The sequence below is a fragment of the Anopheles marshallii genome, chromosome 3, assembly GCF_943734725.1.
Source record: "Anopheles marshallii chromosome 3, idAnoMarsDA_429_01, whole genome shotgun sequence".
In the NCBI taxonomy this organism is placed as follows: domain Eukaryota; kingdom Metazoa; phylum Arthropoda; class Insecta; order Diptera; family Culicidae; genus Anopheles; species Anopheles marshallii.
The window spans coordinates 9,412,018-9,484,106 of NC_071327.1; the positions used below are offsets into that span (position 1 = coordinate 9,412,018).

General features: G+C 43.8%; 1 protein-coding gene and 1 pseudogene across 1 annotated transcript; both read left to right on the forward strand.

Moving 5' to 3' along the window:
• The first annotated feature begins 1,176 nt into the window (after positions 1 to 1,176).
• LOC128714907 (endochitinase-like) lies at positions 1,177 to 2,717 on the forward strand (annotated as a pseudogene).
• A 5,685-nt stretch (positions 2,718 to 8,402) lies between these two features.
• LOC128715569 (T-box protein H15-like) lies at positions 8,403 to 52,966 on the forward strand. Its single transcript, XM_053810475.1, has 6 exons — positions 8,403 to 8,646; positions 14,306 to 14,496; positions 14,585 to 14,715; positions 40,235 to 40,520; positions 44,395 to 44,639; positions 52,342 to 52,966. Exons 1-6 carry the CDS (start codon positions 8,403 to 8,405, stop codon positions 52,964 to 52,966), a joined length of 1,722 nt encoding a protein of 573 aa, XP_053666450.1.
• Positions 52,967 to 72,089: the final 19,123 nt, after the last annotated feature.

Consider the following 72,089-nt stretch of genomic DNA (forward strand, 5'->3'; position numbering starts at 1 on the left):
AAATTATATTCCAGAAATTTCACTGTACAAAGGCGTGCAAAGTATGTAGCAAAATCTACGCTCCATATTATAGTTGATTTGTAGTGGTTTGTATGTATAGATAGCAAAGAAAGTTAATATTCGAATACGATTTTTTAGTTTAAGTTGAACGATGAGGGCGTAAAATTCAAATTGCAGCAGTTGCAAAACCTCTTTTCATACACACATAGCATGGAACTAACATTGCATACCAGCAGAGGCTTATATCGACCAACAGGCTTCTACTGTTGACGTACAGATGTCGCTAGCCATCACTGACGTAGGCTGCGTTCATCCGCCGTATTAGCAACAAGGAAATTTAAAATCCTCGTTAACATTTGAATGGAAAAAAATGATTTATAGTAATTTTTTCCGACGTTTTAGAAAATTTAGGGTTAACGAGTGAATTGTGCAGGTTTTTACCAGGCGGTAGTTATGTGGTGCAATATTTTATTCGTCTTTACGGAATGTGATTTGCTTTCCATTTTTTTAAATGGTTCTCCCTTGGTGGATTAGAGAATAAAGAGGGTTGAGTTGATGAAGCAGGTCGTAATGAAAAGTATACCGTTGAAATGAGCCAATATGTGTTTTAAGAGTTATTTTCGTCGTCTTTTTTCTGAAACCGAATGAAGTGGCAGAATTTGCTGGAAGGAAGTACCATGCTTTTGATGATAGTTCTGCAGTGTTCCCAACGATTTAACAAGAGCTAAAAAATCCTTACTAAAGAAAAATGTACGTAACGTTAACGTAACGGTATGACAACTATTTTACCTTAGCCATTAAAGACCTTATTACTATTTTATTAGTCAATTGTTTAAATTTGCAATTTCTTTCTCATAACTCAACATCATTCGGATAAAAAATAAAAATACCAAAATCCAAAGAGAATAATATTATCTTTCTAAAGCCCTTTAATCGTATACCGTCTCCTAACCATTATCGGCGACTAGACATTCAGCACTTCAACACGCTTCGACACTTTGATTCATCGTCCATAGAACACAAACAACTCGCAGAAACATAATGCCGATGCGGGACCGCATACGCATTTGTACACAAATTCGTCACACGATTGATTTGTTTATTTGATTTTGCACGTTGGCCAAACCTTAACCGGTCCGCTCAGTTAGACACCGGGCAGAAACAGGTTCTCGTGGAATGCGTTTGTTAGCGTCTTGTCGCCAGATCCAGCGAGATGTCATCACGCTAAACACAGTATTTCTTTGGCTGTCGATAGCACCGCATCATTTGCGGTGTCCGTATCAACAATGGGTGAAAGGGTAGCGATGTGGATAGTGTTTATTCTGGCCTTACTGGTGGACTCGTCCATGGCGCAGGGTAAAAAGTTGGCTTGTACCTATTCCCCAACTGGAGCTCTTAAGATCGGTTACCAACCGGAGTACATACCGCTGGAAGTTTGCACACACGTGATCTTCCAAGCGTTCGACTTCCCAAGCTTCGTCGGGCGCCAGATGCTGTTCAGTGTAAGCTTGCTTCGTGCGGCAAAAAATCCTGCCATCCACCAACTGATTGCACGTTCTTTATTTCGCAACAGGACAACGACAAAGTAGCGTTCAGCAGGGTCATCACAAGTGTACGGCAGCGATCGAACACGGTTCGAGTTATCGCGTCCATCGATGGTTCTGCCCGAGACTACACCGCCACATCCGGTACGATAGTGCGCAGGAAGGCATTCGTACAAGCCGCCATCTCATTGCTGCTCGAGCTGGATGCAGATGCGATTGAGCTGAGGTGGCGTTCGCCGGGCAACAGTAATGCGGGGAATGGTAATGGGCTCGATCGCGTCACGATGGTGTCGCTATTGCAAGATCTCCGACAGGCGATCAATTCTGCCAGCAGAAGCATAAGGAACCGCAACCGGGAGCTATGGTTTCGGGGATCGCTTCATCCCAATGTGATCTTCGAAGCGTACAATACGTTTGATATTTGTGAGCTGGTCGATCTCGTCACACTCGATCCAAATACGGCCACATCGTTAGAACATGCCCATGTACCCTTGTACAGCAAACCAATCGTGCTGCCCATGTACGTACCATGGCTAGGCACAAACGTACTTAATCCTGAGAATGGTTTAGTGAGTACAGGAAATAGGGGTGAGGTTTGTTTTCCTTTACTCACAGCACTGTTTGTTGTCGTTTGCTAGAACGCTACCACGCAGCACTGGATTGATGAAGGATGTCCTCCGAGGAAGTTGCTGCTTGGAATAGGTCTACACGGTGTCCGTAAGGTTTACACGCCAAGCTCTTTTTTCAGTTATAGTGGATCATTGGGATCTGCCGAATCGAAGTATCTGGAGCAACATGAGGTAAGTACTTCCTGGTGCAGGTGTCGAACAGTACAACACCCCTTAATGTTGGTTTTGTGTTGTATCGCAGCTTTGCTACACGATACGGCAACGAGGCTGGAGATATGCGTGGGATCAGTATGGTGCGATGCCGTATGCAACCAGAGCGCTACAGAATGGACAGGAGGAGCACATCAGCTATGAGGATTTGAGCTCGTTACGCTACAAGATGGATATGGTTGCGCAGAAGCGTTTCGGTGGTATCTACATAGAGCACATACATTCCGACGACATCTATGGAAATTGTGGCCAGGCGTACTCACTGACGGCCTACCTATCCAGCAGAGTGCGTTCGATTCCCTCTGATATTGGGTTTGCTATCGAGTGGAACTAATCTGGTTTCGGACTGCAAAAAGAAAATGCAATAAATGGCATACATAGCAAAGGCATCTGGAACGTCTAAAAAAAAAAAATGAAGATGACCTAGTTTTGCAAAATTGTGGAACGCACGCCTAAATTGCTATTACAGGGTTATTTGGCAGTGTCGTTTTCGCTTGATTCTGGTCTATTATATTGGCTCCAGAAAAAGGAACCACATGTTATTACATAAAATAATTGTTGTGATTTATTTTTTTCAAATTGGATAACTTATATTTTGACAGTTTAAAATTACAAAATACAACTTTTTTGTTTTATTCAGCCCAAGCATGGAAAAAGTATCGAGCGTATTATTCTCTCATTCGTTTTGAATTCCATAGTATATCTGAGTTTGTTAAAGATTTATATTTTGCCATAAATAATCACAAATTCAATTTTGTAGTGTTAACCATTAAAAATATATATTTTTATAAGGTATTTAATCAAGTAGGCCAAATACGATATTTACGGTGACCGACTAACCCTGGGGTCTACAAACATTGAACATTGAGCAAGAACTGTCAAATCGTATGGAAAATGCGTTCGATGAACAAACGCTTTTTTGCTCAATTTTAAATGACTGAAGACCGCAGGGTAAAAGTGCTCAATGTCATTGTTGGGTTAACGTTGCCTAATTTTTGTTTTATGGTGGCAAAGTGACGGCGACGATGACGACATTTCGTGGATTTACGATGACCAATTGGCAGTGAAAACCCTGTATATTACTTTGTATTTGTAAATTGTATGCGTATATGTGAATGGTTCTTTTACTGGCTTAAATTCAAGCGAATTGTCTCATTTTTGTAGTATGGTTTAACACATTGAATAAATCCCATCTATGCCTGCCTGAAGAATTCAGAAACAATCGTGTCGCCTGCACGTTTGTCCATTATTTTTCCTATAAATTCAAATGATATCAATCAAATAATATAAGCGATCGATAAGTGGCGACAAATTGTGTAAAGAGTATCTGTTGAATATTTTCTAAAATATTTTCTCATAAACTGCGAAAAGTTCTGAGCAATAATTTGTAAAGCGTTTTGTTAAGAGAAACGCGTTTGGGTTTTACACATTTGCGTTTTTTGTATGCCGTTGTATCAGTCTATTGTGCTGCTGATTGTTCCATTAAATTATTGTTTGTATGTATATGTATGTATGTATATTATTTGTATTTTATTCAAATATTTTTGTATTTCCTTTTATGATAACAGAACCAAACGAATGGCTGTTTGGATGCACATAAAATGTTCACGTTTAATGTTGCACCCCGGCTGGGCACATCTTGCCAGAACAATTATGTAAATGCTATAAAACAGCACATTAAAAGACAACGACATCCAGTCTTGGAGAGCTCATTAATTTTAAGATTTTTCCAAAGTCCCGAAAGCAATCATGATTTTTTTTTGTTGGCGAACAAAACAAAACCATCATCTTTCAGCTGACCACACACCACCACGCCGAGTCATTGGGGGTGGGCTTTTTGGGCAGTTTTTATTTTTCTATTCATTTGCCCCGTTCCAGGAACCCATGGCGGATGATATGGAATGGTCATTTGTGTGGGAAATTAGCAGCAATTAATGTAGCAGAAAATTAAAAATATAAAGCAAACAGCTCGCGTGCCGGATGAGATTCCTCGACCATTCCAGGGTTGGTTTCTTTTGGTTTTTTTTGACATCCAAAACCAGTCTCGTTCGAAATGAAGACAACCAGAGTGTTCGTATTATAGCTGCTGTTTCCTATCAATGCTCGGTTGGTAGTGTTACCCTCCGGTTTGGTTAATTACACTGGAAGTGATAGGAATCGGCGCATCGTTTCATCTCACCCGTTAAAAAAAAACCAACACCGCCATAACGTTGTGAATATTTACGATCAATCGAAGCTTCATAGAGGTACATGTGGCCTGCGAGTTGTCTTGCAGCATTAGATGGTTTTGTCTCTCGTGTTTTTTTTTTTGTATTGCAATTACGTGTTTAGCAAATTAAAGACTTTTTTATGGTAAACGAATTTTAGTCCAGCGAACCGTTCTAATTTTACTCGCAATGAAGCTTATTGGCAGACAGATTTGTGGTAATAAACGTTTAATCTCACTCAATTTGCATACACAAACAGAACCGTACGCCCGAAAGCAGGTCGAATTTACGCAAACAAACAGCACTCGGTCGTTGGGTTTTGTTTTTTTTTGCTTGCGTTCGCAATTATTCATCTAAAGCGAAACTATTTTCCCTCAATATCGCTCAACGCCACTGCACAACTTCGGTTGTTTCAATTCCTTCCCAGGCACGGGGTAATCCGTCCACCGTGCAAAAACCGCAAGGACACACTGTTGTGGGCCAGCTGACGGGGCACTGGCAGTGTTAAAAATCGTATTTACGAAAAAGGAATTTAATAAATTTTATTCAAATTTCATAATCCAACCAGAGAACCGGAAGCAGCAGCGGCATCGGAAAACAAATTGGTACGTAGTGTGAGCATAAATAAATGTCGTCCTTATGTGTATCCTCATTTACACACACACACACACAAATAAATCCCGCCCCGACAGAGTACGGGGTCACCATCCCGGACTGCTTCTCGCCCCTTCCCAATGAGCTTGCGGGGTGGTGTATTTGGAGAATGGATTCACAACATGGCACCACCAGCAGTGTGGACCGGGAACGGTACGGCGGAAAGAAGACGAGCAGCACAACGAGGGGTATGCAAATTCCATCCGTTCCGATGCCTCTAATTTGCCTAAACAAACATTGATTGAAATGTCAGCCTCCTTCCGCGCGTCAGCTCGGCCAGCAAACGAGTGTCTGTCTCCCTTCGAGTCTTCCAATGGGCGCGTTTCCTGCTCTTCGGCTGCAACCAACGCCAGCCATCCAACGGTCTCCTCGTCACAGCGATTATCATTGCCCGGTCGGATGTACCCTCGGTTTGCGCACTCGTTTTAAATGTGCGCTTCCCGGGCGAGGTTTCGAAAAAGTTTGTTGGAAAAGAGCATCGACGCGAGGGCTGAGATGGAAAGCGAGAGTAATGACTTATTACAGGGATATTTATTTATGTATGCAAATTAATCAAAACATAAATTGACTTTCCCGTTGTTTGCTAGTGGCGTTTTGGGCTGCGGGCCCGATTCTACCAGTGTCAAACACATGTCGACGGGACTTTGTGCTGGTGCTGTTGATGAAAACGTAATGTAGAAAAACAAAAAAAACTTGACTGATATGTAATAGGCGTGTGCTTGTCAACTGTACAGCAACAAGGGGGAAGCTTTTGTCACTGACAAAAGGTATCATAAATAAATCCACTCACATAATGATTTTTCTTTGAGTTTTGGGCTGGCCGAGGGTATTGGGTTTTAGAACTAGCTTGGTATGAAGCTGTACATAAATGGTCTGGGTCTGAATGGCAACAGTATGGTGTAATACAAATACGTGCAAATCTACTAGAGGATGTTATTGGCAATGGTTTTGTTTATAGAATCTCAGAACCTCATGACCTTATTCGACCAGAACAGGACATGGTTTAATACTCATAAGAAATGTTTATTTAATTTGAAGTAGTAATAGGGTACAATTTATTTATTTATTATTGTATGTATTTTAAATGACTCCTTCAGAACCATAAATTTTATAACAATTTGGTAATATTGGGTTATTGTGTAATTTTGGAATGGGTTTGAATTTGAATCATTATTTGGATTATAATGCTTAAAAACTGCAGAATCTCAGATGATTTTGGACTCAATTTTGTTCTTGCTTCCGATTCTCATAGTCACTTTTCCTGGATGAGATTTTAAAACGGTTCTGGTGAATGAATATCGTATACTGTAGCAGTAAATCACCAGGCCACTCCATCGCTGTGACACTGTGCTGTGGTTTAATCTCACAATTGTTTTAACCATTACAATTTGATAAGTATTATATTTGCAGTTTAACCTTACAGTTATTGAGCATTGCTGAAAGCACTAGCTTTGACCAAGTTTTTAATCGTGACTGTATAGTTTGAACATTGGGGCATAACTTCACATCAGGTTGAATCGTTTCGGCATAACTAGACGCAGCGTTGACCAAAAATATCAAAGTAGCAGTGGTGAATATGGAGCCGATCGCCTTTACTCCGTTTTCCGCTCATATTTGAAGGGCGCGTAAAATAGTCTCTCAGCCTGGCTACTGAACAACTCCAAGAAGAAAATAAGAAACATCTTCAGAGTGTCGCTCGTGTCAGCATCATCAACATCATCCCCTCAAGGATATAATTGAGGATATTACTGAACGAGAGCAGAGCAGTGAAGGAGAAGGTCGAGCGACGGTTTGTCTGTCAACGAGAGTCAGCGAACCTTGCAGGCGTAGCGAATTGGGGATGAGCGACAATAAAGCCGGACAGCGACCTCCGCAGAAGTAGAAGTGCGACATACAGAAAAGATAAGGCGTGCACAACGTTTCTTCACTCACCGTCTACGAGCTGGGAACGTTTGATGCATATAAATAGACATTTTAAGACTCGCTATACATAATAGATAAATAATATTTGCTGTTAAGTTAAATTGGAACATTATAAATGTTTCTATAAAAGTTGAGTTGTTGAAAGTAAATTTCATCATCCCAACAATAATTTTACACTCATTTCGTTATGGAACACACGTAACGCGTGAGAGACGATTTCTCATTACCGCTCACTGCGGTGAGCAGAAATTTTCCAGTGAGCGTGCTACTTCCAGTGAGCATACAATGAGTGCCCGTTTCACCGCAGAACGAGCGACCAAAAGAGGGAGAAAACAAAATGGATGACCCGCGCAGTAGGCGGAACCGTACGGGAAAAAAACCAGTTTGTGTTGCATTTTCCCCTTCTTCGCGAGCGCGTTGATAGTGGTCGTGCAGTTTTCGCTGCATTTTCTGCACGGTGTGATGGTGTTGGTGGTTGTGTGTGTGACGCAGCAACACCGAATACGAAGCGTGCGCGCCAGTTGGGTTCGAAAGCTCATTCCGAGAGTACTCGTTGGGAGCAGCGCGCTTGCATCCATCGCTACGCACGCGTTGAAAAGTGTAGCAGGCAGGAGAGAAAAAAAACGCCATTCGCGATATCAATACGGTCCACCAGCCCTCCCTTCCATGCCGCGAGAAACCACGGTATAAGCCCACCGTAGGGAAACGTTTCAGAACAATCGAGCTTCATTGTCGTAGCGACGTGAGTGAATGAAAACGTTATTTATCCAGTGCTTAGCCAAATCATTTCTAAGCAAAGTGCCGCACGGTTGAAGGAGATTAATAACTGAAAGTGCTTTGCAATATTTGTTTGGTTTTCTGCTGCGAAAGTGCGAACAATTGTTTATCGCGGATACGTTGAAATTGCCGTCGGGGTTTGAGAACACACGAGGTGCGGTGCCAATCCTCGCCAATATTAAGCGACAAACGAGTGGCAAAAAATTCCATGAAGCTGCAATAATTTATATCACTTCGGTTTCGTTCGAATCGAACTGTCAACGGTGAACGCGGCGCGTAAATCAACCGACAAAATTGAGAGACACAAACGCAAACGTGACCTCGCGAGTGAGCCGGTGAAAGATTTGAAGTGTGCGAGACGCGGTGACGGCGGTGCGGGAGTGGCGGCCAGCGGTCCCCAGGCCCATTCCCTTCATACCGGTGCGGGTCGGGATCAGCATAGGCGAACCGCACACCGAATGCTGTTGGACACGGAGACACCCAAGGGTGTGCCGACGGATGATGCGGGACCGGGTGGTGGCGGTGGTCGTGGACCACCGGGTGTGGGGTCAGGGACCGTTACAACGGCTGCCGCTGCTGCCGCCGCCGCCGCTGCCGCTGCCCTATCGGCGGCCAAGGGTGCGACGGATTTCTCGATAGCGGCGATCATGGCACTGCGGGAGGGCTCCAGCAGGAGCCCTCTGGAAGCAGTTTTCGTAAGTGGCAAGTTTGTTTTCGATTTTCTACCCCCCCTTTTTGTCTCCTTTCGCTAATCGGTTAGTAGCAGCAGTGGATAACGGGAAGTGGTGGATGGGGGATTTTTTTTTTGTGGGGTGGAAATAGAATTCCCGTTTGTTTGGTTGATTAATTTTGTACCAAAAGAATTGGCGTGTCTACGGCCAACCGAAGCATGCGAAGTGGATTAGGTGCAATGTCATGTCGGATTTATTAAAACAATTGATATGCTTTGCTTAGAAGTATGTGGGAATGAACATCCATATTATTGAGCCCTTTAAAACAAAACTTTCATAAATAATTAAAAAACAAATCGTTAATAGTAGTTTAATCAAACTGTACAGAACATGGAGAAAAAAGAGAACAATTATAACATGAAAGAACACAAACAAACAGGCAAGCAAAATAAAAAAGGTTCACTATAATAATAAAAAAAAAGTATAACATTAATAGAACAGTGCTTCATCACATATGACAATAAATCAACTAAATGACTTCACACCAATAACACCGATTGTCTGCCACAAGCTGATCCATTACAATACAACGTCCAAGATAGGGATTTTTTTTGTTCTATCCGCGATAAGAAAATGGGTAATTTACAGAACCAAAAGTAATGGCTCAATCATGCAATGGCGACACAGGAAATTATTGCTATCACTTGGCTAATTGCCGTTGACGTGAGTGTTTTGACAGATTATTTCTACCTACTACTGCTTCCTTTTTTTCCATTTAGAGTGACTAATTTTACAGCTAAATGAGGTAGCTGTACGGTGCTCTAGGCCTTTTTTTCTTCTTTTGAAGCTTTTCGGACAGATTGCGCTCTCGCTTTCCTCTGGCATCTACTAATTAACGTCATCGAATGCGCTTTTTTATGCATATTTACACTGCCCTAAGCCGTGGAGGCTATCGGGGCTGTACAGAATCAACAGTAGGTGGTCGCTTTGGTGCACTTTAATCAGCGCCAGCTACATAAACTGTCACCGGGCTCCATGGCAGAAGCCATGAAGCCAGCCTTTGCCGCCCCATGTTGACAGTGGCACAACCTCTTTCAAGGCGCTGAATGACGTGGGCGCACGTAGGTGACAGGAAGGCCAGGTTTGCAATTCCAACGCCACCAAACAACTGGGGAATTTTAACCATTACCATTGCATAACACTCGGTATGGCCTTCCTTGCCTGCATGTATGTGTTGCATTTTATGTTGCAATAGACACTTAATTGAATTGCGCCAATCTCGCGGACCACCCACGGTAGCTCGGTTTTAATCGTGCCGATAATCTATTTAAAATTGATTTATTCCACTGTGCGTAGCTGTGTGAATGTTTGGAATTCACCGCCACGCGAGTGAGTGTGTGTATGTTTGTGGGAAACAGGATAATGGGGCGTTGGGTAGGAAAAAAAAGAGTGATATGCAAACAACCGGACAGTAGCCTGTCATAATTCAGGCTGCAATCAGCAGCAGCAGCACCGGCCAAATGACGCCCTAATGCTGTGGTACTAGCGGAAAGTGCGACCGGTGTGGAGCTGAATGGCTCTAATGAACTCAGCGGGTGGAACATTGGTAACGATCACCGATGGTGGCAGTACGGTTGGGCCGTTGATTTTGATCAGGCGTTTTGTGTCAGGCTGGTGGGGCGTTGCGAACCACACCAAAAACTCTAAACAGGGAGAGAGAGCCCTGTAGAGCCCAACACGTTTGTGTTTTATCGTCATCTTCGAACAAGCGTTGGATTGAAGCAATGTTGTAGGCAAAAAAATCAAACCGAAATCAGAACGTGCCTTATTGCTGCTTGTGAGACGTTTAATTTACGGTTGTACAAGCGAAAAGGTGTTTATTTATAATACAATACGTAAATACATAATACATAAAAGATATTATTCGAATGAAATTATATTCCATGTAACCCAACATCGTATGAGTGATCTATAAAATTAAAAATAATTTGAAAATAATTCCTTATTTTCGTTTTCAAACTTTAAAACTTAATCAAATTGTTTAAAAACAGAATTTTAAAAAATAATATAAAGTTATGTTCAATTAAAAAAATCTATAACCTTTTAATTTAAAAAATTGCAGGTAATGAAATGATGATAATTCTTCACATATTTGGAAGCACTTAGAAGTAGTACCTCCCAGGAAACTTATAGATTTAATGATCTTTCTAAAGCAGAAAATAAAACAAATTCTCAATCAACCGAAAATATTGTAAAGTCGTTGAATGCATGAGATGTTGCTTCCTCACGTGTTAGCAAAGGTGATCATCACTACGCGGTGACTGTACGTTCTTATATAATTTATATAAGACAATTGATATTAATTATTCTCGCTCAATATGAAAAGAACAAATTTAAGCATTCCATTAGACACTCACGAGAATAATTTGTCTTGGGAAAGAGAACCTTCTGTACAAGAGTTTTCCATACGACGACTCAACTACACCGGAACGGAACATTGAAACTCGCTGTCGCAAGGTTGACTGTGTTAGTTGTTTGCTCTCTATGGCGTTATGATATAGAAAAAGTCGCTCATATTTGTTGGAATAGACAATTTTATTTAAAACATAAATGAACACTTTAATGAACTAACTTCTTTAATCCATAATTGCTTATTTTCTCTTAGTATACAATGTGCGTGCGTTAATACTTCACGTACAACTGCACTTAATTTACTTTGGCCATTACCCGCGAGTGCGATTTCTCTTGACTTGTTGATGAGGTGTGGGGTAAGATTTTATTAGAATTCTCACACCTTCCTTCATGGTGGGATTCACCACATCCATCGTCACGAAAACTGGGCGACCAAAAAAATCTTTCCCGCTGCTTCAATCAAGCTGGCAAACAAGACAAACGCACTGCCTAAACCCTTGCGCGTTCTGCATGTTTGCAACCCATTTTCCGACCGATGGTAGTGCGAACAATTCGCACTTTACACAGGTGCCCATCATTATCATTATCGTAAATCGTTGGCCTCCCGAAAGACGGGTTACGGGCGGCTTCCGTGGTTCCATGGTTTGGGACGCAGCTAGGACCCGCCATGTCTCACACTACCGAGCAAAGTGTGGGTAAATGAGTACTCTAACTTGTACGCTGAAATACGCTTCCGAAGGGAGCCGAACGGAGCGCACACACACAAAAAATGCATGATAAAACACATTTAAATCCTCAAACGCGCCCCTTTCGCAGTGGAAAAGCTAGGAAAAGAAAAATCAAACGGTTTCAATTTCCTCAACCTACGCCTGAAAAGGTCACCAAATGGAGGAAAAAAGGGTTAGGCAAGAGTTGCCGGCAACAAACAAAGGCACAAAACGCCGCCCCGTTGACAGCGGCCAGTTTCATTGCACGGTGCGTGCGATGGTGCGTGCGTGAGCGTTTCCTTTGCGTATGCGTGTGGAGGAAAAACGGGATTTCGGGGGCAAAATAAATCCCGATCGGATCGGGAAATGGCCACCAGTCCACCCCGATGAAAGCCACCTGTTTCGGTAAGTGTGTGTGGGTTTCTCTACCAAGTCACCTCGGAATAAAGTGTTGAAAATTTTTCTTATACCATGGTTGTGGTGAGGTGGCCACCTTTGAACCGTTTAACGCTACGCTACGCCAAGGGCACCTCGAACCAGTGACGCGCCCTGGAAACAGTGCTGCCAAAATGTGTTGAAGCATTGTTGGCTCAAAGTGTTACAATGTTTGTTCAGACCCGTTGCGTGCGGAAAAGTTACGCACAAACTCATGATGATGATTGCGTGAAGCACGTGTAACCTTGCGCCAATTGAAGTGTTCGGTTCCCGTTCGGTGTGTCTTGTCAATTAAAAATGAGTTGTATTCGATCGATGGAGGTGAGCAAAACCTTTGCTCGCAATCGCCGATATGGATCATTGAGTGTGTCGATTCTGTTCGATTTCGGGTGGGGTTTGTTTTTCCTTCGTTCCGCAAACTGTCGTAACGAGCGAAAGTGTGATACACTAAACCACTGGGGGGGTGATAAATGTTGTCGCTCCGAAGACGGAAGATGGCATTGGTGGAGAAACTGCATTGGATGGCAATAATTTTCCCCAATTGGTATCGATTTACAGTTGATTGGGTTTTATTGGGCGGCAGGTGGCAGGATTCATAAAAACGTCAGCCGTTATAAAATGGTAGCAAAGGAAGTGAAACAACAAAAAATGGCGATTCTTCAACAATAACAAACCGGAAATAAAACTATTATATAAACAATGGACATTATATGGCACTTTCCTTAGTTTTCACTAGTCGTATGAAATCGTTACAAAATAAAGCAAAAGCAACATTAAAAGACTCGGTTGAATCATATCTGTTAACCTTTTGTTAATTTGGGCAATGTTTCTTTCCGATAGTCCAACCAACGATGTAATAATACAAATAATGAAATTACAAATCTGCCCATAAAGCATGTTTTTCGCGCTACCCTTATAACCCAAAATGGTTCATTCTTTTCATGTTAAACAAAACATTGCATTTCAATTGCATTACACGAACATAACAAACATGCCCATTTTTATTCAATTAAAAGATGACATGGTTTTGGCAATAATCTACAACAACGAGACAGAGAGAGAGAGAGAGGGAAAAAAAAGATCTGTTATCTTTCGCACTGGTGAAAAACAACAAATCTCTCCTCAAGCATGGAACGTTTGCATAAATATTTGTTTCCTCACCCCCCCCCCACACACACACTTAGTCGCGGAATGGTAGCGATGAATATTTTGATGAGAAAAACCGGTTCGAAACTTCGGAGCCTCGGCCGGGTTGGGCATGAGGAGACGGAAAGGTTGTGTGTGTGCGCTTGTTAAGCGCATGTTGATTTTATTTATGTTTTTATATTCGTAACCCGTTCGGCTCAAAATGTTTGCTAAATGTCTCTATTGTTATCTACCGGCATTCCGTCTACGATCACCGGCCCCATACACACACACACCGGCGAGGCGAGGCGAGAAAAGGTGGGAAAATTAATGTGGAAAGCTCGTCCCATACCGAACCACGGGCTAGTGGCACTGTGTTGCCCGGCGAGTGTATTCCTACTCGCTGCAGCAGGACCCATTCGCCCCGTTCCCGACCATGATTTTTCTCTCTTTGACCCGAATCCCGGTGAAAATTCAAACCACACCCGTTGGGGCGTACTTTGTTTTTTATTGTTTCACGCCTAATTTAATGTATTTCATTTCCATGGCCAATGTTTCAATTGCATACACAGGTTTTCCGGCTGTATCCTGGCCTTCCTTCCTCCACAACTCCCGGCCCTCGCAGCCCGCATCCCAGATACGATCATTCATGGGATGGGATGGGCTGGATGAGAGGAGGTATGATTACTTTTTTTGTGCGGTTTGTTGCCTCTTTTCGGTGCGAACGTAATTGGAATTAATTTATGCGTATTAATGTTTGATTTATTAAACAAGCCGTAATCGCGGTGTTAATGGAATATTTAATTAGCACAAGCATAGAACGAGTAACAGCGCACTCCGACACACACACACCACAGCAGGCACCCCGTGGCCGCTTTCATGTTGCTATACCAGGGTGCACGATGAACGAGGTTGAACGCTTGCTGATAATTTAAAATAATGTGCTTTAAAAATTGTGTAATGTTTTAATCCAATGGGCTGGTTTTGTTTTCGTTCCCTTCTCCTCGGCAGGCTCACAAAATTCGTCTGTCGATCGGCTCTCCGAGGTGGACGATGAGGTGGACGTGGACGTGGAAGAGTGCAGTGATTCCGAGGAGCCAAAGTCCTCCGACAGTGGCCGTGTGACCCATTCGCGAGCGACCGAAACACCGAACAGCATTTCCGTATCGGACGAGGAACGACTTTCGCCGGAACCAGCGCAAGTAAGATGCGATGATTATATAGTTATTAGGTACAGGATCAAAAACCTTTCAGCCTAATTCGGTTCTATTTGGTTGCTTTCCTCGCTAGAAACGACCAACCATCGTTGGGTCCTGCAATTCGGATGACTTGAGACCGGTACAGTGTCACCTGGAGACGAAAGAGCTCTGGGACAAGTTCAATGAGCTTGGCACGGAAATGATCATCACCAAGACGGGAAGGTAAGTTTTTTTTTCTAGCCACTTTCACGCAACACAATCGAAAGCTGATCGTTATCGAGTGGCAGCCAAAGGAAGTGTCAGAATTAGGAGTCATTTTCCGGGAGGGATTAAGGGCAATAAATCATTAGGCTCAACTTTTATTCCCTTCCTTTCCGTGGGTGCCAGTAGGAAACTACAGAAACTTCAAAAATGCATTTTTGAATGTTTTTCCGGTCGAGAAAACATGCGTTAGAAAAGAACTTAAGTACGGAAAGTGGGAGAAAGGGAAGGTGAGAAAAAAGTGTAAGCCTCAGCAGCCTATGAATTGGTCATTAGACAGTATTATTGGTGAAGTGGCATTAGTTGCATGCATTGCCGGATTATGTCGCGGAGCATGTGCTGCAGATGTTCCTCTGTCCAGCAAGCCCTATCATCGCCGGGCACCGTGTTTCCGTGAAGTTTATGAAAGCGATTATGTCAGCAATTATGAAATTGGTACGAGCTGTGAGCGCGCTGTAATTTGTGTTTTTTGATGAATTAATCTTCGTACGCTTCTTGGGTGGTTTTGAAGGTGAATTGTTCACATCGGATTGTTGAAATCTAAGAATTCTACATTACTTTTGTAGATTTATTTGTCTATAACTTATATGAATATTATAGCGATGATATTATGGAAAAAGAAATATTTACAACATAAATGAAAACCGCTGCCTTAGGAAGGTATTGGAAACCGCACGTCACATGATCAAAAAATGATCTTAACACGATCAATTACTTGAACAATCAATAGAGGGATTTGGCACTGCAAATGATAGAATTTTCGTAGAAATGTTGGGCATCATCAACAAACGCAAGAAATAATTTTAAATATAATTATTTTATGTTCCTACAGTCGAAATTCTTTATATTCTCAGGGTAATAGACGTTACGTTGGACTTTGGAGGATACATTAGAGGATGTTTTATTTTCCAAACAATAAATCATTCTATTTTACTAAAAAAGTCTCCTAGTAGCAGTTAAATGCCTCATATTCATGTGTTTATACATAATTCTGTCCGTGTTATCAATTACACTCATCGGTCGATTTAAATCATCCCACACTGCTAAAGAGCGACGTTGCAAAAATCTCACATTCCTCTGGCCTATTGGTTTTGCGCTAATTTATAGCACAGTACTAACAGCTGCATAGCCTGCTTCGATCTGCCTGTCTGCCTGTCCTGCAGCACACAATGCAGAAGACTAATGACTGACAATTCTGGGAGAACGTTACCCAATGGCAATTTGTTTTCAATTTGAAAATTTAATGCCTTGTTTTTCAGTTTGATTTTCAATTACACCCAGCGAAACAGGGCACGGGGAAAGTTTGCGATTCGTTCGTATACGTGGATGCGTCTAGTTGAAGGTGCTGGGAACGGTTCCACATGGCGGTACTGTAACACGACGATTACGATGATGGGTTAGTTGGCAAAGCGTTGCATTGGCAACCATCGCCCTGCGCGCTCCGCATTGGATGATTTGGCTCCAGTTTCGATGGATGGCTCCTTTCCAACGCCGAACGTGAAACAAACAACCAAACAATCACACATATTCCAAGCCAATGAAGCGTTTTGGGTTGCATTTTTTGGAAGGGAATGAAGAAAAATGACTCGCCCAAAACGAGGCGCTGTGAATTCGTTCCAATTACCGAAACAACGACCAGCGACGAAAATGTCGCCGGGTTTCGGAAGGAACGCGTGTCAATTCGGTCTCCATGTTGCTTGTTACTTGAGGCTGATGTGTTTTGTTGGGGGAGTGTGTGGTTTGTTTCTTGTTATGTACTTTATAGCAATAAAAATTCTCTCAACGTTCCACAGCGCCGTTCTAGTGCAATATGTCGTTTGTCGGTTTGAAAAAGTGTGTGTGTGTGTGTGTAAGGTCACAAAAAAGAGGAACCCCGAAACACATGCACGTCGAAGCATAGAAGTTGGGGTTGACTGTAAAATAGTAAGGGTGTGATGCTTATACGCATACGGAAGGAAGATCATTCTTCACCAAATGTGGTCTAGAAAAATAGGGGTGGAATGATACATAGCCCCACACACACACACCTTGTTGTATTCCTTTTTTTTTAAATGATTCATACATTGTTTCAAATGACAGCTCGGTTGTCTCGTCGCCGAGGGTGATTGGATGGAATAGAAAATGGACGACCTTTCTTGCGTAGGTGTGTTAAAGGAGCGACACTGTCTAACACATCGGACGTGATAATTTATGAAAAAAAACATCATTACACTATATGTAACGAACCATTCCGTACGTAGCAGACCAATTTTCGATTGAATTTTGCTTACGTTCACGACTCGACGCCATGATTGACTTGGCTCGGTTTGAGTGACATTAATGCTTAATGAGCATACTGCCATCGTATCGGCTGTGGTGGTGCTATCAGGTGCAAGGATGATGACGATGGAGCTTGTTTTTTCAATTTACACATCAACAAAATGGAATGGTGCCCATTACTCGCTGTGCCTGTGTTTCGACCGAGCGCGATAAGCGGCTGTAACCGAGCGCAATTAAACTGCCTACCAATTTTTATGCGTGTGTCTTTGAGCTTTCGTTGGCCTTCTGACGCATAATTTATAGCAAAGCGTGTCATAAGCATCGCCAGGTACACTGGTAGTTCGCTACCACCGGAGCTCTTCGAGGAAGCTTTATCAATACAGTTCACTTGGACTGGGTATTTCTAATGAAGTGAAATATTAATGCACACGGAAACGCAGGCGAAACCAGAACGCTCCTTCGTAGATAGCGCCATAAGGTTACATTCTCAGACATGTCGACATGTTAACGTGGTGCAAGCAGGCATTAAACGTCATTGGAGTTACTCCAAACAACCAGGAGAAGCCGGGGGTTAAAAAATCAACCAAAGCCGTTACATTCATCAGTCCAACGATACAACCGACACGACGAAAATGGTAGTGTATAGCAACAATAAACCCTCGCGCACTGATGAGTGCGGTGAGTGCGTTCTTTGCCACCCGCGGTGCACTTTGGGCTTGGGTCCTTAATTAGGCAAAAGGTGTTTATAATCGAACCCCACCGACACTGGACCCGTGCGCTGGCTCTTGGACCGACATTGGGATTTGGATTTTAATTTACGCTCACGCTGGTCACCTTCCCTTGCAGTCCTGCCGTGGTTGTTTTCTTCGGCAAGAGTTCGCTTTCGTTCGCTGTGTCGTAAAGGCATTATTTCAACTGGCTCGCTGTGGCAACTCCACCGGAGGCTCACCATCCTGGAGGTGCAATAAAAAATTAATAAGATTACATTTATAACGCGTCGCGTCGCGTCCGCGTCCAGTCGCGTAAGGGCCCTGCCGCCCGTGGCGGAGAATTATACCGACCTCAAGGTTTTGTCACCTGAAATTGCTGATAAGCCTTACGGATTTTTATGGTGCTGGGTAGTAAATTTAAATTTAATTAAACAGCCACCACCCCTTAACAGGCTGTGGACAGTCGATGGTTGCGGTGTCGGATTTTCGTAGCACTTTCGTCATAACAGCGTGTACTTCGTTTCGATTTGAGCGGCATTAGCCACCGAACGATGGCACGCAAACGATACGATCACCATGGATTAGGTTTTATCGAATAATTTATGGGCCCTAACAAGAATTAAAATCAAACAGCTCGGCTCAGGCGGACAACGTAAGCGCATTGAAATTAGTCAAAACTGTGATTCTTTTTCTCTAAAATAGGCGTTGATTTTTTTGTTTTGCCTTTATCGACCTGATCAGAACCGAGCGTCTTACGAAGGTTTCGGGGTTAAACAAACTGTTATTATATTGTTCTCACGTTTACACTGCCTTGATTAGAGTAAGGTGTGATTTGACGATAGAGAATCCATGGGGTTGGGTCATCTGCCACGTTTTTGTAATCATTGCGATGACCGTGTTTGTTGTTTTTAATTGTTATGTTGTTACATGACATAAAAACAAAAATGATTGAATTCATTTTTGTTTTAATGAACTAAGAAAACAACTCAATTGGATTGGTGTTGGATGGCTTGAAATTAATTCCTTAGTCCCTTATTTGGTGGTTTATCGTTGGTTTCTTACATCTTTGTTATGTTTCTAGTTGAAATTTAAAGTATTACGAGATTGGGATTAAGCTTTCGACAAAGATTCTACATTCTTTGGTAGGAATTTCCTCTTACTCCTTTCTTATTTCTTTTGTAATGTAATTAGTAAAATAATATTTTTTTGTTATTTTTTTTAACGAAACTCAACCTAGTGTCGCAAATTATGTGATAACATTTGCATACCGACTAATTTATTTTTCTATTTTAAGCACATTATAATTTGCTGAAACAGTATCGCGTAATATGCAGAATTTCATACACCGATGAAAGCTTCGTATAATCAAGTTTGATCACTATTCAATATTAATCGATATTTCATCGATCGAGATAGCTTGCGCTTGCATCGTAGAGAAAGATAATCAATCGCACACTTTGTTCGAAACCACATTAATACGACACTGGCATCGGTTACGGTGTCGTCTGTCCTAGCTTCCTAATACCGACACGACCATCGACACCGAACTAATGCCCACTCCGATCGGTATCGTTAGACACAATTTTTTATGACTCCCTCGCGGATTCCCGAACCCACCAAGGGGAGGGGGGGGCGTCTTTTTCGCGTACGCCAAAAGTTTGAACCGTGTGGCACTACACGAGCAGAAGCCCCGAGACGCAAACGCTGCCGCATAACGAACCGGGAGCTTGATTTATGGTCCATGGACACCGGCCATTATCTGGTCCCGGTGTATCTTTGTGTGTTTGGGTAGGTGGTATCGCCTAGTGTACAACACCGACGCAAAAGGTGTCTCTGCGTACCGCGCTCCGCTGTCGGGTTTCTTTCGCTTTCGCTTCCCAAATCCAGCACGCTCATACATAAAACATACATCGCCGGGTCCGTGTCCGTCGATGGCTCCCTCGACACCCCGGGAGGGCGGCCGGAAGGGTGCGCGTTTTATCGTGGTTTAATTAATTGAGATTAGTTTACTGTCGCCGAAATGAATCCGATCCACGATAAGCTTCCAAACGATGGTCTACAATGTTCAGCGCCCGAAAGCCATCGCCCGGTGCTTCGGCGAGGAACGGAGCATGGGACGGTATCCGTTGTCTACGCTGTTTTCGGAACGGGTCCGATTACAATGTTGGACGGTATGCGTAGACATTTCTCTCCGCATACCGTGCTGCAGCGCTGGGTGTCCGGTGGGAGTCGAAAGCCGGAAAAATTATGCTGATTGAATTGTTGGTCCATAAAATGAGCAGCTGGTTGATCGGATTTTGGAGTTGCAAAACGTGTCTAATAAACAGAATGCTCGTGTGGTGGCGCCGAGAGACTGCATCCTTTTCTTTTTTTTTTTGGGGAGAGGTTGGGACTTACTGTCCGCGCAGGAGCACGAGATCGTTTAGCAAATTGAACCACGGTGCGGTGAAGAGATTAGCGTTGCAATCGAGCTGCCAAAGGGGAAAGAATAAGACATTATCCTTTAAATGAAGCCATTTCAGCCTGCTTTATCATGAGCTGTATGCGTAGTGCTGGTTGGCCGGCCGATGAATCGATCGTAAATTAATTCAATTGCAGTAGGCTTATATCCGTGCGCGTCTTTTTGACGATGGCGACCCGTCAATGCGGTTAAGACCAGGCATCCGAACTGCAAAACCACACACGATCAACCTCCAGAGAGATAGCAAAAAAGAACAAATACTCGAAAAACCGCAAAAATAACGAGTCATAAAAAAAACTAAACGAGAGAGCTTTAAAAAGGAACCGAAATAAAAAAGAAACTCTGTTCAACCGTACACGTTTGGCTATGAATCTTTTAGCGCAAACGACTCGCAGTATCGATCGTGCATTGTGGTCTCGTCGATCGTTTGCTCTTTGCTGGCAGCTGCTCCAGGGGCATTTCGGTGTAGGATTTAGGAGCTGATTGCTTTACGATCGACTCCCGCACGATCGATTGATTGGTGCAGTGTGATCTTGCTACATTAGAAACATTAAGTAGCTCGAGACATTTCCCGTGTTCAGTATGGTACAGGACAAATTAGCAACAGTTTATTGCCTTTTACGAGGGGTCTATGCTGCTACTAGAAGCAGATTGGAAAGGCATTTGTGGAACAAGCGCTTATGATTTCGCTTTCTATGTTTTCGAAATTTTTGTCTGATGTATTATTTTTCTTACATTCCTTACAGTTTGTTGAATAACTTAAACAAAAACTCAAATAGCAAATGATCGTTATCATGTTTTGTTAAAAGCAAATGAAACGCTAGGGAACTATACTATACATCAATCATCTTTCAACCTGAAGACAGCTTAATTAACACCTTTTTTGTGCGGCCAGACTATGAAACGAAAAGACCAAGAACGGAGATTTTGAACTTCAAATTTGTTACGAATCCGAATAACCGATGATCATTCTTGCGAGCCCATGACCCAAGGGCTAGCCGCTCATCAATTACTGTGTGGCATCGGCAACAGGAGGACTCTGGCTGTCCGTCTGAGAGCCCTTAGGCCATCGGAGAACACAAAACCTTCGCCACCAAACCACCAGTCCTCCAATGCTTTATGTGTCTGTTGTAGTGATTCCTCTTCGGAAAACCGATCCGATGACTGTTGGATAATCGTTTCCAATAAGCTGTCGATGGAAGTGTGAAAAATCGTAGCCTCTAATCGTTAGTGTCACCGATCGTCGGCGGCACAGGAGATGGAACGATCCGTTTTATTCCCGCAGCTTCTAGGGGGCCACCTGTGCTAGTGTTGATTTCGATTGAATATTTTGTTACGCCAATCTAAGCTGCTGCCTTTTCTTGCTCACCAGAGATAAAAGCATAAATTATGCAAATTCGGCAGTCAGACTCGGTCGATCGATCGATTGTACCATCGATCGTTCGTCGCTTGACGCTTGGCTTGAGGGTGGTATGGTGTTTTGTTTGATTTCTTTTACACTCGATTGAATGAACAGATTCACCAATTCACCGCAGTCGAAAACCCCAAGCGAAAAGCGCTCATTATCTGATTAATTTGTAAATTCATTAATTTTCCATATCTCCCCGTACCGATCGTAACAGCCTGTGGTCCGTGAGGTGACAGCTCTTCGTTGTCGTGTTCATTTCCCACTGGAAGGTCGAACTATGGCGGAGCCGTGCGTATTGGAACGGATTGATCACTAGCCATCGATGAAAGCTGATACTTCCCTCGGTTTCGAGGCAAAAAAAAGGAGGAAGAAAAATCGTCTTTTGAACGAGTGTTGACAAAGTGTTGATCGAGTAACGATCGAATACATAAGCTCGTCCCGTGCCGTTCCATTCCCATTCCCTGCGCTCTCATTCCCTGCGTGATACTGAGTCGGGTTCGAGTGGATTAAGAAGGGAACCTGTTCGTCATAAATTACGACCCCGTTGTCAACGTGGCTATGCAACGTGTCAGCAGGCAGCATACGAAAGAAGTCTAGCGGTAGTGCTAGCTGTGCAGTGCAGTGCAACACCCGATGCTCTGTGGCAAGGATCTCGAACATCTCGGCAACAATCCTGCATAGTTCTTACGATCAACATCTTTTGGCCCCTAAACAATGGGGATCTGGTGGTGTTGGCCAGTCAGTTGACAAAGCTCAATACGTGGTTTGTTGAGCTGCAATGCGGTGGTGGACTGCTCACAGTAGGAGGTTCCTTCGGACGACACAATTAATCTAGAACCAGTTTTCATTGATCCAGCTGCATTAGCTATTGATGGTGGTATGGCTGATATATTCAACTCTCGTCAGTCTTATAGTATGGAGAATATCTCAGTTATTCTGATAATCAATGTTTAATAGCGGTTATTCTTGTTCTTGCTGACAAGCTTGGTTAATGACACCAACATGATTTACGATGAAGAATATCTCTTCAAGGTTTTTGCAATGTGAATAGGTTCCTGAATGATAATTCTTCAAAGTAAACTTTGAAAACTGTTTAAAGCAATTATTATGAGCCTAGAAAGAGTTAATAACTTACAGATAATTTACTGAGTGACTTACTGATAGGCTTGGACATTGGGAATTTTAAAGTTTTGTGTCTAGCGTACATAATTGTATTATTTTTCGTCCAAGGATAACATATTTGAATTTCCAATTTTAGTGTTGTCTTCATGATTAACTTATTGCAATGAAACTCCTATTTGAAAAAGTCACAAAGATGCGAGAGCCACCAGTTTCACATTGTAGCAGAAGTTTCCTTCAATTATCCTGCAACCGTACGTTGGATTTATTTTTCAACTCATTATTGCGTTACTTTCCCCATTTACCTACAGATTTTACCCCTTTTTCCCCGTTGACCATCAAAAGCCACCGCTCGGTGTGCCCATCCATCTCGATTTGTGTGCCCTGGCCTAACGTCACCACGAGGCAATGAGCACAATTAGAGCATTATCGTTATTTATCGCACATAATCACCTTTCGGGGATAGAATTGTCAACGGCAAAAAGTTGCCAACCGTGCTCGAATGCGCACACCCTAGCAAGTGTGCGCCATTGTACTGTTGCTGTTGTTGTTCGTAGCCCGTCAACGCGTCCACGAGCAAATAAATTACAAAAATTCAACACCACCTTCTACACGGGCTCGGTCACGTCAACCGGTTGGTGTTTTGTTGCTGTAGCTACTGACGAACCCTGCCTGCCCGACTAGCGTGTTGATTATTTTTGCAGCTTTCTCCCGTATGCGGCCCTTAGATCTCCCAATGCTAAGGGACAAGTGACATGAAATGTGTTGGGGAAATTATGTGGAAAGAACGGAATAAAAACCCCCAGCCCACCATTCATACCTTGTCACCACAAATGGTGGTACAGTTGACAAAGTTGTGTGAATGTTATGTCGGGTTTTTTTTTCGCACGATTGCCAGGTGATTTAGATTTTAGGCCAGACAGAGCGAACTTGTCCCATTTGGAAGCCCTCCAGCTGGAACGGGGGAATATGAATATTTTCCAACATCATGCGAATCGATCATTAGCAGGTATTCACTCAAATGCGGGTAACGCTCTTTGTGCCGTCTTGTAATTTTGGACCGGCCCGGGTGGATGTAGCCGAAGGCTTCCAGAACCCTTTACAGCAAAGCGTGAATTAAAAGTTTGGTTTTTTTCCTCCCCACCGAAGACGTTACCGTTGTACGTAAACCATCTTGGGTAGGTCGTGTGGATTCGAACATTACCGAAAAAAGGAAGCAAAACACTCTTCTCGTGGGGTAACCATTCTCACACCGGGGACCACCGGCTGCGAAGCTTGTTGATTCGGCGTCGATTCGAGGCTACGCAGGTCGACAAGGTGGCAGCACCCTAAACAGGAGGTCAAATTAAGTCATTTGCAAGACACGACCCGAAACTGGAGCGCAGATCGTCCGTCAGTCTTTCGAGAAATAACTGACGGATGGGGTTTCGTTTTGTGCTACCTTTCGGATGTCAAATCCGTCCCAACGACTAGTAGCGCACCATCTAACGCAAAATCGCAATCAGCAGAAGCAATGACTTACGGCGCGTAATACAACACACTACGCTGTTTAATACATACGTACACTACTACAGAGGGAAACAAATCCACTCGAATGCTGGTTTTTTTTTGGAGGAGGTCACTCGGTCCTACGGTTAACGCACGACACATGGATAAGATTAATCACCGCCGCGAGTGGCGAGGTTTATTCTCATCATAAATAAACATCTACTTAAATCCTTTCTTAGGCGTCGGGTTTTGCGGGTCCGGGGGCATTATTTGCCGGTGCCCAAAGGATCGACTGTCCTGTTTGTACGTGCGTGTGTTTGGGGGAGTGTGGATATGGGGTTTTGAAGCCCACGGGCTGCTACGGAACGGTAAAGAATAATGACTATTTTGACGTTTCAATATAGACACACAAATATAAGAATAACGATGCTCATTTGTTACGCTTTGCCACTACACCCGAGCTCGAGCTCGAGTCGTTGGTAGAAGTTCTTCTGTTTGGACGCATAACCGCATTGTTGTTCTCAACTTCCCGGGAGGTTTAACGCAGTGAGCTACCTTCTTTAAACAGTTGAAGAAGAAATTCGTTTGCATTGATAAAGGAATGGATTTTTTGTTGAGTTATTCAATGGTGAATCGATTATTATTATAAATTTACATGTAATTACTAATATGTATTGAGATGTACTATGATTTCGACGAATCCCTAAAGCTATCATTATTTTGTTGAAGCACGAAAATTGATAAAGGGAATTACTTAATTACAAGTGGTTCGTGTAAATGTATGAATAAAATAAAACAATTAAAAATACAAAATATAAATGTATGAACAAAAAAGCGGGAAACGATAGGCAAACCAATGTTTAAAAAAAAGTATCTGTCAGGTCGGATAAAATTTACTTGTGGGCCGTACTTTGACGAACCTTGAATTAGTTGATCTTTAAATACCTCAACTAAACTGGCAGAGATATTTAACGATTTAAATTAAAATTGATAATTGCTTATAATTTTGTATTACTTGTGTTAACCAATATATTTATAAAGTAAGTTAAATAAAGTTAAATTCTTTATACAAAATTATTGTCAGCTGCGTTACGACGATTTCTCTAGGGTGATCCAGCGCATGATATCATCGACACAATTGATCGCGTACGATCGTTCCGGTATTTCCATGGGGACAAATGCATAGCGACAGCGACAGTAGTAGCGGGTGTATAATCGTATTATCCTGCATTTTTGGGACGTTTTCAATTAATTATTGTTTGGAATGTTAATTTTCCATTCCACCTCCACAATGGAGGTAACCGACCGACCGATGGTTCGGCTGTAAAAAAGTGAAGAAGTTACACCGTGAGTTTTATTCTCTGTTTCCCTTTTTTCGTGGATGATGCTCGAATACCCCGGGGATTTATACGAGAAGAAGCGTATAAGCTACGGACGCAACTGGACGGTAAGGGTGGGCTGCAAATGCAAAGTGGAAGGTACGGACCACGGGTCGAGAATGGCCATTTGTAGCATTATTTTTATGGGCAGCAACAAACACCTTGGTGCGCGCAGCAGGACCAGACCAATGGACGCATGCTGAGGTCCTAGTGTCCGGCCGGGACACAGAGGGATAAATATTGTCACCTCGGTTTGACACCCGTCGGGAAGGTGCGGATAGAAGATGCAGCAACAGCAACCTTTCGGTTTCCGTAGGTGTGAATGTGCCCGGGGAGGGTCCGGTCGCGTCTGCCAGCCTGTCTAGACGGGAAGAGTTGAGAGGACTTCGGGCCGAAACCAACGTGCGATGACGGTGACAGTGAAATCGAGCTCAATAAACAAATATGAAAAGTTGCATGAACGAGCAGAAAAAATGTACTCAAATTTATCACGCTTGTTCGAACCATTCACAGCAACGGAAGATTAAGCCGGAGAAGCTCACTGAGGTGGGCTTCTACCGTTCTTTACCTCTGCGCAGACAGCACGACAACGAAAAGGTTCCGTGCCAACAAGTGTTGAAAGACAAACGTGGCCACCCACAGCCCCTGTGTAGCGTGGACGCAGTGCGCCGAGAGCGAGGCGACTCTCGGACCACCGAAGAGGGCCCCAGAACGGATTCGATTTGGTCTCACACGTTTAAAGAGTGTTTTGAAAAATTAGCTAAAATTAGAGGTCAAAATTATGGGTTTCCATTTTTTTCCACCAATTTCACTGAAACTTTATTTCTTTCCTCGCGTTCTTCCTTGTTCGATAGAACAACCCGGCCGAACCATTTCGGGATTCGGTTCATCGGCGATGACTGACAGCCAGTGTGTATCAACACCAATCAGGGTGTTCCCGGAATGGGTCGAATTCCGGTACTGAAACCATCACTCAAAACTCCTCAAATGTTTGCCTGCGGGCGTTTCGGGATGGATGGGACGAAACGGACGAACGCACCGAACCACAGGGCAAAAAGTGTTGCGCCGAAAACAGTGATTAGTAGTCGTTTCGTTTTGACGACTTTTTGAAGTGTTAGAAAAGTGTCGGGGACGGGATGCCCGTTCGAACGCTTTCCCTTCGGGCGTCCACATCATCGCCCGGGGTTACTTTATTATCATCAATTTCCGCTGCCGGGGCTTGTTGCGTGGTTTCAACGGAACGCAGTTAAGACATTTCCATCATTAGCGGGATAATAATATAATCTTAGCCACGCTGCAAACGTAATCTTCTGGCTCCGGTGTCTATGATTCGGTTCTCTATCACCTCAGGAAAGATAGTTCGTACCGTACGTTTTGTTGGTGGTCACCAAGGTCGCATTTGACGCACGGCGTCAGATTCATCTTTTCACACTTTAGCTGTAGACGAATTCTTCCCTGTTCATCATCTGCGGAAGGCGCTAAGGTAGTATTGTGCGATAATATTAGAATCGTAGTGGGTGGCACGAGTTTTGGCATCGGGAATGATTATACAATACAAAGTTGAAATTTTCCACAAAAAATGGTTTTATTTTACGTATAAGTAGCAGTACATTGTTCCATATTTCCAAAGTTGGATCGTATCGATCGTATCGTATCGATCGATGTCTGCAATTATTTCGAAAAAGTCGACACAGGTCAAGATTATATATTTAAGAAAACATAATTTTTATTTGTTAAATTGTACAACTTTGAGGTATATTCAGAGTTTACCGAACTACTAGTTTTTGTAATCAACCCTGGCTAATAGTTACCAGTGTGACTCCAATATCGCTGCATTCACGAAAACAAGATAAACATATGAGAACATGTGTCAAGCGAATGCCTTATCCTTTAAGCATTATGTTGCCAACATTGGATAACTTAAAAAAAAACATTCCAAAAACACCGTAATGCGTCATTAACTCCCAAAGAAGGTTACAGGATCCATTGTAAGTCGATTTACACACCTCATGATAACTACGGTAACAAACTATTCCCTCGGTTCGAGTTTACAAAGTCGTTCATCATTCATACTACTCTCATGCTCGTGTTGCATACTTCGGCGAAATAACTTCATCAACGCGACCTACCAATTCATTACGAAGCGCCCCTCAATAGTTTCTCTGTCAGCTATTTGGGAGTTTTAAACAACAACGACAGCAAAAAAAAAACTCCCCGTAGCATAACATTCCTTCCATTCCGCGGTTGATTCAAACGAGCCGGGAACAGAACAAAACAGAAAGCGAATAAACGTCCTTCGAAGACGCACTGGCCGTCCAAACGCCAACCGTTTACGAGTGCGTTGTACGCGTGTGGGAACATACCTCGTGTTTGTTGCACGCGCACACGCTCAACCAACACCTTGTAGCGCATCCTCGAGCACCGAGCATTCGCATACCTTAGGGTCGTAATTAATTTACAATGCGCCTATCACACTATCATCAACCGCGGAAACCGCGCCACGGCTCGATTGCACGAGTACGCGCGCATCGAAAGGTGGATGATGGGTCCTGATGCACCGTGCACCGTGCCCGATCGTTACGATGGTGCGATTATCGTACGCATATATTCGTTCGTTTAATGCGTGTTTTCGGTTTTTATGGCCAGCGGATATTATTAGTGCGCGAGTAAAAGTTCCCATTTTTTTCTTGTGATAGTTTGTTGTCGGTGTTTTCTCTTCCCTGTGGCGCTGGTATCGTAGACCCTGGAGCAGTTTAACATAGTTCGAAGTTGTAAAAATTTGTTTCCATTTCAATTTTTATACACTGCTCCAAAATGTCGCTCCGCTTTCGTTGTTGGTGAGCAGAGGGATTTGGAACGGGAACGTTCCGACAACGATCGTTATCGAGGACCTTAATAAATGTAAATGCGCCCAAAGCGGAAGGTTATTCAGCACAAGGTGGTGGGGAATTATTATAATTTTCGATGTTTTTTGCCCTCTTTTGCTCGATGGCAATGTTTTGTATGGCTCTTGTTTTACCACGAGCATGGGTAGGCACGATAAAGCATGTATGTAGTATCTCTTTTCTTTACGCCTCACGTTCGAATAATCCTTTTCCGGCTGGCGTAGGTCTACGCAACCATTAACAATTAGTCACCGGGGCAGGTGAGTTTTGGTGAAGCATCCGGGAGATGCCAAAGGATCTGGGGTTTTTTTTTTTTGTTAGCTCAAGGAGTTTCCTTACAAATTAATCAATCTTTTAACTGGGCACAGGAGTAAAATTGCGCTTTATTTATTCAAAGTGCGATATATTTCAAACTTCTTTTGGGTTAATAATAAACAGATTTAGAGGAATTAAATATTTTCAAACAAAGCTAAAAGTGCTGTTCCGGAAACGAATAGGAATTTAGTGGCGTGAAAATGCCTTTATCTTGTTTGCGCGTCTGTTGCTTACCGCTCTGTTTTTAAGCCCGTGCTGCAAAAAGGTGGCTAAACGATGATGGCATTTAATTAATATATTATTTATTATAACTAATTTATGATTTCTGCACCACGCACCGGTGCGATGCAAACGAGATGCTGTTTTGCATGTGCTCGTTCAGCTGCACCAGCCCGGATCGGATCGCTAACAACATGAAACCGGCCCCGCAGAGAAGATAGCGTGCTTCGGGTACGTTGTGTGTCCGGCGTGTGGTTTTGGGTGGATAAAAATTTATGTTTTTTTTCTCCAAAACGAACGTTGCGTTCCGGACCGGAGGTGCATGGTACGTAACCGATGAGATGAGTCTTTTGTTAAGACTACCGGTGAGGATAGCTGTGGTAGTTGTTATTTACACCTCGTCGATGCTTTCGTCGAAATCTCCCTGCAGCGTATAAACGCCTTTAGAAATAAAATCACCCGAGAGATCGGGATTTTCACGATGACGACAGCAACCCTATCGACGGTGTAGCGTTTGAGCTGGTTTTTAATTTTCCGCACCATAACCATTCACCTCCCGACTGTTCTCGCTCCGACGGCCAGAAAGATCATTACTTTGTAACGACAGATGGTTTCAATTTTCCCCGACCGAAATGGGTGGGCCAGGATTGGATCGCTTTTCACGGTCCAGTGTCGTCGGAATTAACTCGTCATTAGAGAATGGCTACTGGACGCCGATGGTTTGCGGCGCTTTGATTGAATCGTTTCCATTCCAGGCCCTAGGTGCAGTCGGCGTACGCGGCGTCGCAATTCTTCATCGCACAGATAGCGCTCACGGACTCACGGATAGATTTTTAATGTGTATGGTGATTGTATGTGGTGCAGCTGTTGCTTGGTCATGTTCGAAAATTATTGATTCTATCCCGGCGGCAGGGATTGGGCCGCGCGGAAGGTGCAAAGCTGAAAAATAGCAGCAAATTATCCAATTTGATGCTGTTTATCGATAGGCGTATTGGCATTGGTATTATTGGTATTGGGATCTCGCCCTAAACGATAGGACGCAATTGATCTCCTGCTCATAATGGGTTTTTGTTTGCCACGCGAAATCAAACGGCGCGATCGAGTCCCGCTATTCTTTTGCTTCTTTTGAACTGCGTTGGTGGTGGAAGTGGTGAAGAGAGGTGGTGGGGTAGGGGTAGTAAAACGGGGAGGGAGGGAAACCCAGTTGGAAATCAATGATTATGGTTAATCATAATCATTTGGGGGTAAATTGAAAACCGGGGCCCCGGGGCACGGATGCAGCAAAATGTTCGCCGAACGAATGCAATATCCGTTTATCCGTCGATAAAGCACAGTTGCAACGTTTGGTCGGAACAGATAATTAGCCGGATATTGCAATGTGTTAAATCGAGGGAGGAAAAAGAACGCATTTACCGAATGTGAGAGAATGTGTAATGGAGCGCGAAACTGGAGTAGTTATCGGAATGTTGAATGAGAAAACGTAAGATATTGTCCAAAGAACGCACATGAGCAGTTCCGATTGCGATGCTTTAGTGTCGAGGTAACTCTTTAAACATTTTCTAGAACTCGCTGGTAAGCATTAAGATATTTAAAACGACCAAATAATGAGACCTTTCTTGGCTTATAACAACTTGTGTGGTAACGCTTTCCTGTTCTCCTGTCATACATGTCCAATGTGCTAGCATAACTGCTCACCTGTTTGCAAGAGAAATCAATTGACACCAGCAAAAACACATTTACACACACACACACGCGTGTAGTCAGCTGAACATAAGCAGCAACACACAGCAACACGCCGGTATAATGGCGCTCGCTTAGTTGCTTATGCATACGAATAATTGAAAATTACCAAGCCAATTTACGTCGGCAGTGGGCTCTTGTTTCGAATCCTCTCCCTCCGCGGGGCCAAACCGCGAACCGCCGGCAAACCCCTGTAATCCTATCCCTATGGTACCGTATTTTCCTTCGCCATTGCAACACTTTCCTCTGTGCGGTGACTTGGCTGTAGGGCTAATAGGTGGCGAAGAACCACGTTGGAGGATCGCGACGGAAGATCGCATCCATCATGAATCGGAAGTGTGAGCCTCTGTAAAAACGATTCCTCCTGACGGTGGATAAGATGAGGGCATGGTAAGAACAGATAAAGATCGGCTCACTTTTCGCTACCATATCCGGCTCGATGCACATCCATCCATCCGTCCAGTCACGGGGCGGCTTGATGGATTTAACAACCTGCGAATGAACCAGCAAACCGCTCGCACGATCACAGCCGATGCATTTTGCCAAATCATTGTGGTCTCTTAGCGAGTTTTGAGGCGAACTTTGCTGCAGCCCACGAGCAGCTCACGAGCAAAAGCAAACAACAAGTGCGAAATCGCGAAACAGCTTTGTGGCGGCACGTTTGTGCAACACTGTTTGTTTCGTTTGGTCGTTGGATTCTTTTTTTGTTGTGTGCCAGTTTTGCGCAGAAATTGTACCTTTTCTGCCCCGAAAAAAAAGGGCTAATTTTGTTGCGCCGGCCGAAACCACCGAAACAACGAACGGAAAGGGACAATAAAAGGGTGCTAAAGCCATTATGCAACCGGCAGTGGCACGATACGTTTTCGGAAGTCGGTACGAAAATTAAAGAAAATTTGTTACCGAGTTTATCCACTTCCGAGCCCGGGACGAGCTCGGAATGGGTGGAAACGAAATTGAAATTAGCATAATTAGCTTCCTGTCCGGCGTTCGGTGTCATTTGTTTCGTATTAGAAAGGCCGAAAACAGTGCGCATTCAGGTATTTTCGCTGGTGTTTCTCGTTCGCTTTTGTGCAGCTCAGTGCAGCGGCTGCATTCTAACTGGGCAACCGGGCATCAAGAGTTCAAACGGTTCAAAGCGCTTGGCTAAGTTAGAATCGAAGGCAGCGTGTGCCTGCTGTGGGGCGAAATGTAAGCTTAACTGGAGGGCGGTGAGCTTTTGTGTTTTTTATCCTCGCTCCGAAATTCAACTCCGTCCGGGTCATGGCAACGGGGTCAACATTAAATGAACAGCCCGGTCGACGTAGTTAGGCTGACAAATGAGTGAACAGAGGCGGATAGAAAACAAGGAAAGAATCGACCATTGCGGTGCGTTAGATTTTACTTTGAAAATTCTTGAGACTCTGTTGTTGCGAATTGAATGATTTTCTATGCTTTTCTTATTCTCTCTTTCTCCCCCCCATTGAATCGGTTGGAAACGGGCATTCAAGTTCAATGTCCGAGAAAATTTTCTCGAGAGAAACAAAATACGCACACACACACACACACCGACTGTTATTTCCTGCCTATGCTTAGGAGCCACCAACAAAAACAAAATCCAACCACTGCCATCGAAGCGGCACATGAAAAATGTCAGCTGGTCGATGATTCGTGAGCATTAGCGGATGTCATCCGGCCATTTCGGACGTACGGTTTGCGTTTGCCTTGCGTTGGGCGATCGTTGAGCAGGGTTTTGAAAATTCATAACTTCCATGGGACAGTGCGGTCCTCATGATTAAAATATGAGCTGCCATATAAATCATCGGACAGCTAGACACCCTCGGTGCGGTTTTGTTGCGACCACGGGACTTCGGTGATTGGCCGAAAGAAGAAAACAAAAATGGGCGAGCATCGGATTAACGGGTTGTTGATTTGAAATTCAACGTTTTGCGAGGGGTTTAGATTTTTTGGGAAGTTATTTTCTGTGTCAAAAAACTATCGTGACTTTACTGTTTTGAGAACGCAAAAGCATTTTACAGTAAGTTTTCGGGTGGAAAGAAGAGAAAACTCCCAATTTCCATCCCGTTGATGATCGCAAACTGTCAGCGTGTCAACGCAGATTTGGACGAGACGGACGCCCATTTGCTGACCTCACATACAATGAACTTGTTAAGATGTTTTACGAGCGCTGTGCCGAAATGCATCACCTTCTGCATTCGTAATGACCGCGTAGAATGATAATCAAATGCTAAAGCACAAAAATCTCCCATAGCTGATGATCGCGTCTGCCCGCGAAGCGCCGAATCCACAAGATGGAGTCAGCCACAATGACATCGCGATACGGGTTGTTGCGATTGTTTGCCCGATGGCTGATGGTTCACAGCGTGTAGCTGGGAGGCTTATCATAAGGCAGTCAGTGGAGCTAGAAGTTTGGAAAATGGTAGCTACTTGTGTTGGGCTTAATTTAGTGTTTGGCAGTTGTGATTCCTTCCCATGTGCGCCGGTCCAGCTGGTCTGTTTTTAATTGGAAGTCTTCGCCGCCGTCGCGGTTGGGTGGTGATTTGGTCAGCTTGTGATGAGATGAAATTGACTTACAAATTAGTGGCACCTCCGGTAGTACGCTCCCAGCACTGACCGGGTGCTGTCAAGACCCAATCAGAAGACGGCAGGGCTGTTTTTTTTCGGTGGAATTATTTAACTCGCTCAACCCACCCAATTGCTAACGTCGCTTAAAGCGGTGCGCATTGGTGTGGTGTTGGCTTTGTTGTGCAATTGGGTGATGTTGTTGATGGTTGCTGGCAACCGTTGCTGATGAGTGTCGCCCACTAATTATCGTGTTAATTGATTGTTTCAATTGAATCGTACTCGCAGCTGGGAAGTGGTGCGGTGTTTATGGCGGAACATTGTAGCTCGGATAGTGTTTCGCTGCTTTCACGTGCTTCGGACGTGCAACTGTTGTCAAATTAACGGCTGGACGATTTTAAATGCGACAGAAAAAAAAGGCGCTCAAAAAGGTGTTCGAACGATTTGTTGACAATACGACAAATAAAGGTGCATTGGACGCGTTAAAGAAGCTTCACAGCATGCACAAGGCTTTCTTTTTTGCTATACTCACGGCAATCATAAACGTTGTATAGTATCTCGATCGTTTAAGCACCTGACTGTAATGAAAACAAAATTTAAATAGATAACAAAAATAAAACATCAATCTGCGGTACACAGCGACTGGGGAGCGAAAGCAAATCAGGTCACAATGCATTCCACACATAATTATCATCATCATTACGAGTAATCACTCGCCAAGCGGTACGAACCCCTGGTACGACAATCACTCAAAGCGTTCGGTGTGTGTGTGTGTATGTTTTTTCCTCCCCCGGGTGGGAAAATGGAAGGTGTTGCCACCAAGACGATTCCACCCATAATAAGCGCAATGCAAGTAATGCATTTTGCAACATGCAGCAACAAACATAAAGCAAACCACCACACTCACACAACCTCAACAACAATCATCAAGCGGGAGCTAAGGTGATAATTTTTATTCGATTAGCAGTGCCGCACGCAGCGGTGCACTTGGCTGTGCGCCGTCACGTTTGTTTCACACAAAACCGACGGAAATTGGGTGAAAAAGCGCATGGAAAATGAAGAACACGGAGTCTTTTTTGCGCTTTCTTTCAAATCCCCTTTCCGCAATTTACACCTTTCTTCTGTCATCCGTTTGAGTTTGCTTTATCAAAACAGTGGCCGGGGTCTAATCAAACTCAGTCGTTTGCGCTCGGTGTATGCGTTTGCAATGATAATGGGTTAGTGTGCATGTCGCGAGGTAGTGTACACCAACGTTTCCTTTAGGACTATCCCTGGAAGTTGATGATTGCGTTAAAATTTAATGATTAACCCTTAAAAACATGCTTCGATCTTGTAGGGTGCTGGAGCAGAATAACTTAACATGCATGTAAAGTTAATTAATTGCACGTAAGAATTCGTAGAATTCTGATTCTGAGAATGATTGCTAAAACAAAACAGAATTTCGATAGTAGAAATTCAAGGATTTGCAAAATCTTGATGAAAAACATTGAAAATCCAACAATTTAAAGTTGTGTGTGCATCAAAGAGTTACAGAAATATGGTCACCATACACATTGTGGTACAGGCTAACACCACTACAACTACTACCCCTAGCACGGGGCACATTAATTGAGCCCATTTCCTTCACCAATAGTCCCACTGCAATCTCCCAACACCGGTCGGCAACCTCGCCACCACGGTGTAAGAGCTTCCTTAATTTTCCTTCATCGACGTGCAGCTCGTCTATCATAACGTGCGGAACACTCGTCTAGAGGGCGCGAGAGAACGCAGCAAAGGCAAACCGTGCTCATGTGTGTGTGTGTCTGTGTACACATCCAGCAACGGCCCTGTGAAACCGGGTGTTGGTGAAAATTAACACTGCAAATCATTATCGCGATCGGAAAGCTGTGAACAAGCGGCAAAACATGCTTCTGCTTCAGCCTGCACCAGTGCACGGAGGTGTTTTTGTTCTCCCAACTCTTCGCTTCCACTCCATAGCAATCCATTTTTTGTCTCTCCTTCGCCCTGCTTAGTCTTACTCCAGGTGTTGGTAGAATATGGTACCAGCGGGGTTGACGTACATGGGGCTAGAAGGGGTGGCACGAGTGAGAAAAAAAGTATAACTACCGCATTGAGGCATGCGTGGCCAGCGACTACAATAACCGTTGTGAGGGCACATTGCAAGTAAGTTCTAAAAACAGACTGTTGCGTGTGTGCAACGGCCACCTCGGTGTTTCCTGTCCAGTGCCACTGCATCACTTGCACCCGTGAGCGAATGATAATGATGATGATGATGATGATGACGACGACGATGCACACGGCAATGCGTCAGTGAGGTGTTGCAATGATACGGGCGGTTTGAGCGTTACCAACACACCAACCCATCAACCCTTCGGAGGTGGGAATTATTTCGCGATCACTAGTTCCGCACCTTCTAATCTGCGGTGCACCCTCAAGGGCGAAACCTTTTCGCTTTGACACCTTTAGCGGAAGGCGATCCTTTGGCGACCTGGGACCTGATGGGCTGAGTTGAAAGAAGTAATTATTTTGATTAAGTTCTTCGCAAATGAAACGAACGCGAAGACGGTGCAGTGGTACAGAGCGAGAAAGGGAGATGAAGGCATAAAACAACAAACGGCACAACACTTTGATTGATGACATAACTCTTCAGGCACTTGACGCGGCCTAGGGGTTACAGCGATGCTGGTGAAAATGTGTCAATTGCTAGATAATTGATGCGCATAATGGAGTCCTGGCGTTTTGCTACTTTTTTTGTTGTTGCCGAGATTCTAGCGGGAAAACTTCCAAGAAAATTAACGATACATAATGAAGACGAAGCACTTTAGCTTGCATTTGTTTTCATATATTATAAGTTGTTTTGTAATGGGGCTTACACTGCAAGTCTTTAAATCTAAAAATAATTCAATCGTACATTTCCATTAAACCTTAAATTTGTTTCAGACATATTAAAGATAAAGCCATTATCGTTAGCTTGTTATGATGAATTTTCAAAATAATAAACTCCATTCGATGATATAGGTCCCGAAGATGAATGATGGTAAAACTACGAAACATAATGTATAGACTTCGCCAAAAGGCGGTCAGCCCGAGCGTTTACCTTCCAAGGTCCGGCCGGTTTGATTAAGCTAATGTGATAATTTTTCGTTTGCCCATCTAATTTATCACCACGCACGTGGAAGTGGACGGTCGGACAGTCTGTCGTTGCTTTAATTTTATGCATCCCTTCCCGGGCCGGGTCCCTTCCGATGGAACGCCCAGACTGTGAGGGAACTCTTGAGGAGGAGCTTTGCTTCATTAGGAATATTTTTATCACTTGTCCAATAAATAATAAAAGTTTTACCGCTCGCGTTGGCTGCACTGCAACAGCGGACACAACTCGCCAAGACCCACCGAAAGCCGACTCACGCACCAACACACGCTTACCCTCACACATACACACCAGAACAATGATCAATTATTCAGCGGGCAGGTGACATTGATTATGCTCGCAACAGTCGCAAAAGCAGCATAACAACAACGGGGCCAGCAGCCGCAACACGGGGTATCGAGATCGGCCCTTCGGTGACACGATGACGCTGGTCGCTTAATTAAGTGACACCCGGCTTTGAGTTTGTGTGTCTTTTTTTAATGTTGTTTTTGGTCGTCTGATCTTATTTCATGCGATGCCACCCTAACCCGGATGGATGACAACTTTTGCGCAACACCGCTCTCCGGCGCAGGATGAAAAGGCCTCGCGACAGCTTGTCAGTCATTTGTCTAGTTACGCGTCAAAAACCGCACCGGCAGCGCATCGTGAGACGCTGAGTTGGCCTGCCGCGGTCTGTCACCGTTGACACTCCCGGGAACAGGCTGTCAGTGGGTCGTGGAAAACGTCGGAAAAACTAGACAGTATATCGTCGGACGTGGCGTGTGGAATACGGACGATGGGCGATGATTGTTGGTATTGTTTGGTGGTGGTTGGATACTACCAGAAAGCAAGATGTGCACGTGGAAAAATCACATTTGACACGTTGAACAATAAGTTTAATTGATCCCATTCTGTAGGGCCGATGTCTTTAGCCGGGGAAACATTGTGTGCAATGTATCAGCGCGGTGGAGGTTGTTTGTGCAAAAGCTAATGTACTTATTGACTAGTCCAAGTTACGTGTCAAATATTAGACAAACTATTTGAATGTAATATCTTGTTGTTGTTTGCTATGTAAAAGTATCAATTTTATGAATATTTAGTTCATTTAATATTGCAGTTTCAATATTTTATTTTATCATCTAACTCTGGCTAGCAATTGACAAAATAAGGTCTGAGTGCACTTTGCATTTATCTACAAGATCAAAATATATAAATCATCGTACGCTGAAACTCTCGGCCGCAAACAGAAGTTGACAAATCTGGACAAATTTTATGGCGTCATGCTATCTAATGCTTTTCACATTCACAAACGCACAGCACGATGCTATCACGCAATATAAATGTTTCGTTCTTTTATACTTCCCACCATGGTAGGACCGTCCACCATTGCTTGTACGGCGGGAAATTACATTCAACTGAATTCGTTCCGGATTTTGGGTATGGTCTATGGCTTCCACCGGACCGGCCTACTGGACTTGTGGTCAGTCCGGTTGACACTGCGATAAGCAACCAAACAGGGTTGGATCTGGCGAGTTGGGCGAGGCGCAAAATTTATGACCAATGTACGATAATTTCGTCCAATAATCATAACCAAGCTAATCTATGTAGTAAAATCTTTATCGCTCAATACGGTCCCTGCTTACTGGCGGTGGCAATAAGGACGACGGTGTCCGGTGTGATTAGTACAGGAAGCCAAAGTAGCAAAACATGCCGATTGTTGTGTTTCGTCGAGCTAGGCGGGAAAATCAGAACCGAACAGTTTAGGGTGTCGTTGTTGCTGATGGGTGGCTGGGAACACCCCTTTCTGGTTTGATGCAGTGGATTGGTGTCACCACCACACCCACCGATTCCGGATGAGGACATAAATTTAATTGAATAAAATTTCCCCACCGGGAGCTGACGTTCCATTTGTTCGCTGAAGAGGGTTGAGCGCTGGAAAGGACTGTGAGTAGTGAGCTTCATGATGATATCTCAATCTGACTTGGAGCCTTACATTCCGGCTGTATTGTGTTTGTGTCCAAAGAGAATGTGTTGTAATTCTAGTCGATTTGTTAGATTGGAACAGTAAATGCATCTATAGCATGATAAATTCGTAGAATAAATATTCGTGAACGAGAACTTTGTTAATTTGTTTTATCTTTGATAGAATTATTTTCTCAGTAAATGTTAATCAATATCGAAGAGGGATGGTGGCAGGGAGAAGCTACGATCAAGATGTAGGGAAAGGCAATTGGACACCTTACGATGGATGAAGCGTATCGATTAACTCAGAAGACCTTACACCCAACATGTGACCCAAATTGGAGGTGAAGATTTTTATGCTTCATCAAAAGCATTAAGCCCTGTCGTTACAAAAGTTGATTTGATTTAGAACGTTTGTTGATCTATGGGGTGGGTCTATGCAAATGTGATACTATTCTTTAAAGAAGGCTGAATAAAGGGCATAAAAATCGCACTTTTAGTAAAAAAACGATGCAAAAAATAAAACTATTTTGGAATAATAATGTAAGGCAGCACACAAAACTAGATCGCTAAGGATCACTCATCTGGAAAGATAGTATCGATCGGTTGTTGTCAAATTCATAACGCTGTAGTAGCCATATCGCCAGCAGCGATGTAAACGGTCAAAACGTAACGGTTGCCCGTTTGTCTGTGGCGTTGTTCCATCTTTCCATCGTTGCCGTTGCCAGTTTCAGCACAGAAGCGACCGAGCAACCCCTTCCAACGCATACTTCTGCCGTGTGCGTAAACAGAAGATGTGCATCGAGGATAGCCTTTGCGCATCAGTTGTCCCACCGTTGGGCGATGCAATGTGTCGATTAAAAACACGGGCAACTTATTTTGTCGTGTTGTTTTCGCTCTTCCCTCCCTTCACGAATGGGAAAGAAACGAAAAACTCGACTCGCACCCGCCACTATCGGTACCATCGAGCAAAGGGCTCACAAATTAGCAATTATGAATTATGTTGCTTATCTACAATTATCACGCTTTAGCAACGGCTAAGAAGGAATACAGCAAAAAAAAAGGTACACCATCATGTACATGAAATGTTGCCTCTTCATGTAGTGGCAGTCGGGACAGGGCATCAATAGGGGGAACTCTACTAGATGAAAGTTGTGAAACAAGAAGAAGTCCCCTTTTTGCTTCGCAAAAATGTCTCGCAACATGTCGCAGCTCACCTTGCGGGTGGTCACTCGCACTCGGTCAATTTTTGCTCCACTAGCTTGCGTGCGCCGAGCCGAGGTGAATGTTGGCTGTGGATATTTAATTTTTTCGACATTCACATCGCCCCTGGGTGTTCTGGTTTCGGGGATCGTGCCGTTACGTTGCATGTCGAATAGACTGTTGACAGGCAGGCTCGGCAGCAAAACCCGGACCAGAGTGTTGGAATTCCGATGGAGGTCTTGGTGCGAGGATGAAATTGCTATTAAAAACGACTCCCTTTCAAAGGTTAATAGTTTTGATCGCAAAGTTTTATCGACGGTTTTCTTAAACGGAACCACTAGCAACTAGCACAGTAGCCCGTAAATCAATGCAATATTGAGGTTATCGGACAGCAATAAGTGTTGGAGTACGTTTGCTAGCCCACCCTACGAAATGCTCCTCTGACAGGATAAGTGTTGTTGCTTAAACAACGTCTCAAACACCATTGAACACGCGGCGGATTGTGCTGAAGGCATGCTTCGAACCGTCGGCAGACAACCTGTACGCCATGGGTGGCAGGATCTCACCACTCCCGGAATGAAGTTCCATCCCAGAGCCACACTAACCACATGTTTTCTTCATCTGCTCCCTCTTCTCTCGTCCACAGGCGCATGTTTCCGACGGTGCGCGTTTCCTTCTCCGGTCCACTGCGCCAAGTTACGCCTGCCGATCGGTATGTCGTGTTGCTGGATGTGGTCCCGGTTGACAACCGGCGCTACCGTTACGCGTACCACCGATCGGCCTGGCTGGTGGCGGGCAAGGCAGATCCTCCGCCGCCCGCACGGCTCTACGCCCACCCGGACACCCCGGTCGGGGCCGATGCCCTACGGAAACAGGTTATCTCGTTCGAAAAAGTGAAACTAACCAACAATGAAATGGACAAGAATGGTCAGGTAAGTCAGATCATCGCTTTCCGCCGAGATGGGCTCCAAGAAAACGGTGCTGGTCGGGCTGGGGTTAGCAGCGGAAGGGTGTTCTCTCCGTCATGCGCACGCGTAATTTGATACGATCTTATAAATCACGACGAAACACTAGGCTGCTGGAGCCCACCGTAGAACATGGGGGCATCCCCTTGGCAATCCAGCAACCTCTCCAAAGCTAGATGTACGGCAAGCGTTGAGGTTTGCGGACACGAGGAAAAAAGTTGATTAATTTGGAATCATTAGCCAGTCGACAGGCAAAACATAACCTTCAGAATTCCATCGAACCGGTGGCGCTGGGTGTCGGAAAAGGTAGAACGCAAGGGGTAGCCCAAGCCGCAGCGGCGATGGTGACGGCTTACCCCAACAACAACGGCTTGGACGGCGAGTGAACGAAAACAAATTATTTACACGATTTTTGTCTGTCAAATTATTTCAAACTGACTTAATTCTCCTCTTTAGCATTGAGATACGCTGACACTGACGCTCTGATGGAGACGACGATTAGGTCGGGACGTGCCAGAACCCGCTTCTTATGTTTCAGACCCTGTTTCGTAACGAGGGAGCAACTGGCGTTACTGGCTTCCCTTTGAGCAGACCCCAAAATCAACAGTTGCTTTGAGTCCGATGAGTTGCTGAGCTCTCGGTACCGCGCTGGGGGCAAACCAACGGTTGGTCTACACCCACAGAATGCGTACTACCGGTATTTGCTCCATTGCTGGGCTCCCGTGTTTCCCTCTTCAATCGAGTTAGTGAAAAATTGTTTCACCGAGCCCCGGATCGGATGATTCGAGGAAAACAAATCACAATCTTTTTTGTTTCTCGGAACTATCATAAACGAAAGAGCATCCCAGCGGATGTTCCAGCTGCTTGCCGGACCGATAGAAGAAATGTTTGGCGACAGTGTTTGAAGGTCATGGCGCCTTGAAGGGCCCCCGGTACCGATACGACTGAGTTCATCTGTTCTTTGTTTTGACAGATGACAAGTGCATCGTGACACGATTCATTAATTATGAAATGCACCGGCGGAACACACTGTCGACCCGTCTTGGACGGGAACTGGTATGGAATCGTTTCGTTCGTTTCCAGCGGCATGTGCAGGTTGGTTGGAGTGGACGGGAAGTGATGTTTGATGTGTTTTCCCTAAGCATTTGCTCGGTTACACACTGTACTTTCACTGCGTTTTTCAATGGAAAATGCAACGTTTCACCAGCTGAGGAGCTCGGAATCTCTTAGAAGAAATGAAAGAACCATACAAAATGTCATTTATAATCAACCTAATTAGGGGCGGGAAGCATCACTCGTCATATACCATTATTTATTGATGCTGCAGGCTCTGATTGAGGATGAAAAATGATGAAACGGTTACAGTATGAACGAATGTAGCAATTGTAAATCGGTTTTGAAAAGAGAGACTTGTTAATTTCCCTGTTTTATGCAGATATTACAGAAGGGATGCATTAAAGTGCATTCATGCTAGTAGGTATTTGTCTACTATGAATCTTTTGTCGATCATTTCTCGAATTTCTTCCGTTTGAGGGTCTTACTACGAGTAAATATAATCAGTGGTTCCAGTGCGAAACAATACGAAAATCTCTTTTTTATGCTACAATACAGTAAGACCATTGTTCTAGAACGACGTACACGGAGGTCTTGGTCCTATTGCATGGCCATGGCAGCGAATCCTTTATTGTGCTTAAACCCATCAGAGTCCCAAAAAAAATCTTAGTTTATTCAGATTCATTGTTACAGACACGTGTGTGAGTATTGCAAGAAAAATCTAAGCTTTTTAATATACAACCCAGTCACATTTTTTTAAAATCAATCATTGCTATTTAATACGCAATATGGCCGTGCCGTTCTACAAGATAAAACCAGATAACAGGGTAAAGAAACAGCCATTTCTTTTGTTTATTGATTCTATCGCATATTTACATGTTAATTAAAAAGAAAAAAAAAAGATTTCCTTTCCTTTGAAACCAGATTTATTGATCAATTATAATATTTTCTAATTTAGAGTTTTACTGCTCGTCTCGCGTAACACCATTATAACGGGTTGTGGTTGTCACCTCAGAAAATGCTTGTCTGTATGCTAGGTTTGCCTGTTGTTAATTTGCAGTAGCACGGCGAAAAAGACCCACCGCACAACACGCTGTTATTATTTATTGAAAGTAGTCACCCATAAAATGTATAGAATTTCTCGCACGCTTATTTATTCGCTGAAATATTCACGCATCGTTGGCGAGCGACTCGGTCCCAATCTTCCAACCCGTGAACCCCACTAAATGTATGCATAGGCTAAATAAACGACTTGAAAAGACCACACCAGAAAAAGGCGAGAAGCGTAAATGGTGATTTGATGAAACCGATATCGATCTTTTCGTCGACTGGAGAAAGGCCAACATCACATCGTATCGGAAACTGTGAAACGTTGTGTTCGGAGTTGCACGGGAGGCGATGGCAATGGGTGCGATGGGGAAGGAGAAAATAAATATCAATAATAAAGATATAAATATCTAAGACATCGATACAGTGTGCGAGGTATCATCGTTCATGTTTCGAATTTATGACACTCTCCACGGCTAGCTGCTTTGCCACAGTCCCAGCCCCTATCAGCGCCATTTGTATCGCACTCGAAATGATCCCCATGGGTGAATCGAATACACTTTGCAGACAAACTTAGATGCCAAACCGATGGAAGCATCCCAGAGAGAGTGTGTGAGTGTGTGTATGTGTGCTGGTGCATGCGTCTAGATTACGTTAGCTGGATGGTCCGATTAAAAAAGAATTACGTTTGCCCGGAACGAATGTGAGGATATAAGCGAGCTAATCTAAAACAATCTTTCTCCCTCGGGATGGTATAATCTATGATTTGACCACGGTTGTAGTTGTGAGCAGTGTGTTCCAGAGAATGTCAGTGTTGTGTTGCTTTTAGAACAGTTATCTAATAGAAGTTTTGGACTTTGATAAAAGCTTGTTTATTATTTGTTTCAATGCACACAATAATTAAAGACTCCACCGCACTCATTTCACAAAAACTATAGCTAAAGTTTCTTAATTGCAAGACCACATAAAAATAACGAATAACGAAAAATAACGAAAAATAACTTCAAGTATTCACTTTCATGTGAGGTTTGTTCTGCCATGCTTATTTTCCCCTTGATACTGTGTAGCAACGGAAGTTGCACTGAAAAAAAGGGGAAGGTGAAGAACATTCTACATTGTATTGCTGCCCCGAAGCAATAGCAAACAGTACAAGGGGAGGACCAGTTCTTCATGCGGTTAATTCAAATGGCTCGAGGGTGATTGATTCTATAGGCGTAATAGCTCCAGATGTAGCACTGAGCTTAGAGCTGTCGGAGACAGACAAACAAGCAAACAAACAAACATTCGAACAAGCTGGTGTAACAGATCACTAACGAAACCAGCGGGCGCTAGGACAGCATCTACCTATACAAATACTGCTCCGCCCTATCTTCTGTTCTGTGGTGCATGTTTTATGAACCCTCGAGGGTGGTTTCACGCCTAATCGTTGATTAAACGCGATAGAACAAGTGAACGGACCATCCCTATCGGTGGATGTAATACTCATGGTGGTACATGGAATAAAGTGGCCATTACAAAGTTTCAAAGTCGTTTGAAGATTATGACAGCAATAGTTGACTTTGGGGAGTTATTAGCAAATAGAGGGTTAGCGAAGTTAAAGGGAGAAAAATTATACAATATTTTTGAAAATTTTTACTTCAAAGACTAAAATACGCTGTGTTTTATATTGATTTGTTAAAATAAGCTATTTTTTTCGTATTTGTCAATATTCTAATCTTAATGTGATCATTCCTTCCTACAGATTGTCCTCAACTCAATGCATCGCTACCAACCCCGAATACACCTGGCAAGGTTGGGACCGGGCCAAAACATACCTATCACACCAAAGGAGCTGTCCGATGTCGATCACAAGACGTACGTCTTTCCGGAGACGATCTTCACGGCGGTTACGGCTTACCAAAATCAGCTTATAACGAAGCTGAAAATTGACTCCAACCCGTTTGCGAAGGGGTTTCGCGATTCATCTCGCCTGACTGATTTTGATCGGTAAGTTTATGGAAATTGGTTCACTTTTTTGTACTCTTTGCAATCCACTTTGGCGGCGCGTTTTTGTGCACCAATTCAGCGTCTACCATCCGGGAATCGTACCATGGGGGTTTGTCAAACGGAAGAGATTTAACTCGCATGGGCTAATTCCGTCCAGGAAAGGAAATTGTGTAAGTTAGCATTAACGGGAACGTGAAGCTTGTTCAAATTTAATGCTTTGCGCCATCGCAACCCATAATTTTCCTATCGATGCGCATAATTTTTCTAGCTGTTTTACGGTTCGACATATGCGCACCGGCACTGGCAGCGGCCCGTACCGACAAAGGGTACGAGATATATATAACTGCACCGGCGTATAAATCCCAGCCAGTACGGCCCCGCGATCGGCAAAAATCAATCGATTCGCTAGGCCTAGCAGTTTCGCTTCACTTGTCGCTAATTGGCCCAACACGGAACGTACAACTCAACGCATTTCAGCAGTAACATGCACTTAACATAGACGCAAACATTGGGTAAAAATCGTTACATTTCAAGTGTTGCTGTTTGAAGCTTCGTTTGGACATGATAATAATTAATTTCATGCATCCGTTTGATCTTCGAAAAAAGCAAACAATCGACCGTTCCAGATGTCGATGAAAAACGCGCGTGTCTGGCCATTTGGTGCAATGTTGCTCATTAAGTGGAACAGGTTCATAAATAAAGCGGTGCCGCCAAAGCAAGCCCCACCAAAGAAGTATATCATAAAACCAGAGGAAAAACGAAACGCCTTGATGTAAAGAAGAAGAAAAAAACAAAACCTCAAACAAATCATCAAGTCCCAATGCCGCCGTTAATCATTATCATCCATCAGATTGCGTTGGTGCTTGGAAACCGTTTTTCCACCGGTGATGGATGCACCTCCCACTTTTCTATGTTTCACCCACATTTCACCAACAACCGGGACCACGTGGGAGCTTCGGCGATCGCAAAGCGTGATGAAATTGTGCATGTTTTTGCAGTCATGCAGTCATTCGATCTTGAGCTAATCAGAAAGCAGAATAGCGATGCAAATCGTACTTGAAGATCGCATGATCATTACAAGTGCAAACCATGGTGACACAAGAAACAAAAGCATTGAAGCAACAAGATGGAAGGTGTAATACAGGATGAACATTGTATATACTGAAACGACAGACGAACTAAAAGATAATTTTAGCAATAATAATTCTAAAATAGAAGCGAGCGAAACTAAACTCCACATAATGCAAGTTAATGTTTAATTTTTCAATATTATCGCATCGTTTTCGTACGGATTGAATGATTTTAATTTCGTTCTTCGGTTTTGTTATTGTCGTTTTGTAAAAAAAAAAAAATTTATTTTAATATTATCTTAGCACAAGGTAACCACAAATTACATATTACATATTTTATGACAAAATGGCAATCGTTTTAAATTTGAAATACGAGTTTCAGCTGAAAATTTGCCTCTTTTCACAAGTTTTTACATTCCAAGGATACAAAACGAATAAAACTTTGAATTAAAATCCCAAAAAAGTATTTATAAAATGAGTCTCCAAATTAAATTTCTAGAGTAATTTTAGGTAACGATTTTCTAAATGTTGTTTCGAACAAAACGCGTTTACACATCGCGTTGTCGTGTGTCATAAGCTCCTTTGACTGTTACATCGTTATTTGCCAGTTAGCCGACATAAAAATTATACCATATTCACAATAAATTTGTGACAATGCGGACAAATGAATGGCCTACTTTAAAAAGAATCATGTTTCAAATGAAACTATTATCATTTGATTAGATGCTAAAGTCAATCATTTGTATAGCAAATCACCTAATCAAATCAAACCATTAAATAACAGTTTGTACTCCGAATATTCCATTCCTTCTCTAATTCTCTCTCTTGTTTTTATTTAACTGATTTGCTTAAGCCACCTTTATGATTACATATGCACTAGTAAAAATCGTTTGAACCGCTCAAATATCCATTCATCTTTTCCTGACAACACCGAGCGAGTCTAGACGGCCTTTCTTTGGTCGATGTGATGCTCCTTTCGCACCGTCCTTCCTAAGCTGCTGATTTGTTGCACTAATGGAACATTCAATCCACGCGGTTAAACATGGTCAGAAACGACAGCCGACTGAGAAAGAACAGCACCGCAACATTCCGCTACGATCGCTTTGAGTTTCTGAGTGCTGGTACTGCTGCTGCTGTTTCTGCCGCCCTGGCTGTTGCTCTGTAATTAGGCCCGAAAAGCCGCCAACAACGCGGAATCACTTCTTATCCCGCTTTCCTCCACTTTGGTGGATGCTCTTTACTTTTTTTTTTGCACGGAGTCAGTTTCGGCTGGTTGAATTTTCATGTTTTCGCGGCAATCCCCCCATGTAGACCTTGCTACAATAACCATAAATATAGCCCCGAACCGAACCAAACAGACACATCCGATCAACTACAATCGGCGGGACGAACGAACGCTTTTCCCTTCCCGGTATCTCCACTCTGAGGAACGCTGGTCACACGACGAACGACGATGGTTTATTCAATTTTCCAACCAACACCGCAACACGTGGTGCAAGTTTGTTGTGCGATGCGTTCAAGTTTTGTAAGCCAATTCGATGCGAGTTTTCCGGTTCCCCTCTACCAGGTCGGTCAATTTTTCCGCTCAATCGATTACACTGTGATTTTTTTCTACTCTCTAACCATACCTACCAAAGTGTCTTCTTTGGCGGTGCAAGAAGAAAGCGAGTATCCTCGGTTCTTCTCAAAAGGCTCGAAAAGAAAAGCGAACATTGATTAATGGCGGTAGGTTCGCATGAAAACGAAAAACAGTCTTTTGCTCATACCGACCAACATCCGCTTTCTGCAATCAAACTCGCCATACCCATTAAGACTTACACGTGTATTGTGGTGGATGCTGACTCCTTTGCCGTTAAAACAATTATTTTGCAATGAACAGTTTCACCCGTTATCGAATCGTTCCGGGGGTGAGAAATTTCAATCAAGTGTCGTTGAGTTTGAGCGAACCAACACTCTCCCTGTTGCCATGCAGTCTTTTGTCGCGATCGATCGACGAAACCGACACCAATCCGTCGGGCGGATCGGGAAAATGGAGGAAAATGCCGACACTAATGCCGCTGGAGCATGATTTATTGGACCAATTAGTGTTATTGATTGCTTTCTGATTGTTTTCCACGTTTCTGTTGGTTTGTGTTCGTTTTTTCCTATTTTTTGTTGTTGTTTGCTCATGTACCCTCGGCTTTTATAGGAGGTGGAAACTTTTCGGTGTCGAAGAGAGCGAATTCTAGTGTAACATTTTTTTTCTTTGGCTCTTTGTTTCTCAAGGGAATTTATTTTGATATGCTTTTAAACAGAAGAAACCATTTAAAAAGCATCACCAGAAGAGAGCTTTCAAATCTTGTTTTACAGATCGTACTTTAATATGTAGAACCATGCCTGCAAATATTTGAAGCGAGAGTTAATAAAACAATTTGATTTTTCGTGTTCTTTTTAACATTTAGTTATAATAAAACGATTTTATCTTTTTATAATTTCACGAACGTATTCAAATGACTATTGGTCAAATGACTATGGTCTATTCCATTCCATCAAAACAAAATAATTGATTGATGAGCTACCTCGAAACTAAACATTTTCATATACTGTAAAATTATACCCACTGTGACAGAACAGAATAAGCTGTTTAGTAACATTTCAAAACAGAATCATTATTTCGACACCGCACTCCGTTTCGTTTGTCGGCAGTTTTTCGCGTGTCGGCAACATCAAAACAAAATCGGGTCCTTCCCGACCCGATCCCAGCACCGCATGCATAACAGGACGGTGGAACGATTTTCTCAAATTTGCATACCCCAGCATTGATTTACCCACGAGACAGTTCGTCTTCTTCAGAGTGGGCTTCAGCATGTGCAACAAATGAGCAATCAGCGGACCGCACTGTGAACTTCCGCCGATGCACTTTTGCACTTGACGGACCACTGGTCCAACATTACCAACCGGACGGACCGAGGCAGGCGTGCGGATGAAACACTAAATCAGCTCAAAGAATCCGCGCGTGAAGTGTTAATTTGAAGAAAAATGGCCCCAGAAGCAGGTTTAGCCAAGGTCCGTTTTGCCGGGGTCCGGGCACCCAATTTCCCCTGTGCTGCGTTCTGCTGCGATACATTCGGAAATGTGCTGCAAGGTAGCGGACCGAGGCGTAATTAACGCGTAATTTGAATAAATTGTGAACAGAGAGCTAAGGCTAAAAACAACGGGCGCAAAACACGTTCTGAGCCGTGTGGGGAAACGTCCAACCGGGAGAGGAAAATATTGCACATGAGAACCCGAAATCGACAAGTTTGCATGCGGCCACGGATCGATTGATTGCCGGAGTGCCCGCTGCACCACCGGCTACACCATATTTATCCCATGCACACCTTACATTGTCGATTCGCGCGTTGTTGATGATGCGTTTTGCTACACCTTTACGCCACCGGGACTCCCGTGTTTCGAATTACAAAAGGATGGGGGGGGGGGGGGGGGAGGGGGATATCGAACCAGTAAGAAGAACAAAAGAACAAAAACAACATGATCGGTGCGGTCATCTTGCACTTGGCACGTCGGGCACGATAGCGGGATTTGTAGCACCACCTTTTCGATGTTTTCAACGATCCGCGTTTCAGCTTTTTGTATGCCTGCACTTCCGTTGCAACGGCACAAATTATGCACCACGCAACAGTTCTTCGGAAGGATGGTGCCGTGGAGTGGATAAAAAACTGAAGCACAAGTCCGTGGGGTGGTACAATGAAATATGGGAGTGTGGTTGTGTGTGTGTTTTTTTAAGGTTTTAATTCAGCTCTGCTTCAAGTCATAATTCAGGTTAAAAAATTAACATCAACATGAACAACCATTAAACTTTCACTTGATGATGACGTTAGAACGAACTTGATTCGTTGTTGTTCCTACCGGTGAAAGGTGCAATGATGTAATTGAGCTTGTATCGCATGTGCTACTGCATTGATAACGATAACGAATGCAACAGTGGAAATGAGCATTACTCCTCACGAAGTTAGTTACAGAAAATGTTAACTTACACAAATCAACAAGACCTCAAATTTGGTATGTAAATAATTCAGAAATAAAAATACGTTACGAAATAAATTTTGCCCACCAGTGATCGTCACTCAAGCCCACTGTGCATGCAATTTTTGCCGCCAAAGAAAGCCCTCTTTTTTCGCACCTTAATTTCATTAAATTTTCACCTCTTTTCACACAAACGCATCGCCGCCATCATATGTGTGTGCGGCGGGCAATTGAGTCCACTCGGGCTCGGACATCCTTTCCAGCTCGGTGCATTGTTTTGGCATAAATGCACTCGAGAAACCACTTCAAAACTTCACCACCACCCCCGAGTTCCCTTACCCTATCCCATCGGTACGGTCGCTTGCAACCAATCTCCCCAACACCCGAAATAATACGCGAACGTGGTGAAGTTCATCCTTTCCAAATGTGATGATTACAGGGCGGCATGCAGCTATCAGGCTTCGGGTTTGGCCCGAGTACTTAAATGGTTGTTAAAAGTGGTGCGTAATTATTCTGACACTTTAGGGCCGCGCTCGGCCTGTCTTCGCAGGTTTTCTCGGACGCTGGCAGAACCGTGCCCAAGGTAGGAAGAACCGAACACGAGAGTAAAACAACACCCATGGTGCTGGGGTAATGCAGTACGGCAGCACCAAACCTGGCTGGCAAGGCGCAGCGGAGATGAGTGATGAAACAAAGCAAAAAAACATAAATTATTATGTTGTCCATACACCATCATACATCATCAGCGCACCACACCAAGGGTAATGATTGATAAAAATGCAAGCGAGTCTCGCGTTACGTGCGTCCTGTCTTGCGACCCCAAAAATGATGCCATGCATCCACCGAAACTGTAACCCGAAACTCCCTCCCCCCCGAAATGCTGATGAATGCTCATTTTCAGCAGCTTCTGCAACGGGGCAGCCTCGGACGGTCGGAGTGGCAACATCATGTGCGGATGACCGTGCGAAGTGTGTGGGTAATTTATACGAAATTGATGAATTTTAATGCAGAACTCGTTTCGGAAAACTGGTACGCACCACGAGCGCATTTGCACGGTACAACACGCAGCAAGCATGGTACGATGGGTGGAAAAGTGAATGCAATTCCCAAGGCCGGGAATGGCCGCAAAAGGATCTTACCCGATAATTTACTCCCAGCCCAAAATGACCGCCGGAACGTTCGCCGCGGTGCATCGGTGTCGGGAAATTGTGAAGATCTTTTGAAAGGTATCGACGAAGCTGTTCCAGCCAGACGTAGTGGCGCGTCATCGTGGTTGGGAAATGGTAGAATCGGAATGTTCCAGTGGAGAACGAATTAAGTTCAGGGCAGTTTGTGGTTTATATGATAGAAAGCTTATGATGGTTTTTTGCTAATATTTTACAACTTTTCAAACTAATTTTATAAACTCAGAATTCCATAAATTCTACTCTCGGGGAGATATTTAGAATTGTTTAATCTTAAATTGGGTACATAAGAGAAAATCAATATCAATAAGCATGTAAAGACGAGACTAAGAATTTCAAATTTCATGAAAATTGCAGACTTTTCCCTTCCTGGCAGCAAACATACAGTCACAATTTGCACGATGTTGCCACTGGCCATCTCAAAACCATCGTTAAGTGTTGATGATAATGATGAAGATTGGTTAGGTGTGAAGTTGTCTGCGGCACGCAACTTCACACGGCCAGAAGAGATTGGAAGCTTAACGTACATTCCCAAACCCAAGCATGATTTGAAATGTGTTCCTTCCTTTTTTCGGTGGATAAAACTGAAAACTGAAATAATGAGCACGTGCAACGTGCCTTCCAAGCAACACTTTTGCTCGACTTCATCTTCTGCTTAAAGATCGGTTTAGTTTTTTTGGTTTCCATCGCCGAGATCATTAGCTACGCACTGATGTAAAACAGGAGACTTGTTCGCTACGAGACAATCGGGCGACGAACTGCATTTCAGTACACCCCGAAGTCTCCTGCTTGCCATAAACTCGTTTTTTTTTTTGCGAACATCCTTCCTTGTGGTAGTGAGCGAGAGATGTGCAACTTTTGAAGTGCAACGAATCGATGCCTACGGCGTAGTCAATCTTTTAGGCAGGGATCCCATTCCGGGAAGATTTTTCGCGCTTCTCTCCATTTGCCGTTCCTTGCGGACACGACGCATAGCCCTACGGTCAGCGCCACAATTGTTGGCCTGTGGAAAGGAGCTGAAAAGTACGATTTCATCAAAGGCCTAAAGCGCCGCCCTGTAATTTACGCCGCAACGGGATTGCCGCTGTATCGGGGTGCAGATTCCTTCCTCCATTGCCGAAAGGGTGTCTCCAAGGTGCCGTTCCGATCCCCTTCCCTGCAACGTCTGTCCGGCACGAACTGCATCCTGTTGCCGGATGGGGTTGTTAAAACGTACGGTGAAAGCGTTTGACTGTTTTTCTCCATTTTATTAGTACAAATTTAGCATTAAGTCTTGCAGGTTCCTTTTTTTTTAGCGCGCAACAGTACCTTAATCGCTGCCATTTTATTGCATGTAATCGCTCGAGTTCAATGATTAACAGCTCACCTCATTACCATTCGATAATTGCTTTCATCACTCACGCTAACTGAAGGTTTTTCCCTCTCTTAATTTTCCACCAACAGGGACCCGATGGATGCCCTACTTTACGAGCAGCATATGCGATCTCCTTTGCGCATGTTCCCCGACCCGCTGATGGCACAGTTCGCATCCGGTCCGGGTCCTGAGCTGATGTCGGACGCCTCTTCGGCAGCCCTGCTGGAGAAAGCGCGCCAGCATCTGCAGATGTGGGGACGCTCACCCTACAGCGAACTGCTGCTTCCTCAGATGTACCAACGACCGCAGAGCCTTGGCGCGCTCAACCTTGGAGTTTGGCAGAACTCGGCCAGTTGGCCTGCTAGTCCACAGTTACCTCCCGGCTTCTTACCGAACGCCGCAGCAGCGGCGGCTGCCGTTGCTGCAGCAGCTTCCGCTGGTAGCTCGCGGCATACTACGCCACCGCCACCACCACAACCTTCAACTGCATTGGGACCTTCCACGTCCGTCATGTCACCGACGACACCATTGACCCCAACGAGCTCTTCCGGATCGCCGTCGCCAGATCCTCGGGTCAAACACTTTGCACGGTTCACACCATACCAAATACCACAGCCGCATCCTCATCAATCTCAGCTGCAATCGGCACATCTTCCACTACCTATTTCACCGTCGCCTGGGCCTACTAGATCGCCGAGCAGTCCTTCCAACTGATTTTGCAACGGGTCTGACTGCGGCGTATCTATGCAAGTCCCCATGGTCTGATTAGTCATGAGATGAATGATTTCGTTCCGAATTCATCAGTATTATCACGAAGTAGGCGTTGTGCGTACATTATGCTTTAGCAATGAATTTCCCCTGCCGGAAGCAACAGCCTTTCCGGACGTAAACTAATTAATTTATTTAGCAGTTATGATGTTCAGGTACATTTTGCGTTCTTTCTGTTACTTCATCAAATAATAGTACATATACGCGGATACTATACATTGAATGTAATGCAGTAAAGGTAGTATGTAATCGTGCCACCACTTGCAGGATCTGATGTATAGTCGGAATTCAGCTGTAAATGATATTGAGAAGCAATTGCTGCTTTCTATCACTATCATCGTTACGTGACCGTGACGATGAAAGCCGTTAGACAGGACAATGAAAGCGATCCATCGAATAATTACCAAAATTGTTATACCAAGTAAAACTTACAACTAAATAAAGGAGTTCTTTTCAGTTCCATGTAAATAACATTTATACATTCATGTATAACATTCAAGATGACTCAATATTCTTCGCAGAAACTAACTTCCTCTGTACCGCTTTTAGCATTTCACAAATCTTGCCTGAGGACTGTAAGATTTAGTGGAGATAAAATTCTTGCTTAATCCTTACAAATTCCTTACCATGGTAAATGGCTAATGGTACCAACATTCCAGCACTGAAAAGCACAGCAACCAGCATGATCGTATCGTAGCATCTCAATTTATTTCAACTGTTGAATCTGCGCAGTCGGTATGACGTAAGAATTCCACATGGAAACGATGTCCACACGAGTTGTTTGAAGCACTCTCTTGTAATCGATCGAGCAGATCTTGGAGCTACTGTTCAATGTATTTTTTTTCATTTCCTTTTCGTCTTTTTGCCTTCTGCATATCTTAGGATATAGAAGCTAAAAAATTCCATTATCTGTATAGTGTGGTGAGAGTGGCCAAATTTAAGAATCGATCGAATTCGGCACCAACCGGTTGATAAATGATGCACCGTTGTGCTTCACCAACGAATGCAGTGACACAGAGCATGACGTGCGATTGCAAATGCGCAGCTGAAACATGATACTTTTACATCCGAACATTACCGAAAATGGCTTTATAGCAAGGATTACGCTTCTTCCCGTACCACCGCACCAGAAGCTAAGAAGCGTATAATGCGAATGTGCGTTGGAAACGTGTCAAATGTTTTTTTTTTTTGAGTTAACTTTAACCCAATCTGCTGGAACCGGGCTCGAAACGTGAATGGTTGCTTGCGACCAACACGATCAACGCGAGTGGATCATGAGTAGGAGTGGTGTTGCGAAGCGATCTCGACCGGAACAAAACCGAACTCGTGATGATTGATGACAAACAATTAATCAACAGAGCGAACCAACTATGCACGTCAGACGCATGGGCCGTCTCACAGAGACCTTTTATTTGGGACAATCTTAAATCAGAAGATTTGAGCGCGAAAAAAATACCCCGATTTTATACATTTACGCTTCCTGACACGGGAAACTCAAAGCATCATCGTTCTCCGCTTGCCTTTGTACTTGGGCATTGGTGGCTTTTCACCAAAGCAAAGCGAATAAACCTGTAACAGTGAATGGATGTGATTTAAGCTGTGAGTTTTTGTGTGCCGATGGTTTTGTTGTCATCTTTTTCGTGCCATTCGATGACAGGGAGCTGATAATTTCATCAAACTTTAACCCATGCGATTCGATCTTCGAACACCATTTGAGTGTACATTGTCCGGGGCAGTAGAAGATGGTGAATGGATACGATTGGTCTACATGTTGAGTGAAATCGGATGAATGATTGCTTGCAGTGACAATTGAATTATTGTTAAACATAAAAGGTAAAAAAAATCACGCTGTTTAGAAAAAAAAATCTGAGCTTCAAGGGTTTTTTTATTGTTGCTGTTGACTTTCACTACGAGATCTGGGGCGCAGGAAAAATCCTGATAGAAATAACATCGATTTGGGTCCGGTACTACGACATGCGGATGGTGAAAGATTAGAAAGATGTCATTCAGTGAGGTTGGGGTAACGCAAACAATCCGAAATATCAGTATCAATAACAAAGTCTCTTAACTAAAACTGATCGGTTATTTCTCTTCGTTAAAATATTTTACACTACGCAATTTGCTTAAGATTTTACGATTCTCAACAAAACCCTTAAAAATTATCACACAAATAAAGAAATGCCTGTAACTTGAGCGAGCGCTTTAATAGCTTCTCGTAACGAAAGTGTTAATGGCCATTTCCATTCCGCTAACGATCAGCGAACACCGGGCAAAACTTTATCTGAGCCCTCCATGCAACCAGCCCACTTGCACACCAGTGCGAAGAGGACCCGCAACCGAAACCTAACGAACCCAGAAACCATGTCCGATCCAAGCACCCGGACGGACGAGCAAAGTAGATGAAATTGTTAATATTCTGCTCGCAGTGTTTGATACAATTTTATTTCACCCCTTCGAGCGTTTTGGTGGAGCACCCTAGTCCAATACTGCGATGGGCAGGTCGCGGCAGGTTTCGTGTAAGGCTGGTGAGGACGGTAATTTGTTGTAGCTGGGTTTGGGCTGGTCGGGCGGTAGCCTAAGATGCGGCCGATGAGCCACTCCCCACTGCGTATCGGGAAGGTTAGCGACGCGAGGCGAAAAATCGTAAAATGCAATAATTTATACCGGCTAATTTGTACCGACGCATTCAAGAACGCGCAGTCAACTGGGGGCGATATCAGCCATCAACGGTCAGTATCTGCGTCCAATTTAGCATCTACGCCGCCATACGCAAGCTAGGCTTGAGTTGGATGGCTTGTAAAACTACATGATTTTGATGCGTTATTTTAATTATTTTAAAACTTATGGGTTGAGATGGTTTTATACGCGTTATTTCTGTAGCGGAACTCTTTCAAATTATCTCATTTCTATACGAACTGAAGTTCCAAGTCAATAGGTCTCTCAAGATGATGCATGAATCGAATGATATGCGATGCAGTTTGCTTCTATTAATCGTTAATTGTTGGACATTTTGCTATTGAAAATCAAATTTTAATTTACGTTAATAGATTTACGGAGTATGCTACAGGAACTAAAGATGTATGCCAGAGGAACGTGAATTCCATAAAGAATTCGGAATTAGGTCATTTAAGACTTTTTATTGATAGTATGATCACGTCTGATAACTTTGAAAACGTTCGAATTATTATAGTTCTACAACATCTAATTACCCCTTTGAAACATACATTTCTATTAAAAAGTTCCATTTAAATATTAAGAACAAATGAGCTTTGTTACAAAGAATTCCGAACAAGTATTTATCTGAAAATAATACATCTTAGGATTAGTACTGGCGATATTGCATTACACCCAATAAATCCCGCAGTTACGGTTTGTGAAATTAAATCACTGTTGCGATTACTGATTTGAAAGATTGCTTCATGCTTTGGCATACTCTACGCTGCTGTCGTATTTAATCCATTCCAAACATTGCGCCGTAACCAAACGTACGCACGGTACTTTAACTTCTGGCTTTGCCATCCGTTGGGAATATGCCATTGAACGAATGAGCGGAGGACGAGCGATTAATTCACCCTAACGCACCGGAATGGGTTGGTTGTGCCATCGTTCGAGCAAGGCAAAAGGACGATCGCCCGAGCTCCCGGGAGGAACCTTTCGAACAAACATCCACAACCTAACACCATCGGGTGGTGCCATAAATCGATTCGCTGTTTATTTTGTATAATTTAAATATCTGCTCCGGCCGCGAGGGGGGAGATTGCGTTGGTCCCATTACTTAGCGAGTGTTCCGAGCTAAGCCAGTTTTGTGCTGGCGATGAGACCCGACCGTAATGGCTTCTTTTTTGCCTCCATCGTAGCCATCGACGCATTTCACGGAGCCCGTTTTCACAACAGTGGCCACCCGTTGTGCGCGCTCAAACGAAGAAGCGATTCACCAAAATCATCATAAACATCCCGAAGTCACAGCTCGGGAGGGGAATACCGAAGGAGTTACGTTCACCGTCTGGGACTATGGGCACTTCCCTAGCCCCCATACGGCGATGGGGGCATGCGTGTGCTTTTGCTCAGTTATGGTATAGAAGTTCACCGTGCTTATAATTCTGATTGTTGTTTTTTTTTTCTGGGCTTCATGTATTGCCCTATGCTGCTCAGTATCAGGTGACGCTGAATCGTCCACATCGATCTGCATGACCACCTACATGCGTGCTCATGCGAGAGAAAGGCGATCAAAAATGCACAAGACGTTACTTCTCCTGCTGCGTCCGACTCGTGGACGATGAACTGGGAGTAGAACGATGGTGAGAGTGTCTTCCGGCAAATTCTGAACCCTAGCACCGTAAGTTCTGTTCCAAACGAAGTTGTAGAATTTTGTGAAATACAATTGGATAAAGACTGTTCCATAAAACCTTATCTCTTTTTCTTGTTCATGCATCACTAGCAGATATTTAAATGATTCTGATTCACTCATCGAGAATAAGGAAAGTAAGTGGAGTAACTGATTTGTCCGAGCAGTCCGAACATCCCCTCAAGACGATCGTTGGTACGACAGTTGATTGACAAAACAATAAAATAACAGCACGCACGCAAAGTGCATCCAGGGTGCATGGCCGAGCTTTGCACATAATTTCAATCGATTGACTAAGATAAAAGAGCCGTTTAATCACTGCGCAACTCGCTGTGCATTCTGCTGCAGTTTGTCGGGGTGTGTGTGGCCACTAGGCCGGCCAAAAGCTGCAACGCCTCGTGAGTGTGACGGTGTGAATTCCACCTCTATGACTGTTTCGATCAGATGGACGTCTCTGTGACATGACAAATGAGCGTTATTCACGCTCATTTACACGTAATTATTCACCCTCCATCACGCGTCCCGTGTCGCACTCACCGCATCCAAGGCAAGGCGAACTGCATGTGCAAACTACCGAACTAAAGTGCATTTGGGGTGAGGTTTAGTTTTGTGCGACTTTTCTGAGACTTACAGAAGGTTAAGATTTTTTGTGTTGCTGTGGATTTTGTAGAACTCAAGGGCTCCTATTTGCTTACTGTCTAGACTAACTCTGAAACTTTGAGTCATCTTCAATAAGTAAAAAATCGTCTAGTATATCCATGTGTATGTGTGGCATTCGAGAGATAAATTAAAAATGTTGAGGCATGCGGAATGAACATGTAAACATTAAATTACAGAGGGTGGTAATGCAATATCTACAGGGTTTCACGTAATTGCAGGTTCACAATCACTAATTAAGCGAACCTGCACCATGTAATGCAACAATGTAACACCTCTATTATTCTATTCATTTCTCTCAACAATAAAGAAACAAATTCGAATAAAATTTGTTCACAGCAAATATCGTTCAATGGATGGAAAAAAAGATTAAAGTCCTATTTTTGAGAATTTTATCCTTAACAATAGACTTTGGTGTAAAATCAATCGGATAGAATTATTTATTTAGGGAATTAAACACTTCAAGCACAGAAACGGAAAAGAATGAAATAACAATTCTGCAACCTTAATTATTTAATATTTTTTTCAATATTTTCCTTAAACAGTTCAGATTAGCTATTCAAAATTAATGTGTAATCTAATATTTGAATTCTTAATGTTTACCCCATGGTTTATGTTACACTTACGAAGAAATAACGAAAACAACGATTAAAATCACAACCTCGAAAACTGCTACTAGACGCCTCCACATTATGATTCGCTCTAATGTTGAAGCACAAATAATTGAATAAACAAATATCACCGCTGCACCGATGTGGATTAAGAACAGATTTACCACTAATTACTCACCGGGAACAAGTCAAACAGCGACCCCTTTTTTTAAAGGACATCTCGTTTGGCAGTGTTATGTCACCCTGCTGCCGCTTTCACCCCACGGTTAATCTTGTCCGTACCAACAGGCCATGCCAACAGCTCATCACCAGCTAACCATCACCATCATCGAGTCGGCAGAACGCTCCCGCCGTATCACATGTCGAGGGTGTCCCAATTACATAAATTACACTTGTTCCCTATTGCTACCAAACAACCTCACACCGTATGGCACACCGGGGCTGAGCATACCCTAGCAAAAGTGCGATTTTATTAACTCCTCTGCCAAGCTATTGACGCTCGTTTGCTCTCGCTCCGATGGCAGTGAGCAGACGCAGCCCAACTAATCCCTTCCCTCTTCGCCGGCAGTAGGTAACCGCCGGGTAAGGGTGACGATCGAACGCAAACACTTCACCGCCAACAGGATGCTGTGGTGAGTAAAAAGGACCAAGCACAAAGGACACCCGGCACACCCTGCCAGCATTATCATGCGCTGTGCAATTTGTGAAACCGACACTGATAACAATCTACCATCTCAATCTGAACAGCCGGCCCGGTACTGCCGATCTGGGGTGCGTGTCTCAATTTGTCTACCGATTGCTCTTTCCGCCTTTGCCGTCCCCCGTGCAGTGGAGTGTTGGGAAACGTCTCTCCAGGGGGCAAATCCCGGCGGTACAGAACCGTATTGTGCAACTTCACTCCCATGACTAGGATTCGGCGTGTAAGGGATGCGTCTAATAATGTTGTTTTTATTATCGAGAGTGAACTTGTCCCGCTTCCCACTTGACCTTTTCCCGGTTTCGCGCACGTCACGCTGTGGATTGGCAAAAAATTACCGAGGAAATGAAATTAGTATGCCCGTGCAAGTATTTCCGGAATCATCCGAACTTTAGAATCGTCCCAATACCATCAACTCCGGCGTTGTGCACTTGATTCAATTTTCTAATCCCCCTCGGTGGCTCTCGTTTTTCCACTACGAAAAGGGGAAAGAGTTCCCTCGATCGGACGGTAACGGATGGTCCGCTCTGCGTCCATTCCTTTAAACGCTCTTCTCGTTCTGTACGCACTCCTGTCCGAAAGGAAAAATACGACTGCTTGTAAAAACAATCAAATGCTCCGGCCTGTTTCTCATCCAGCCACCGAAGGATCTGCTAGGCAAGGCAAATGGGAATCGAAATAAGTGTAATTTTGTTTAATTTTATTACCGTTCAGAGCAAAATAAATTGAATGCGGGCTTTTGGTCGGTTCAACCAAACCACTCTGGGACTCGTGATTCGAATGCACAGGGTGCTGCTGATCAGCGTACGCCTGGACACGTCTTTGAATCACCAGGGACCATGCGTTTCATTGCGAGAAGACGCATTTTCTATCGCTCCCGGGGATTGGGACATCCTGGACAATGGTCCAGTATTTCCAGGACGATGTTGGGAAAGACGTGCATGTGAGACATGGTCACACAGACTCACCGAAACACGGAAAAAGCTTGTTTCGTTAAGAATAAGTACCGCATTGCACGCTGGACAATTTCTGTTCCGTTTGCCGTTGGAAAAATGGGCTCCCGTGCTTCCGGGAGTGGTCCGGAAGAAGAAAAACCGAGCAGAAAATATCGAAATTTATTATCAATTATTGCTTACCGATAATCCTCAATGCGTTACCAACTTTATTGCCGTTTGTGTGGAAATGCATCGGGCAGAGCTAGCATGCCATGTGTCCCATGTGAGAACTCGGTGGGGCAGCCTAATGCTAACTGCTTCGAGAAACACGCCTATGAGCACGGTATGAACTCATTGTCTTAGGATTATTGCCATGATTTAGATCCTCACGCATATGAGTTGGTGTTTTCCGGCTCAAGCAGGTCTATAAATTTTCCATTTATGCCTGTGAGTATATAAATAGGATATCGCTTCATACATGAGCCATGATTATGTTTATATACATTATACTGCTATATTATTTAAAAATCAAAACCTTATAATAGTATTACGAATGCTGAAATCTTGTCTTATGCCCATCGGATGAGATGTTTTTTTTTTTAATCACCCCATCATGCCATCATTATCATCGAAATTATGTTAATAATTACCCTTTCTTTGTTCTTGTCCTTTTTATCAGTCTTTTGTGGGTTCCTGCAATTCCTTTCAATAGATTCCGGCCATATTACCACCCGCTTTGAAGTCAGGATTTTGATTGACAGATTGATTTCACAGTCGATCTTTTTCTACATCGGTTTCCACCTTTTTGAAACCCTTGTCTGGTGCGGCACAGAGAATTAACATCCAAACAATAACGTATGAAAACTCTGCGTAGTATGAAACGAAATGTCACTTTTGATGATAGATTACAGAGAAGGAGTCCTATTAGGGTTGGATGAAACCACCTGAAAGGCGAGAGGTTCCCATGGTTCTGGTTCCCTCCGTAGATGGACGATCAATCCGAAAGAATCAATTGAACGATCAAGTGATGAGGTTAACGCTTCTTTAAGAAAACAGAAACATACACAAACCTGGGTGATCCGTTTTTCTCACGACAAAATCATCCCACATCGGATCGGTTCTGTTTAACACATGTCGAGGCAACTGTGTAAGGTATGAGCAGACGTATTGACGAAGGTTAGGGTCGGAAGTGATAAAAGTGATGATGAAAACACTGCCACGAAAAACACGGCCCAGAGAGGTTATGCACTTCTTGAAGCGTAAAATCTCTCCGGCGAGCAGTGCAAGTGTATCTTTCCTTGCTTGAGGATGGAAAAAGAAGCGACCGCGCAAGAGATCCCACCACCGCGTTGCGTTGCATATGTCCGCCGAATTGCGCAAAGGACGAGCGCGAGAGCGGAAATTACCCACTAATTAAAAATTATCGCCACGCTTAATGACAGCGACCGGCAAGATTTACGATCGCGTAACTATTCGTTCAAGGAAAAAAGGGGTATCGGTTGGCGATCCTGGCCTTCCCCTTTTGTTCCGCCGCTCTTTGGTCGCATCCACCAGCCAGGCAAAGATAGTCTGGTTAGACAATTCTGGAAACATTTTGCAACAGCAACTGACGCCAGCCCGATCGACGGCCAGCGGCGTTTATGTTTTATGCTTCTCACGCTCCCGGTGCCGCTCTTTCCGGCCAAGGCGGCAAACGCTTCGGATAGTGACGATTGTTCTTCAAGTGCGGCACAATGTAGCACAATGAGCGTAACGCTATCAGACTGCATTCAATGTCGCGTCCGGTTGCACCGAGACGGGCTATGCACACATGTTCACGTTCCACAGTGAGTACGGGATGTGGCTAATGATCGGCAGGAATGGGGCAAAAATTCATTAGCAGTAGTTTGTGTCCTGAAGTGCAAGAAATTAAGATATCGAACATGTTAGTGCACTGCTTTCGCACGATTTGGTGCAAGCAAAAAAAAAAAAACACGAATGACCGGCAGATGTGTAACTGGTTGGAATATACGATAAAAAAAATCAATAGGATTACATTTTAGTTATTCTTTTTTCTTCGATAGGTTAATTGAGAACAAGATTTTGTTTAAAGATAATAAGCCAGGCGGTTCGAAAGAAAGGGACTTGATAATGAATTTTTTAAAATCAATATTACACTCAATATTCAACCGAGAGTGATCTCTTGAGATAATTTACCTATTCTAGCATATTTTTTAATGGTTTTTTGTTTAAATTATTAATTTAATTAATTGAGTTTTTTTTGGAAAATTGAGTTTTTGTCAATTATTTTTACATAAATGAATATATTTCGAATTCGATGGACCACTCTTTAATATTTTCAATTTTGATAAAATGGAGGTCGATGTGAATTCAAAAAGTTCTTTGTTATCGAATATTTACCAGAACTTAGTTGTAAATTTTTTTTTTACCGTATCTTAAGTAGAAATTTTTGAGAGGAATTTTGACAATAACAAAAAATGTTTTGTAACTTTTTCCACCGCTTACGTTGCACTATAAATTTGAAGAGTTGCAATATTTTAAAGTCGTACTTATTTTATGCCTCCGAACCATATTAGTATCTAGAGCAACTAATTCAATAGTATTTTTACTGCTCTTATTATGACCAGCGATGTAACTCGTGATTACTTATTAACGTGCAGCTCAATCTTGTTTGTTATTTTATGCCGACGATTAACGGATTTCTGCAACCCACAACGCTCACGCTTACAATCGAATTTGATCCTCTTCGAAGTGCGTTGTTAGTATGCGTTATATTAAATATCGGCTCTTAGGGTGGTCATCGATGCAGCACCCGTATCAATAAACTATTCAGTTTATCCCAACCATAAAGTAATCGCAATCCAATAAGGAAAACTTCCAAAAAACCGAGCACCCCGGCACGGCGGTCACTTCCTGATTTGGGAGCTTCAGTCCGTACGCGCCATCGACTGAGCCGTAATCAGATCGGGCCAGAATTATCCTTCTGCTTTGCTGGTGGTATTGAGTAGAATTTAATAAAAAAAAAGCTCGTAAAAAGTTTCGTGGCTTCAGCGAATCGAACTCAAACAAAAGTCGTTATCTTTCTCGGGGGAAGGACAATTGGGAAATTGCAGAAAGAAACCCTCAACCCTGAACACCAATCAGACATGGCAGAAAAATGTGCAAACGGTTCTCCCCTTCACAAATTGGGAAGCGGAAATGCGAACTCTGGCGCCTTTTTCGACGGGGTTTTCATGCCACCCAGCAACGGCACCATCGTACGGCGCGAACCAGTACAATGGCGGGCAATGGATGGGCAATTTGGAATGAAATTTTACGAGCCCACCAAACCTTGCGCCGGAACGTTCGCACGCCGAGGAGCTTGATTCGATTATCGAACGCGAACGCTTCGGCACAAAACGGTTGCGTGTTTCCTGCTTCGCGATGGCCCAGACTCAATGATGGAAAAACTCATCGGAAAATCTAACTAGCAATCGGAGGCTCAAACGGAACGCCCAAATCCGAGCGGGTGCCGGGTGTGTGGGCGATGGGTCGGCTGGCAACGATTGGCAAATAACAATCGACCACAAATCGATGAACGGAAAGCGATAAATTATATCTATCTTATTGCGAGCAGCATTTTCCCTCCCGGTGGCAGTGCGTTGTGCCCGGGCGTGTGTGCTTTGCTGGCAACGTGGAAGGAATGCTTAGTGATTGCAATCATTATTATTTCCACGAAGTTGTCCCGCTTTATTGAGAACACATAATCTCGCGAGGTTTATTGAAATACCAATTTTACGATTGGCCGTGGCGGTTGCACGCTTATCGGATTGCAAAATTAATTATGGGAAAACGGCAAACATTCTCAAGAGACACACGGTATGTTGTACAATGATTTGTTTGCCAACCAAAGCAAAAAAACAAAAAACAAACGTACGGAAAAATTGCTGCAGAAAATTCTAACCAGGTAGAGAACGTTAAACTGTGTATCTAAACAGTTGACATCACACATTTTCATAAGCAATTACGGCCATCTTCCAATGCAGTTTATTTCGATTCGGAAAAGCGGCACATTTTTCTTCATACAAAACTCGATGAAACGGAATTTGCTCCACGCGAGCTTATGTGCGCCATAAAACGGGGCCCCTGTCTCGACCGGCATATCCGAACACGTACACACGTTACCGGGCAGAACACGGAACCTTTCCACCTGTCCGAAAGGACAAAACGCGCCAACCATCCGTTTTACCCGTTCATTTTCACGCTGCTTCCCGGCACGTTATTGGAACATTTTCGGATGATAAAATTTTATCGTCCTTTGCTAACGTCGTTTGCACACCGGCATGAAGATGTAGAGCCGGAAGCCGTACGAAATGTCGAGAAACGAAATCGCCGAATCGGTCCGGAGGATTCGCGGTCCACCGTAGCGACGAGAAGGTGGTGAGCATAAACAAGTGAGCATAAATTTATGATTCTCACACGTTTCCGCGCAAACCCGAGGGTCCGAGTGCTGAGCACGATGATGCGACGAAAAGACGGTCGTTCGAAATCCGCGCTGCTAATTTTCGGTAGTGTTGAGGGTCATTTGTACGTTTTGCTTTCGGTCGGTCGGGAGCACCGGTTTTGCGCACGGCGTACGCGTCGTCGGAAGCGAACGCGTTCGGTGCGAATTGGAGTATCTTCGCCCGCACTTGACACATTTTATGCCACAACATAAATCGACACGGTGGAGTGCGAAAAGAGCGCATAAATTATGCACATACACACCAGCGATCCTGCGCGATCCTTTTCTCCGGTGGCCAAACCGGTGCCGGTGCAACAGCAATCTGGTAGCTGGCATGGTGTGGAAGTGCCAGCACCGGGCCCGATCGGTCTAAATGGGACTCAAGACAAATGCAATCGAGCGCAAAACGGACGGCATCAGAAGATGATCTAATTGCCTTCGGATTGTGTGTGTGTATTTAGCGTGTTTTAGAGCAACACTATTAACCATAACGCACAGGATAATAAGTCCGACGAGAAAGGACCGTCTGTGGATCAAATTACAAAAACCGAGGGGACTCAATGTTACGGTCCTGACCACGAAGTGGTAAGGAATGTGCGCGAGACAGGAACATTTGTCTTGTTGTTGATAATGCGGTTGTCGGAAGCGGAAATGTAGACAAATGCCACCCAGGAAGATGCTTTTTGCCTATGCAAACAACAGAATGGTGTTTAGAAAAAAGTGACGCAGGATGTGCTTCGTTGACTAAACCATTTTTTACCAGTTGAATCTTGTTATTGCTCTCCGAATTTGTAGAGATAAGGCACTTCGAATTTTATTAAACTTTATCCATTTTTTTAAATATAACTAGCAATTATTTTAAACTTGCCAAAGACATTATTTTCTAATATGTTTTCGTCACTGCAAAATACATCAGCTTAAATAATTGTCTTTATTGAGGACACCTTGAACAGTTTTAACTTCAACTCAAGTTTGTCAATAAGTAATAAAAAAATTCAACATTATCAACCTCCACTACTAAATGTAACATCAACCCGGTCCATAAGGCGTTTACAGCATGACATTCGAAGCACGCGAGAGATACGGCGAAGCGATCTTAACACCGACAAACCCTCAACAGTCGGCCGTGGGCACCGTTACATAAATATTTTTATTTCGTTGGAGTGTGAAATTTTAATAAGACTGTCTTTTTCAACAGTTTTTCACTCGGACGGGGGCGTGCGTATCATCCCTGTTTCCTATCTCACCACCACCCGCACACCGGAATCGCAACGATACGAACCATTTTGTGGTGTCATTTCTTTTTTCGTTTCCTTTTACCACCTCCGCTTCCGAAGAGGAAAACTTCCCGATGTTCACAATCAGCATCTTCTGCGCATGCATCACTTGCAAACAAAGGCATAAATTTTCCTGATGACGGTTGGGACCGGTGCTGTGGAGTTTTTCCTTTTACACGCTCGTTGCCAAACCGATTGTCAACTGACTGTGCGACGTTTCCTAGCGGGCGGACTGCCTTCTTTCTCTGTCCTCTTCTTCACATCAGTTAGTGTTGCCTTCTTTTTTTAGTAGCTTTTTTATACTTTCTGGAAGGAAGAATAGTCCAGTTGATAGCAGTGACTTAAAGTACGCTTGTGTGTTTTTTTTTTTCGTTTCGTTTTGCTTTTCTTCGGCCCTCTGTTTATGGTTCCTTTTCGTCAAGATCGCTGGATCTTGTTATCTTGTTTTTCATGATTTCCATGCTTCGGCTTGGTTCTTTCTTCGCTCATTAGAACCTTTCCGAGCTTGTTATGATATCAATCATGTTACGGAACATGGCAAAAAAAAAATCAGACAGAGAAAACTAAATCATAGTCTCGCGACTACAAGCCAAACCCAACAATCGTGTAGGATGGAGGAGCGAAAGAAAGAAAAAAAAATACTCCGAACTGATAAATAGTGCTTTCACAAGGCCAAGGCTCGGAAAGCCAAGCACATAACGGCAACGGAGAAAGCAAGCGACCTTGTTTCCTGTTCCGCGAGGATATCGTGCCCGTAACATATGCGGTCTCGGATGGCGGTCTAGTTAGCTCCTGCAGATGCGTTCCCCACGTTGGAATGGTGCACCAAAGACCTCAGCCCGACATTTGTTCGTTTCGGTTGCATTTGTCATGCGGAGGGTGGCTGAGAGAATGCTGATTATGTTGCGTTTGACAGCTCAACGGTTGTATTATATATTGGGCGTATAGGATCGCTTGTTCAAACGTGCCTTGCGCTTCCGGGAGGTCCAATGTAGGTGGTACAGGCTACCTATTGTAGCCAGCATAACGAACGCATTGAGGTTTGCTACCGAACGCAACATTCATTTGCCAATTACTGTAAATGTGATGGCTTTTCCAGCGGTAGGGAGTGTGTTATTCTATTAAATTAAATCATACGCGAAACCAACCGTGCCCATGCATACTAGATCCTTGATAGACAAACACTATTGGCATTAAAATAAAAGTCGTAAAAGTTTACTCACCCCACCAAGCCCCACCGAGAACGGCTCCCGCCTTTCTTTGTTACGGCTTTCATAACGACTGCAACCTCATTTCGACAGTAGCAGCAACTATTTGCCGCTCAGCGGCAAAACTTTATCATCTCATTAGATAAGTTGTTAGGTGTATGTTACCACCATTGGTTCCGTTTTGCTAGCGCTCGGTACCGATGGGAATCGGTACCCATGGTGAATCTTTCGGCTTGGCCTTTTATTAGCCCCGGTACTCACGCGGCCGGTAGTAGTAAAATGATTGTATAAAACTTTTAAACCGACATAAAGTTGATCCATGAAAATCCGACTCCATCCGGCCATACTACCATTCGCCCATACTGCCATTGTGTGGCCCCCGGCCGTTGTCAATGGTTATGAATCGAAGAAGTTTTCCACGCGCTGTGCCGAACATAAACACCGTAAGGAAAGTCGTGAGTGAGAGTATTTTTCTGCTGATTAAGACATTTCATTTGTTTGATGAGAGCTACCGCACGCGAGAAAAAAAACACACACACTCACGAAAGAAAGGAAACAAAAGTCATGATGCGCCTATGATGATCGTAAAGTAACGCTCAGGGCAGCGCAAATGGAATGGAAAATAAGTAGGGAAAAACAAACAAAACATCCAGCTTGCCTCTCACTCGTGGGTATTGGGAAACGAGTTGGCCAGTCCAGAAAGAACTGTTCTAATACACAACTAGCTTAAAACACGATATGCTTAAAACTGCTCATAAAAAGCGACAACCCAACTACAGCGAATTGCACACCGTCCGGAAGGAACCGAACGAGCCACGTCGCAACGAAGGATAAATTAAAAATTTACACTGAAAAGTTCGTACCAAATCGTAAAAATAAAACAAAACATCAGGCAAGGAAATAATAATAAAATAAAACATATTTTTACGATCCGAGACCAGATCGTCTTCGTCCGTCCTGAGTCGGTCACCCCTCACCGTTGGATCGGTCGCTTAGTTTTCAATCTATCCGTGGCACTAAACAGGCACTGGCTGGCGGGAGAAAAGTTTCGAGCATTTGCTACCACCGAACCGAAATCGGTTCGTCTGATCTACCGCCCTCGTTTGGTGCGCTGCTCGAATCCGTCGTGCCGGGGCTGAGGACCGAGGTCGCTTTTATTGCTCGCGCCCTCTTCTCGCGGGCGGAATAAACGACAGCGACACGGGACGGAAAAATCCAAACCGAAGCCACCAGCCGGCAGCAACCGGAAGCAGCGGCTTGTGCATCGGCAGTGGACCCAGCAGGGGAAAGTGTTTGCCAGACCCGGTGGGCCCCACCGGCAGGGGCGAAAAAGCGAACAGCGACCACCAACGCCCGACCAGGTCGCGCGGATTCCACAAAGCCAGAATGATTATTTCCTGCTAGATGTGTGTGCTCGCGCGCATTTCCAGGCGTCGTGGCGGTGTTTGTTTGCCTCCGTGTATCATGTTTTTATGTGCCCATTAGAAAATCGCTCATTCATATGCATGACGCTGACGATGATGATCACGATGATACACACAATTATGAAATGGATAAGGCTCGAGTGATGGGACGGGAGCGGGCCTAACGTTCTGTTGATCCGCCGCTGAGGTCTGTTTCGGTGGTTTGGTCTGTTTTCGCTTCGGCTTCGGGCGCAAGCCGGTGGATGCACGGGGAAGAATGTATCTGTGATAGATTTACGTTTGATGTTAACGTGTTTATAAATATCGTCACGATGGCGATATGGTTTGATGCCACTCCCAGTGCCAGATGCGCTTGTTGGACGGTCTCCACTCCTTTTACGCACTCTAAGATGCGTTTCATTATCTTGTTTTAGATTCAGTTTAATGAATTGATTTTCAGTGAACGATAGCGAAAAAAGGGATCTGTTTGTGATTAATTTACTTTACATTTTAATTATAGAATAGAACATCATTTTGTTTGTGACTCTCCCTGCAGAATAGTAATAGTAATAGTCAACAGCCAGTAATAGTCAAGTAATAGTCAACAGCCAACTCAAATGTTTAACGACTTCTTAACTTCATCTGTCATCTGCCTTACAGACGATGGATAACGAAAAACACAAACCCAAGACTTCCGGACTGCTACGATTTGCAACGCACAACAATTAATCACATTTTCATCCATTGGCGTGAAATAGAGCTGGCAAAGAGTCAGTGTTTCTGGTCGCTGTCAGCAAACCGAACAATTTGAAACGCTTTAACTATTCCAAGCACTCATCGCACATCGCCATCCGAATGGTTAAAAGTATCAAATTTCTTACTCGCTACACAAAACGTGCCGAGACAGTGCCAGTGAGTGTTAACTGGTAGACAGATTTTCATAAACTGCTCCAATTTTCCACACTCTCGCCGAAACCGTTAGTTGAAAATATGTTCGATTTCATGCTCATTATTGACGAGAACATGTGGTTCGGCTAGTCGGATGCGGAACAAACTCTTGTTCAACTGTTGGCGTACGGGGTTTGTTGGATGTTTGAGATGGATTTTTACTATGCCGATTCATCATGGTCCTCAAATTTCCGAACGAAAGTTTTTCAATTTCCGTATCGAGCCCGTCTTTACGTGAGAGCTGTATGTCATCGGTTCGGAAGTCTGATTCAATCTTGTGTTGCTTCTTAGAAAACAATTCGAGCCATCTGCTGTTGTTGTGATGAATCATTAAATAAAAAGTGATCTAAAGTTTAGTTAAATAACAAATCGCTTTAGGAACAACTGCTCGTATTAGTTAAAAAAGTTTAACTATTTAAATACTTTATCCGATTATTATTTTGGATTGTTTTATAGATAGAGAAGTTATAGAGAAAGGTGTAAGGCATTGGATGAGAATAATTAAAATAGAAATGAGTCAGTCTAGGTAATAAATAAATTATATTTTCTCCGAAGCTAAATCTGCAAAAAGTTATCTGTAAGTGGTTTAGGGTTAATAGACTTAGCTTTGGGGACGTTTTTTCGAAACAGGTCTGCCAAATAATTTTTTAAAATTCAGTCAAATATGGCAATAATTTTAAAAGCACCTTAACTTCAAAACGCTTCTGTTAGCTTGCTTACCGAACCGATGGCACCCAACTAAAAGCGTCGTCCGCTTTTCCTCATTATCATTATCGCCAGAGTCATCTCGCTAGAGTCATGCTGGACAATGTTGTCTTTTTGTGTAATCTACTGAAACCGAAGCATCACAACGAACGTCAGAGATGCAATATAAAAACACTCCGCCACTCTAGAGCCCTGGCCCTTGGTAAATGTCAGGCAAAAGCGGCAAGCGAAAGATCCGTTCCGAAACCATATCTCAAATTCACACGTAAGTGAAGACGTTCACATTGAATAAATTCGCCATTTCAACAGCTTTCGTTCGCTCAAACGATGCTTTACCTCGGGTCCGCCACACCGTCGTAGGGCCCACCCTTCTCCCCTGGAGAAGGTTGAATGTCTCCTGCCCTTGCACGGATCTAGCCCGTAGAAAATGTCTAATTTACTAAGCAATAAAATTTACATTTTAATCACATTAACAATCAACCTCGGTCTCGGTGGCCACCATCGTCAATGTCGTCGTTGTCGTCGTCGTGAGCGCCATGTTGGAAGCCATTAGCTGCTCGGAAAATCGGACGATGAAAAGCGACGATTTTCTCCACACACACACACACCCACACACACACACCACATGCAAGCAGCAACAGCCACATCCAACAGCAGACAGAAAAGCTGCTGCCAGCGTGCGCGCTTTCGCAAAACAGCAACATCCTTCCTGGATTGGCAGACCGTGGTAGTGGTAGCGTGCAAAAAAGGACGAAACTGGGCACTGCGGTACCATGCCCGAGCTACCCCCAACCGAAGCAGCGGACCCCATCGGTGGCCCCGGTTAGTAGGGGCTAATTTCGCGCAAGAATCATCTTTACGTTGTGTTGCGTTTGGGTTGTGATGATCGTGGCAAGGTAGACGTTATGGGTGAAAAACACCCGCCAGGCATGTAGCTCGGGAGAAGGATTGGAACAGTGCTGTTTAGCATAATGATACATTTTAGACAAAGGCATCCACTAACAAGCGCACCATCTGTGAACATCGTTGGCCACAGCAGAGAGGGAGCGCAAGAGCGTTTGGGATTGGTGTGTGTGTATGAGTGCTCTTCGAGAGACACACCGCGAAAGCGGAAGGCTGACATGATGAAAAAATATCCACAAAACCCCGGGGAAACATCGGGCACCGAGTCGGTGCTGGTTACGAGCTCATATTTTAAACCATGGCAGAAGGGTGGCAACATTGATCGAGGCTCAGAAATGGACTGAGAATGAGATAAGTTGAACCACTTGTGAGCTTTACTTTATGTGTTTTCTTTACCGAATTAGAAGGTGAGATTGTTGCTACACAAGGATTGTTTTATTGTGTTACTTTATACAATACAGCCACCCGGACCAATGGGTTCAGCAGTTTTAAAACTCGCAATACGTAAACAAGTGCTCGGGTGCATCGTAAACCTTTCAGCAAAAGCAGTTCGTTGCAGTTCAGTAAGAGTGGAGAGCTGCTGCTGCCTGCCAAAACATCACTGGGAAAACCACAAAATCACCACCAAACTCTGGACGGACTGCTAATCCTCGTCCGAACTAGTTTCCGCCTTAAAAAGGTGATGAAATTTTACAGCCGCTCCGGTGCTGGTCGGTACGGTTGCACGGCACCAACACCACGAAACAACACACCAGAACCCTCGGGGGGATGTAACTAAACATTGCAGCCTGCAGCATGCTCCGTAAGCATCCGAGGCTTCCGAAATCCAATTTAGCTCACCAGCACTTCTAGCCTGAGAAGCTTCTAGCTCAATGTAAAAAAGTGCACTCTCACATG

What these genes read in the sequence shown, in the direction of transcription:
- LOC128715569 (XM_053810475.1), top strand. Translation starts at nt 8,403, where the DNA reads ATGCTGTTGGACACGGAGACACCCAAGGGTGTGCCGACGGATGATGCG. An exon ending in ATCATCACCAAGACGGGAAG is followed by an intron (nt 14,716 to 40,234) that starts GTAAGTTTTTTT and finishes TCTCGTCCACAG; the next exon opens with GCGCATGTTTCCGACGGTGC. An exon ending in CGCCTGACTGATTTTGATCG is followed by an intron (nt 44,640 to 52,341) that starts GTAAGTTTATGG and finishes TTCCACCAACAG; the next exon opens with GGACCCGATGGATGCCCTAC.